This window comes from Pagrus major, chromosome 12, assembly GCF_040436345.1.
Source record: "Pagrus major chromosome 12, Pma_NU_1.0".
In the NCBI taxonomy this organism is placed as follows: domain Eukaryota; kingdom Metazoa; phylum Chordata; class Actinopteri; order Spariformes; family Sparidae; genus Pagrus; species Pagrus major.
In genome coordinates this window covers 27,140,667-27,210,264 of record NC_133226.1, presented here as the reverse complement: position 1 = coordinate 27,210,264, position 69,598 = coordinate 27,140,667, and the positions used below count along the sequence as shown (strand labels likewise).

The 69,598-nt window shown below is 41.4% G+C and overlaps 9 protein-coding genes across 10 annotated transcripts in view; 3 read left to right on the top strand and 6 right to left on the bottom strand.

Annotated features, from left to right (window-relative positions):
- Positions 1 to 1,176, top strand: part of crhbp (corticotropin releasing hormone binding protein) — a 5,361-nt gene extending 4,185 nt beyond the window's left edge. The window contains exons 6-7 of the mRNA XM_073478397.1: positions 814 to 931; positions 1,022 to 1,176. Coding sequence (XP_073334498.1) covers positions 814 to 931; positions 1,022 to 1,176 — 273 coding nt within the window. The remainder of the gene's footprint in view (positions 1 to 813; positions 932 to 1,021) is intronic.
- Positions 1,177 to 9,999: 8,823 nt separating this feature from the next.
- Positions 10,000 to 14,712, bottom strand: s100z (S100 calcium binding protein Z). The gene is made up of 3 exons (XM_073478169.1): positions 14,394 to 14,712; positions 14,119 to 14,292; positions 10,000 to 10,198 (listed from the first exon to the last, which is right to left on the bottom strand). The coding sequence occupies exons 2-3, from the start codon at positions 14,257 to 14,259 to the stop codon at positions 10,043 to 10,045; spliced, it is 297 nt and encodes a 98-aa protein (XP_073334270.1). The 5' UTR covers positions 14,260 to 14,292; positions 14,394 to 14,712; the 3' UTR covers positions 10,000 to 10,042.
- A 7,885-nt stretch (positions 14,713 to 22,597) lies between these two features.
- ch25hl2 (cholesterol 25-hydroxylase like 2) lies at positions 22,598 to 23,497 on the top strand. The gene has a single exon (XM_073477574.1). The coding sequence runs from the start codon at positions 22,598 to 22,600 to the stop codon at positions 23,495 to 23,497; it is 900 nt and encodes a 299-aa protein (XP_073333675.1).
- A 7,995-nt stretch (positions 23,498 to 31,492) lies between these two features.
- On the bottom strand, positions 31,493 to 34,458 carry LOC141006287 (proteinase-activated receptor 2-like). The gene is made up of 2 exons (XM_073478438.1): positions 34,276 to 34,458; positions 31,493 to 33,023 (listed from the first exon to the last, which is right to left on the bottom strand). Exons 1-2 carry the CDS (start codon positions 34,340 to 34,342, stop codon positions 31,930 to 31,932), a joined length of 1,161 nt encoding a protein of 386 aa, XP_073334539.1. The 5' UTR covers positions 34,343 to 34,458; the 3' UTR covers positions 31,493 to 31,929.
- Positions 34,459 to 36,992: 2,534 nt separating this feature from the next.
- Positions 36,993 to 41,205, bottom strand: LOC141006398 (proteinase-activated receptor 2-like). Its single transcript, XM_073478590.1, has 2 exons — positions 41,056 to 41,205; positions 36,993 to 39,018 (listed from the first exon to the last, which is right to left on the bottom strand). The coding sequence occupies exons 1-2, from the start codon at positions 41,120 to 41,122 to the stop codon at positions 37,946 to 37,948; spliced, it is 1,140 nt and encodes a 379-aa protein (XP_073334691.1). The 5' UTR covers positions 41,123 to 41,205; the 3' UTR covers positions 36,993 to 37,945.
- A 2,796-nt stretch (positions 41,206 to 44,001) lies between these two features.
- On the bottom strand, positions 44,002 to 48,282 carry LOC141006295 (proteinase-activated receptor 1-like). Its single transcript, XM_073478449.1, has 2 exons — positions 48,088 to 48,282; positions 44,002 to 46,923 (listed from the first exon to the last, which is right to left on the bottom strand). Exons 1-2 carry the CDS (start codon positions 48,170 to 48,172, stop codon positions 45,662 to 45,664), a joined length of 1,347 nt encoding a protein of 448 aa, XP_073334550.1. The 5' UTR covers positions 48,173 to 48,282; the 3' UTR covers positions 44,002 to 45,661.
- An 8,851-nt stretch (positions 48,283 to 57,133) lies between these two features.
- On the top strand, positions 57,134 to 61,823 carry LOC141005546 (proteinase-activated receptor 3). Of its 2 annotated transcripts, XR_012179879.1 has the most exons (3): positions 57,134 to 57,378; positions 58,652 to 61,341; positions 61,504 to 61,823. XR_012179879.1 is itself a non-coding variant. In XM_073477408.1 (2 exons), exons 1-2 carry the CDS (start codon positions 57,312 to 57,314, stop codon positions 59,722 to 59,724), a joined length of 1,140 nt encoding a protein of 379 aa, XP_073333509.1. In that variant the 5' UTR covers positions 57,134 to 57,311; the 3' UTR covers positions 59,725 to 61,823. The 2 variants fall into 2 exon arrangements, 1 of the variants encoding a protein (XP_073333509.1); XM_073477408.1 differs by having other exon boundaries at positions 58,652 to 61,823.
- Positions 61,824 to 66,310: 4,487 nt separating this feature from the next.
- LOC141005912 (synaptic vesicle glycoprotein 2C-like) overlaps positions 66,311 to 69,598 on the bottom strand; it is a 31,089-nt gene continuing 27,801 nt past the window's right edge. The window contains exons 9-12 of the mRNA XM_073477975.1: positions 68,671 to 68,804; positions 67,455 to 67,658; positions 67,191 to 67,350; positions 66,311 to 66,958 (exon numbers count right to left, since the gene is read on the bottom strand). Of these exons, the coding sequence (XP_073334076.1) occupies positions 66,775 to 66,958; positions 67,191 to 67,350; positions 67,455 to 67,658; positions 68,671 to 68,804 (682 nt within the window). The 3' untranslated portion in view covers positions 66,311 to 66,774. The remainder of the gene's footprint in view (positions 66,959 to 67,190; positions 67,351 to 67,454; positions 67,659 to 68,670; positions 68,805 to 69,598) is intronic.
- Positions 69,111 to 69,598, bottom strand: part of LOC141005913 (tripartite motif-containing protein 16-like) — a 2,100-nt gene continuing 1,612 nt past the window's right edge. The window contains exon 1 of the mRNA XM_073477976.1: positions 69,111 to 69,598. This exon is cut by the window's right edge and continues 1,612 nt beyond it. Coding sequence (XP_073334077.1) covers positions 69,513 to 69,598 — 86 coding nt within the window. The 3' untranslated portion in view covers positions 69,111 to 69,512.

The window sequence follows — 69,598 nt, the reverse complement described above, 5'->3', positions numbered from 1 at the left end:
TGAAACATGTGGCAGGAAAACAGAAATGTTGGCATGTCTGCATTTATATTCACAATCTATAATGTGGCTACATGAAATGTGACAGCAGCGTGTCATAGTCAGGCAACTCAGCTCTGGGAAGCATTTTGGCGTCTTTCAGCTGATTTGGTTCTGCATGTCTTTATGTTCAATATTCAATTTTATGTTGTGACAGCGGTGTGCTTATGCTCTGGTTAGGTTTTGGCACAGACCCCACTCACACAGGCAGGGTTAGAAAAAGAGCATGTTTTGGATCAGAATACCTGGTTCTGTCTCCACAAACACGGCTGGAAAATGACCCGACGTCTCCCTAAAAAATGTCCAGTGGTTTTACAAATGTTTGAAAATGATTCAAAAGGCTAAGATGCCGCCTCCAACAGTGGTCTCATGCTGTCACGTCACCACAGTCTCCTCCACGTCATGACATGGCAGCGAGCTATATGAAGCCATTCTAAGAATCTGTAGCCTCTAGGACCTTTTTTTTGACTGGACTTTCATTGTTTCATTAATATGTTTTATTTCCAGTGTTATTACAGATGATGGCAATTGTCACTCCACTAAATCCTGCTGATTATGTCTTATTTTTACAATTAATCGATTCATTATTAAGTCTATAGTTTCAAGTGATGTCTTCAAATTGTTTCTTTTGTCCAAAACACAAAGAAAAACAGCAAATCCTCACTTTAAAAATGACTGAAACGATGAACCGATTATCAAAATAGTTCGCAACTAATGTTCTTTTGATCAGCTTATCAATTTATTGACTAATCACGAGCCGTGTGTCGACATCCACAGAGGTCCATGCCTGGTTGTGCAGAATCAGGAGATTTCGTGCAGCTGTTGGGAGGAAACGGCATCGACACGTCGAAGCTGCTGCCCATCACGGACCTCTGCATCTCCTTCACTGGACCCAGTGAGTTCACACTGACCTGCTTCTTCCCGCGTCATCAAACCCCGCTGGTCGAACTAAAACCTAACATGTCTTCTCGTTTCCCTCCTGCAGCCCACATGAAGATCGGCTGTGACAACACGGTGGTGAGGATGGTGTCCAGCGGGAAGTTCGTCAGCCGAGTGTCGTTCAGCTACAGGCTACTGGACAGCCAGGAGCTGCAGAGCATCAAACTCAACAACGTGGAGGATTTCTGTTTCAGTAACTGAACCGACAGGATCCTCAAGTGACAAATGTATCATTTGACTGCAAACATTTTTTAAATTATCTTCTGAAGAACAACAGATCCACCTGGTCGGTCCCTCTGAATAGATCAAATGTCTTAAATCCGACGACAGAAAAAAAAGAAAAATGAGATGGAATATGATCACACGCTTTTTGTTTTTGTTCTTTTGTTCCATCTTTTTTCACTCGTTCTGGTTGTCGCTGAATAAAACTCAATGAAGTTTTGTGTTTGGTGGATCTGCTATTGTTTTTATTTTTGTGTATTTATTAAGACGAGACTTATTGACGATATTGTTATTCTGTTACGCTGTATGAGTTCGTGGTCAACATTCTTGCAAAGGGACGGTGCTAAAATGAATGTTACCTTCTGTTTATGTTGCTGAACGAGTTCATTTCCTGCACCAGGTGAAGCAGGTGAGGGCGATAGGTGAAGTGTTCGATATAATAAATACAAGTGTTCATTGCCATTATGCAGTTAAATTTGTATAAAACCTTTTTGTAATAAAACTACATCGCATGACAAAGCAGCCGACGGTGGTTTCGCTTTTTATTTCAGTTGTGACAAAATGTGTTATTCATGTTTTAATAAACTGCAACACTTAACGATGACGAACACATTCAAGACCTTCTACATGAAACAATGTGTTGCACGAACAAACACAATCCATGTTAAAGCAACATCAGACCCGAGGGAGTGATGTATCGAGTATCAGCACGGTTGAGATTCAGTCGTAGGCACGAGGTCGCGGGGGATTTCCTCGTCTCGTCACGTTTTCTGGACGAATTAATAATGGTTTGAAAACCGATTCCTCTCTCTGCCTCTGCGTCCAAAGCGGAGTGTATCGTGAAACGTTCCAGACTTTGTTCAGTAAACATTTCGGATTGTCTGGATTCAGCGTCGCAGAAGGTTTTATTTAGTTTTGTTCTGATTCCTGCATTTAATTCCACAAACAGTTAAATGGAGGTTGGTTGATTTAACGGTTTAAACCAAGCCTGACGTAGCTGCTGATGTTGTTCAGCCATAAAACTTCCTCAAGATCATCTTCAGTTCAGACTCCTCAACGGACTAAAGGTTTTTTTTGTTTGCCTCATTGTTGCTCTTCTTTCATTTGTCGAGGTTGGCTGACGTCAAATGAGCGCAACTGGAGGTTTGTGCTGAAGTATCCAGTAGCAGTGTTGAGCGAGTTACTTTCAAAATGCAATACATTACATATTACTAGTTACCTTCATTTTAAAGTAATGTATTACGTTACAATCCAAATCCAAATAACCTCTACAGAACAATGAAACAGCAGAGATGTTTTTAAATAAATAAATGGTCTTGGACTCAGGGATGAGCAGGCAGAGGATCACAGTCTGATATATTATGAGACAGGAAGAAAAGGAGGATCATGTTATATATATATGTGGATAAATATACATTAATGTTGGGCAAAGTTTGTTAAGATAAATAATTTAAGTGGAGATAGAAAGGCTAATGCCTGTTGATTATTAAACAACCTGTAAAGCAGAGGTGTCGCTCTTCCATCGAAAGCTTGATGTTTATTTAATAAAGACTTAAAGATCAAGTGTTATTATTCCAAAAGACGGAAGACGTTTTATATTGAAAAAGAAAATATTCACCACTCTTCTTACGTCTGTTCTGTGCACTGCTCCATTAAATTACTTTCAATTCATTAGTTTCAGTGGAGGGACACATATGGGAGGTGTTTGCTGCTCCACCTCTCCAGACAGCACTGGGTCTGTTTGTGCAGCATTCACACAGACTTTAAAGGCACATTCTGTCTATCTTTATAACAGTCACTGTCTTTGGTTTATTACCTTGTCTGAGGTTATTGAGGAAAACTGATGCTTTAAGTTACTTAAGTAAGTTAAGTTACTTTGTAGGCTGGGTTTGTAGAATAATTGTTCTAACAGGTGGATATTCTTTGTCTGATGTGTATATATTTATATATATTTTGTTTGAGTTTTTATTATTTACGTGTCCTCATCGTTCTTGGTGTTCACTGAGTCTGTGTTTGGTTTTCCTTTTTTGTTGTGGTCTAACTTTATCTTTATCTTTGACTGTTCGACTGGGTTTATAATCTCAATTGTGACAAATTATTTTAGCTGTATGTTTATTTACTGTCGTCACAAACTTGTCCACTGAAAAGCCCAATAAAAAAAAATTATTACAATTTATTAATTATTACAATGGGGCGGCTGTAGCTCAGTGGGTAGAGCAGGTAACTAGCGTTCAGAAGGTTGCTGGTTCGAATCCAGGCTCCCCTGGGCGGAACTGAGCTACATGTCGAAGTATCCTTGAGCAAGATACTGAACCCCAAGATTGCTCCTGATGTGCAGATGGCACCTTAAGTGGCAGCCTCTGCCATCAGAAAGGGCCCTGCGATGAGCTGGCGACTCATCCAGGGGTGTACCCTGGCCTTCGCCCATAGAGTAACTGGGATTGGCTCCAGTAACCCCCGCAACCCCCTGAAAGGGGGATAAGAGGAGGGTAACATCCCCGCAACCCTCACGGAAAAAGCGGCAGATAATGAGATGAGATGAGAGATATTTTTTACAATTTTACAATTTTCAGTGGATTAGATTCCTGTTCACCAGGTCAAATGCTAACCTTGTTTTCAGGATGGAAATGTTGTCCACACCGAAATATCTCATCAACTTTTGGATGAACACCATAACATTGTCACTGACCTCTATGTTTCTTCACTGTCTTTACTGCCTATTTTCTCGTGTGTTTGTGACGTAAAAACGTGACACACTAGAAAAAGAACAGGAGGCATTATGGTCTCCTGGCAATGTGGAAGGACTGATACCAGATTTACCCGCATTTAAACAAACCTGCACATACACGCTTATTTTACTGTACAAAGGTATTATTGTAACCATGATGACAAAGTTCCTCTCGTCATTTTAGGACTAACACATTATTGGTTTTGGTCCTTTCATGAGACTTAATTCAAAACATATAGGAAACCACCAGCCTCATGCTGCAACACGACATGCGGGACACTGCTGCACAGCTGCTTCACTCCCACCCCTTCTTCTCTCTGATATTCAAATTCAAATTAGTGAAAGACCACTAGAGGTGCTTATTACTACAATATGTACACACACACAAACTCACACACTGATTTCTGACGTGGATTGCGACCACACACTCGTTCATCACCAGCTGTGGCTGCAGGTGTCTGTCATTGATAAAAACACCTGCAGGCCTTTAATCAGCGGTCGCCCCATTGGTTCCTACCAGTCGAGCCATTATTCTCAGAGATATGGCCTGCTGCCCTCTCTGTAGTGACAGCGAGGGGCCGTTATATTGCCAAGACAGCGATCAAAGACACTGATGTCATCCCACATCTGGAGAGATAATGAAGTGGCAAATGCTCCGGTGGGAACCTGAAAGGCCTCACGCTTATTAACCTGGATAGAGGTGAAGGAAGTTCTCAATTATATCTTATGAACAACACGAAACAGCTGAGATTTACTAATAACATTTAATAGTATATGAATGTTTATTCGTCTATTATTCCAGTTTACTGATGGGTTCACCTGCTGTGTAACAGACAGGGACAATGTCAACTAGAGTCTAAAAATGCCTGAGAAGCCCATAAAAACATAACTCTGGTATTGTGGTGCTTTGAGCTAAATGACAACATGTGTCTGTATAGCAGGTATAATGTTGTCCATGTTTACCATCAGTGTGTTAGTGTGTCACATTTGTTTTGCAGGTATTTGATGGTAAACAAAAGTACCGGTACAAATTAAAGCTGCCGTTGGAACGAGAGGTAAAGTCAGACAGATTCATCCTCTAAAGACCTTTTTATATATTTTAGTTCAGTCTCTCTTTAAACCAGAAATTCAATGCATTAATTTTCAATGCAATGCGTTAGCATCGCAAACACGAAAATTAGCATGTCCACCAGTGTCATCCTGTCACTTTTACCACACAACAGTTGAAATGTTGCATAAATAAAGAGAGTTTTGGACCGACAGTGTGACTGAACTCCTCAGTTACTCTACAGACTGAGAAAATCAAGCGTGACATTTGAACGTGGCCTTTCTGAGGCAGAATTATCAATACTTTGTCAATCGCTCAGCGGGAGCTTAAAGTGGATTCAGACACTCAATACTCAAAACATCACAGCCTCATATTCCTGTTTTAATAATAGACAATTGTTATTTCAATGTCTTTTTTTTACAGAAGATTTTTTATGAAAATTATTTAAATTTTACTCAAACTGAAGATAAAATGTTGGATAAAACATTTTACTGAATTACTTACTTTCAGTTCAGCCTTTTTTATTACACATTTTTTTTACTTTCATCCATTCCTGATATTTATTTTATATGCTGTGTGTGATTAACTCGTCTGTCTTCATTATTGTTATATTGTTTGTGTGTCGCCTCCCAAAGATGTCTGCAGTATGTCGACACACACACACAGTGCAGACGGATGCACACACAAACACACACACACTATAAATACTGAGCCTCGTTAACACTTGCAGCTGTGTAACTATTCACTGTAAGATGTTTTAGTCCACATGGTCCATTTGCTTGATTCACAAATTTTCGCTTTCCTCTTCATCAGCTGAGGCTAAGATAATTAAACTGTTACACACACACACACACACACACACACACACACACACACACACACACACACAGGCAGGTCACTCCTAACGAGGAGTTATGACACAAACTGTGACGCACAAAGTGACGAAACAGGAGGACGGACAGCATGTGGGAGATAAGAGCTGGAGGCGTATTTTAAAGACATTCGTCGCAGGTAGCAGCTACGTTTGAACGAGTGACACTGAGGAGAAACTGTCCTACACATGACAAAAACCAGCAGACAGGAATAATAATATACGTCCACAACGTGTATGTTTGTTAATTACATGAGGAAATCTCCAGAAGCTGGTTTCTTCACCTTTCTTCCATCACTCTTTTCTGTCCTTCCTGATATTGGACATTTCTTTCTATCATCGACAACTGCATGTGTTCATTTAGGCAATGTGTTTTGTCTCTGTGGCTTCAGACACACATTTATAATACTTTCTCTGACCTCCATCAGTCCTGTCCCCTGCTTTCTGCTCTCCAGACCTCCATCATCCCTCTCAGTATCCTGTCCTCGTTCTCTCTGCAGGGTTAAAAACACCAGAACCTCATTTTTCTTTTTCGTCACGTGTTTCTTTTTCAGTTTCTGGTCTCCTTGTGATTCCAGAGTCATAAAGGAGGCTCGTGACAATAAAATAACAAACCAATTATTGTATTTACCTTCAAATTGTTCTCAATCTGGACTAAAACGTTATTACAACACTGTTGCACATGCACCTCAGCTGCAAGCGTTTCTTTCTTAAACATTTTGGAACAGTTCACTCAAAAATGAAAATCCAATCATTCAGTCTTCCCACCCCCATGATGATATAAAGTCAGGTGAAGTCTCATAGTCCTCAAAATATTTCTGGAGCTTCACAGTAAAACAGAGTTGCAGCATTCTGCTAAACAATTGAAGCAGCTGGAGACTTGATTTAAAACGGAAAAACAGCCAAAAACCAAAAAAGCATGAAATGGCTCCGTACAGCTCATCCAAGTCTCCAGAAGCCACAAAAATAACGTCTTTTCAAATCATTCGAGGCTTCTGGAGACTACGCCGGATGAGCTGTATGGAGAAATTTCATGTTTTTTTCAGTTGTTTTTTTTTTGGTTTACAATTTAAAACAAACCCCAGCAGCTTCGGTGGTTTAGGAGAAGGCACCACTTTAGACGAGGGGAGTGCTAACGCTGTTAACTTAGGAGCTGCAGTTTTTGTATTTAAAAAGGTGTAAATAACAGAGTTATAAACAAACACATAAGTAAGCTAATGTCTTACTTACGCACTTAGTTACCAGACTGATCGTAGTTATTCTAACCCAAAATATAACCTTACCTAAACCTACCCAAATAATAAGTCCTGAACTTTTATTTTTGGGCAAACTGTTTGTTTAATTGCCAGTAATTTTCCTCCACACTAACAGGACATCACGCTCGTTCTGATACAGGAAACTATCAGAGATGACTCAAACGTTACGCTCATAGTCTGCTGCTGGAAGCCCCGTCATTTCATCAGAGGAACTTAAGAGACGATTATTTGAACATTTTGAAGAGTGTGTGTTGAAGTGGAGGGTATTTATAACAGTGAGAATATAAATATCCACATTTAAAGATTGTCTAATGACACTTACGATTGATTGCAACCTTTGAAAAATTGAACAAAGAACATAATTACTGCATGGCATCTTCCCAGGGGAGAGAGGCTGATTATCCTGCTCGATTACAGCCAATCATACACAAATTGCATTGTAACGCTGAGGGTTTGTGCGAGCACCATCTGCGCGCATAAAAGCATTGCACTTGTATTTTGTTTCAGTAATTTTCCTCCTCGTCACAGCTCAGAATGTCATCGCAAATTAACTGTCTGGTTTTGGTATTCTGGGAAAAGGCACGTACAGAGGAAAACCCTGAGAAAGGACAAAATGCAGCTCGAGTTGACACTTTTGTCCTCCCCAAGGTGAGAGTATCAGCAATTCTGCTGGAGGGGAAGACGTGTCCGTGCGATTGGCTGATGCTGCTGGACCCAGGTGGTCTGTGCGTATTGGGATCGCCATGCGTCATCGAGACATGGTACGCAGTCACTTCCCAAAAGCCCAGCCTCTCTCGCCTCGTTGGATGTCCAGTAAGTGAAGGCTGAGTGACAGCTCTCACACACACTCACACATGCACCGTGCCGGAAGGTAATTAAGTACATGTGAGCAGAATTGAAAGATATAGTATGTAACTGTTCTGCATTACAATGTGTAGAAACGACTAAACCTTTGTTATAGGTTTTGTTGAGTTGTGCACATTATCCCAAATATTTCCAGCAATGTTCAAACATTTACTCACGGAAATGGGACGTTTAATTTTGGTTGCCTGTTGAAATGTGCATATAACTTTAAAACATTACCTCGTAGATTTTCATCAGCAATGTTGGTTCTTTAACAACAAATGCTCCCATGACCCTACGCTGCTTATATCTTTTAATTTGTTTTGATTAAGAGACCACTGGCTAGTCAGTCCGCCACTGTCAAAGGAAGCTCATCTATCACTGTGCAACGAAAAGAGCAATTGTTTTCCCCGGTCACATTACCCAGGTAACAGTGGAACAACTGGAATAACTGTGAAACTCTACACTGCAAAAGAACAAGAAGCCCGTTGATGGAGGAGGTGAAGAAGGTGAAGAGGGAGAGTGATAGAAACCGAGATAAAACAAGAGTGAACGGACAGACATTCACTGGATGGAGAGCACTCCAGTGTTGTGTCAAAGTCTGTTCCCCCATTGATAGGTGTTTCCTCTCACCACCGGTGACGCTTTTTAAGTAGCGCATAGATCAGGGTTTCTAGATCAAACTGAGATTCTTACTGTTGTTTTTTGCTTTGGACAGTAGCCAGGCTGCTAACGCTGTCCTTGTGACAGTTGCACCAACAGTAATACCACAGGGAAACACTAGGAGGGGCTAACGTTGTCAATTTCCATTTAAAGTAAATGTTTGAGTCCCAAATTGCATTGTAACACTTGGTTAGGGTTTTGAAAACATCATGATTTGGCTTAAAATACCTGGTTTTGTTACCCCAAACACAGCTTAAAAATATCCAGTGGTTTCACAGTTAGAAATGTTGAAACATAGTCTAGAACTGTGGTCAGTGGCTTGCCGTGATTGTCAACATGGTGCATATGACACTTATGTGACTTCAGCTGATTGAGTACTTTTACTTGTGATATTTACAAATATAGTATGCTGATAATGCTTTTTTTCAGAACCGTTTTATTAGTACACAAGTAAAGGATCTACTCCCACCACTGCACATGCACACATGCCCAAACAAACACATCAATAAAAATTTTGTGCTCAAACATCAGTACGTGCACACAATAAATAATCCGAGACAAAAAAGTCACGTGCTCCAGTTTCCACATGATACAGAGCTGTTTATTCACTGCAGGTTCATTTAGTTTGTACATGAGGTCACACTTTATTTTGAGATTTTCAGATTGATGGTCAGAATTTTAAAATGTTTTCTCGTACAACTCACAATAGATTTAAACAGATTAAATGTGACAGACAGGACAGATCATAACTGTGATCCTGTGCATGTTTCCATGACTCCAGCTTTGTGCCAACACGAGGGAAAAAGTCGTCCTCCTCGGGGAACACGGACTGACAGCAGGACTGACGAGGGACCAACATGTTTCCTACTAAATGGACCATCAGGATGTGACAACGCCTCGAAAGACAATTAGGAGATATTTAACTTTTGACATTTAAAATGCAGCAGGGGCGGCCTCAGCTGGGACTGTCACTGGGACAACAAAGAAATGACAACAAAGGACACAAAGACAAACTCTTAAATGACAAAGGTGCAATTTTAAAGGTTAATGCTACTGAATTAATTTTTCAGTATCAGAGTTGTTTCTCTAATGCTAACAAGTTTGGAATAAAAAACAACTTCAAACACAATAAAAAGGACAATTAGGACAATTCAGACAATCCAGGAAAAGGGCACTTTGTATTTTCTAGTTACAAACATCACTCTAATATAAAAAAGACTGTAATTTGGATCAAACAAGTTATTGTTTAACAGCTCCAGGCTGAAAATTTGAAAGACAACTTAGATTTTTTTGATGTGCAACAACAGAACAGAGCGTCTAATCCTATTTAGCAGGAAATGCTAATACAATAATTCAACTGAAGGGACATTTACTGTGTTGTTTTTAACATTTTCAAACTGTCGTTAAAGATTTACAGTTGGCTCACATTTGGATTCCTACATGTTTTTCTTCTTCTGCTCTTGGAAGAAGTCATTACAGGCGACAGTGAGCGCGGCCACCAACACAACAAACTCGTTGAAATCCACCTCGTTGTCTTTGTTAGAGTCCAGGTCGTTCATGATTTTCTCCACCAGCATCGGATCCTTCTGAGACTGAAAACAAAACACAGAGGAAGAGAACGTTTAGTCTTTTCGCCTCTTAATGAGCTCCTGTGTTACTTGGACTTACAGTATCGACGCTTCAGATCCCTGTTTGAGCAATTAAAAAGTAGCTTCAACACACGCTGGGTTAATGTCGTGATATCAGTCCGTGCATGCAGGATGAGTAACATGCGGTTGTTTGATTGATATTGGAGCTTAATATCGACTTGAGGTAAAAGCAGCCATCCGTGTCGGCTGGAGAGCAGAGTGATGCTGCTGCTAAATGACCCGTGAGCTGCAGCTGATCACACTCACGGCATTTATTGCTTTACTCATTTGAGAAACAAGACATGGTTTTCCTTTTCCACCCTCTGACCTCCGAGGCAACGTTGATCTTTACGTTGCTGCATTCGTTAAAGACAATATTTTATAAGGTTGAAATTAAAATCCATTAACCTCATTACTTATTACCACCATACTGCGTGTTGTTTTATTTGATTTTCTGTTTTTAATGGTCAAAGAGACTCAAAGCTGGGTTTTTAACCAGTAGACAAATCGCATCAGGAATTCCTAACAAAAGCTACACACGTTTTTAATTTACTTGACTGCTATGTATGGAGCCGCCCTCAGGGTCATGGTGAGTTGTTTTTTTTAGGACTACTTTCATGTTCCCTCGCAATACTTTTCTCCCTCCGGCCTCTCCCCTGACGAGGTGTGTCTCTGGGCTTGTTAGGTAAAGCTGACAGGCTAATAATAATAATAATAACGCATCAGATAAGCTGACAGAGATTTTCGTGGTCCTGGTCGTCCACAGGACAAGAGGGGGGTCGATCGGTCTGATCTAGGCTGTCCTCCCTTCTCCCAGAGAGAGGGAGGGTGTCGTGGGCCACAATGAATTTACTGTTTAATCAAACCACAAAAGAGACGAGAATAAGAGTGATATTTCCTAAATGTATGTTCCATGGTTGCCTGGTGTTAATGGGTTGTGCTTGAGGTTGAGCCGGCGGCAGATTGTGGACCGTTGCCCCACCAGTAAACACACATATATATATACATATTTTAAATCTAGCTTATTTAATTTTAACAGTCGGAGAATTTTGCCTTTTCTCAAACCATAAAGGAACCTTAAATTTGAAGACACGTGGTTTTCAGAGACAGTAAAACTTCACAATTCCATTAAAAATAAAGCAATTTAATTTCCTTTTTTTAGACTTAAATACAGTTAAATCAATAAAATAAACAAGTAGTTCTAAAATAAACTAAAAGGCGATCTAAAGCAAACCTACAGATCCTGAACCAAGAGTCAATTAAAAGCTAAACTGAAAGACTAAACAGCATCGTGCTCCAGACGTGACTGTCCTCTACATCTTCCTTCTCCTTCTCAGTCCTGAAAGCATCTTTTTATTATTCCCCACCATAACTCAACAATATATATATACAGTAATCTATCAAGCCTCTGTGTTCGAGCGTCAAAGTTTCCTGTCAGAGGAAACTGAGGGTGAATGTTATGCTGCGGCTGCATCTATTCTCAGAGGTGACTACAGCCCGGGGGGATGTGATGACATCATGGGAGAGTCTATATTTGGAGGCGATATGGGCCACTGATGATGATGCGTGAGCACCTGAGGCTTCCCGTCCGCATGAGGGAGGACAAGAAGTGAAGATAAAAAAATATATCTGAAGGCATCAGAGGTTTTACTCCGAGTCTTCGGCCGTTTTGTGGACGGTCTCAATCATTTGTACAAACTGCTATCACACAGACCCAGGCTTATCTGAAATGACCTTATCCATCTCCTCCACAGCCTTTATTTCCCACAGTAGAGCCACCAGCGGTTACACTCTGACAGCAGGGAAGCAATCAATGAGAAAACAATTCCCTCAAACAAGGTCAGGAAGCTCTTTCTTAAATCATCTGAAAAACTGGTTATCGAATTGAACTTTTAGGCGAGTCAGGCAACAGCAAAGCATCGTCCACAGGGTTAAAATCCTTAATGAGCGTGTTTCCCTGATTGCTATTGGTCATTATAGATCCATTGAGGAAACACAGATGTAAAGGTCACACGTTGGTGCACGAACATATTCAGACGCTCTGAGTCCCGTCAGCACTTTGCTTCATTCTGTTAAAAACAAATGTGTCTGTGATCTCATCAACTAAAATGGTTGTTCATATGCAGGACGGTCGTATGTTTCCTCTTGGTAACACTTTATATAAACATCCTTGTAATAGGTGTTAGTTAATAGGTAATAAAGCCCTAAATAAGTACTTATAAGATACTTATTAACATTAATAAGTCTACACAAATGTTTTTACGTTCTGTTTAAAGACTGCTTAATAACATTATTAAAAGTTTGTAGTAATTATTTATAATAACATAACAGGTAAGCTCACTTCACTGAGCTTTTTTGGTGCTTTATTGAGATTAATACATATTTTATTGTGCATTTATAGGCAGATAACCATGTACTTACTAGCTACTGGATGCTAAGTGAGAACAACGCCCTATTAAGGTTAGTAAATTCTTTGTTATGCTCTTAAAAACCTTTTTTTTTTCTTATTAACATTTTAAAATTAACTTGTTATAGCTTCGAAAAACCTTAATTACCTGTTAAGACATTTTTTTAGTACTTACATGAAACTTGTTAACCGTTTATAGACTGCTAAATAACATTAATAAAAGCCTTGTGAGTTTCTAATAATTATTTATAATAACATAATAGGTAGGTTGCTTTATCCAAATGAAAAAATCATTAATTATGTATTTAATAACTATTTTTTTTATAGCTACTGGATCTAAAGTAAGAACATGACTTATATAGGTTAATAAATCCTTTATTATGCAGTTGACGTTAAAATGTTAAAAAAGAAGAAAAAGAAAACGATTATAAAACATTTATAAGCACTTGTTTACAGTTAATAGACGTTTAGAACGTTAATTAATGTCTTTTTAGTGTATTTATAATGTATACAAACCTTTGTTAAACCTCTATAAAGCTATTTTTGTTTATTTATTATTATTAAAAAAAAATATTATGCATCTAAAGCAAGAATGATGCCTTATTCAGGTTCATACATTTTTAATTATGCACTTATAAACAATTTTTTTTAAGATTTTTTTATAGCTGCAAAAGCACAGTTAACTGTTAAGAAGTGCATCGTTATAGATGATAAATGCACAATAAAATATGAATTAATCTTAATAGAGCAAAAGAACCCTTAGTAAAGGTTTAAGAAAAGTGTGAATCATAGTGTAACAAACATGTTTAGTGTTGGATTATAATACATTTATACTTCTTAGAAACCTGCAGTTTATAGATGCTTAAAGGGTAACTCCACCAATTTTCCACATGAAAGTCTTGGGGAGTACTGCTGCAATATGTAAAAAAAATAAGTAGCATAAAGCCTTTTGTGGCTCCAGAGGAAGCTGCATGTAATCTGGGAAAATGCCTCCAGTGATGTCCCTTGGTGACTGTTGCATTGTGGGTAATGTAGGCAGCAGGGTTTGAAAAGCAGTCCACTGGTCTACCAATTTTCCTTTAACACTGTTGGACTCTTTATGGACAGTTTAAAAACAAATTATCAAAATCAACCCAGCAGAACCAGACACATCACTTTTTTTATTCCAAACATTCTTCTTCCTTTTTAAAATGAGGAGCCTACATTACCCACGATGCAACTTAGTCACTGAGTGACATCACTGGAGGTTGTTTATCTGATTACGTGCAGCTTCCTAAAAACTTTGAATTTCTTTTAATGTTTGTAATATCATATAATAATATAATGCGTTACCGTTTACTTTTGGGAAGACTGTTCTCTATTCAGTGTAACAAAACTCTTAGCAAACAGTTCATCTGAATGTTTGACAATTTAAATTAAAATAAACGATAAACTAGAAGAACAACAACATAATCGTAATGCTAAATGTCGTCTTTACCGTGAGGAAGTCGGTGAGCTCGCTGTTCAGCAGCTGCTTTAACTCGCCCTTGTTGAGTTTGAATTTGTCTCCATCGTTTCCAGAGTAGTTGTAGAAAACTGTTATCAGTGCATCCATAGCACCCTCTAACTGGCTCGGCATTCTGCTGGGAGGATGAGGACGTCTTGCAGCTTCCTGAAAATGAAAGTGTTTAAAGATTTAACACATTTTAAAACAATAAAACTAAATGTATTGACATGAGAGTGAGAAACAGGCGTCGTGAGAGGTGTTGTTACCTGGTTAGAGTCCGGTACTGATGTGAGAAGAGACGCTGCGGCTCAGCTTGTTTATTAGGAAATGAGGACGAGCCAAGTGGGCGATCCGCTATCTTTGTGACGATAATTAGTTCCACAGGTGAGACTCCCATGGTAACTGTATTTCTTTCCAGGTTTTAATCAAGGCAGTTAAGTGAAAAACAAAACAAGTGCCAGTGTAACCCTGGAGCCCCCCTGGGTATTCATCAAAGCCTGAGCCATGCTCTGGCCTCCACATGTGTCTGCATCACTTACAGGTGATCCAGCAGTCTGAAACGCTTCATCAGAGGAGGATGAGTTCAGACCTGTCAGAGAAATCTGCTCTTACCTCATAACAGAAGATCAATGTGGATAATCTGATTGTTTAGTCTGTTGTTAAAGGCATATTTTATTTAATTATCAGTTTTTTTAATGATTCAATGATTCAAAAACATTTCTAAATGCATTTATTTATGTAAGACCCATTAAAACATTGGAGTATTGTTATTAATATGTAATATATGCAATGTGATGGCGTCCTTGCCTTTATGACTTTTGATTTACAGTAGGGGTTTCTGGCACAACTTCATCTTCTTCCACGGTGTATGGAGAAAAAAGCTCAAAAAGCTCCAGCAACACTTGTAGTACGAAGAACAAGGCTGCATCCAAATGTCCGGATGTCTTTTGATTTTGTGGGCGCGTTCTGCAGACTTCCAGAGAGTCCGCTTGGGCTTCAGACTTCACTGGACTTCACTGATTCAGTTACCCACAATTCATTGCAATACGGACATGACATCGTAGAATTTATTATGAATGTGTAAAACAATTACTTTATTATAACGTTAATTGAAATGTGTAGGCCAGAAATAATATTCGACCACAGCACGATACAGAAATATGTAGAAGTATAGACTGTAGAGGTTATTACTGTAGTCTTCAGGCCTGTCAGTGGCTTATATTTGCCACGCACTCTCACACACCCATAGACTTGACGTGATGACAGTGAACGCGTCACTGAACATACGACTGAAGCCCGTGAGGGCTCAGTCCACAAGTCCAGAGGGTGGAAATTTGGATTCCACCAACACAGACATGTTTCGGCTTGTGGCCTTCATCAGAGCCATCAGGACGATTGTGATTCACACATTTACAGCAGCCACATCCTGCTGGTTAATGAGAACCACCGCAATGTCAAGATTAACTGAAACATATGTCATGTATTTTGCTCAGGGGACACTACAGCTTTTTTATTTTTGTGTAGTTGGTGGACTGAAAATATTAACTGATGTTTTCCTAATCCGCTGTATGGTGCTAAATATTGTACTTAGGAACAATTTTAAGGTACTTATGAGTATGAGTGCACTGACGGTTGTAACATTGAGAGATCTTTGTTTCGTTACTGTGATGTTTTTTGTTTTAGATCTTGTGGACATGTTTTTCTGGATGAGACCAAAGACAATTTTCCTGCTCCAGCTGTACAATAAAGTTATTTCATTTCTATTCTATTACTTTCTTATTTATATTTGTAATATCAAGTGACATTGTATTTCTGAACATGTCTTCCTGCCTCACGACTTCTTATCAGTGAAACACGTCACACTTGCAGAGACGTGCCTCTTTGCCAGCAGCTCACCGTTCTCTCACTTTCACCTTGTGATTTCAAATCGTCATTTTTTCATTGCGGGGTTTATTTTTAGCGACGGCAGCTTTCACCTTTTGTCTTTCTGTGTCCGGACATGATCGTCCCTCCTCTGTCACTGTGTCATAACTGACAGCGGAGAATAACAGTCCATTCAGCCCTCAGCTCCCAAAGACACCTGAGGGGTGTCAGTTGTCAGGTGCGCCTGCAACTTTTCTTCCACTCGCAGCCTCGGCCACGGAGAAGATAAGAGAAGTTTCCATTTGTTAAGGTGATGAAACAGTTTCCCCTCACGGCTGCTTGTAGTAAATGATGTGCAGGACGGTGACCCGTGAAAGCCTTAACACAAAGTGACATCATGTCACTGAAATGATTTCAAGTCATTACAATACGGCTGCAACCACAACATGCTGAGTGATTTTAGATATCAGTGAGATGAACGTTACCCTCATATCGTATGAAGTTGCGGGACATGCATCAATAAGAACGATAGGAAATGATTGTGATATTAAAAACAGATTTTACTTTGTTTCTTTTATCAAAGAAATATGATCATAGGTCAGTTTGAGTCCAGATGTTCACAGAAACACTGAACAGATATCAAGCAGTACTTAAATGAGCCAAATACTAAAAACTACTTAATAAACTTCCATCCTCACATTCATGTTTGAGAGATAAATTCAAATATTCTGAGACAAAACAAAAAAATCACAACACCTGTTTTACACGAGGCTGCAGGTGTAAATGTGTCACTCTTGTATTCGTTTGTTTCACTGTACGTTAAACTTCATTTTATTCATTTATTACATTTGTTATCATACATTGTTGTTTTGATCCTTGGCTGTTCTGTTTGCCATCATTCATATCCATCTCGACATCACTGTAAAGGAGGAAACTTCCTCAACGGTCTTTGTAAGATAAAGATAGTTTATTTTAAAGCCCTGCTCACGCTCTTTAAGGGAATGAAAAGCTCTCTTCCTACCTTTACGACGGGTGATGTATGGTTTTATGTCTCCTCGTGTACCCTCAGGTCCTCTGCCGCCTCTTGAAGGTCACTACAAAGACAAGAGGAGATGAGGCTTCAATCTAAGCTTTGAAACGTCTCTCTGCAATAACATATAAAGACAGTTATAATATGAAAGTATGAATCAACTACTGGACTATGAGTTGATCATGAGGGGAAACGTACTTAATGAACTTTACATACAGAGGAAGGAAACCTTTTATTTCATTGCATTTTATTTTATTTCTATAAGCCATGCTGGTGGTCAGTTGGGTCGTCCCACCATCTTGTTTCAGACTGAAACATCTAAACATTATTGAGTGATTCTTTGACTTCTCATACCCCTCTGACTGCAGTCTCCTTTAAGAGAGGTAAGTCTCTGCAGGCACAAAGTGAGGGGTCATAACGAGCCTCACAGAGCTGCTATCACTGTTGTAGTCTTGTTTCCTTTTGTCTCACTGAGGTGTGAAATCAAACCTGCTGATGTTTCACTCTGACTCTGTATTCTCAGGTTTGTCCTCTTCTCTGTTCTGCACCAGGCTGACTTGAGGCTTTGTTTGGGTGGATGTAGTCTTGCACCTGTTGATGAGCCCTGACATGAATCTCTTCCTATTTTTTTCATGCCTTCAGCTGTGACGTAATGCAGCCTGAAGGAGCTTTTACAAAAAGGAGGAAATGAAACCATGATGAGTCTATTTTCACGACTCTGCATCTCTGCTCACATCTCAAAGTTTGTCGATGAAATGCCCATTATCACACTCAGTTAACAAACCACAGATATGTTGAAGTTTTACATTTCTTCAGGTTAAATGTTGTATTTTATGTTGTCACAACGTTGTGCTTGTGATCTGGTTAGGTGGTTTTGAGGCACAAAAAACGCTTCATAACTGTCTGGAAAAGATCATGTTTTGGCTTGAAATACTCGATTCTGTCATCACAAACAGCTGGAAATGTCCTGATGTCTCACTAAAAATATCCAGTGATTTCATGCTTACAAATGTTGAAAAAGCGTATCAATACCAACTGTTTATTCTGGTGACTAGGCTGTAATAAATGGATGCATTTAAAAAGTGCTTTTATCCGAACTTACACAGCAACAACAGCGAGCCATCATGCAAAGTACTGTCTTCACCTGCATTACAGTAAAGTCATGTTATTTTCTGAACATAGCAGTCTGTCCTTCTTGTTCTAATCACAGTAACATATTTCAATATCAAGGTATTTGGCCAAAAATAGTGTAATATTGGATTTTGCCGCCCAGTCGTCGCATTTATGAAATGTTTTGGAGGAGATTTAAAAATATCTAGATATTTACTGTGTATCGCAATAGAGCCTAAAAATATCAAATATTATTTTAAGACCATGTCTGAAGAATAAACCTTCAACCTCAACATGTTTGTGAGTTTAAACAGCTAAAATGTGTTGATGTTTCATCATATATCCTTTGATTGATCATATTCAGCTTTCGGTCATTCATAAACTGTTTACTCACTTTTTATACACATAAAATGAAACGTTCTTTAAATATCTCCTTACAGTGACATCATAGTGTTAAGTAAACCGTTTATCAGGTGGTTTTAGTGGTTATGAATGTAAAGAGAAGCGTTTGCTCGGGGACGAGCCTGATCCAACGTGTTAGCATAGCTTTGGATGTCACCCTGTCAGGATCAGTGTAAACAGCTGCTGGAGGATTTCTCATCATCTGACTGGCCGCTTGTAAAAGTAAGACCATAAAAGTATTTATTTGTTATCATATTACATCATTAATAAGCTCCCTGACTTTGTGAGTGTTAAAAACTTGATATTTGACCCAGGTGGGTGTGGTTTTGCAGGACACAGAAGTGCATGCTGCGTTAAGCTCTGACTGCATGTTATTTTTCAATAGTTTGTGTGTTTGTTCTCACATCTCTGTGCATGGAAAGTGATACTCTGCATTGTAAGACAGTTTGGATGGTTATAGAAGAAGATTTCTGCCGGAAAACCTTTTGGAAAAGTCGGCCTGTATGTGATAAAGATGCTCAAATACAGCCCCCCTGACAAATTCTGCTGGATGAATGGATCACTCATGTGACTTTTTACGTGGGCGTGAGTAATCAACAAATTACTTTGTTTTCAATGTTTTAGGCAATTAAACTACCTGGTTAGGTTTTGGCAAAGATCATGGTTTGGATTAAAATGATAAGTCAACGTGGGGCAGGAACAGCGATGATGTTAAATTACAAGTGAGCAGTGTACAATGTTTATTCAAAATGTATTTATATTGAACACGTCACGTTTTCAAAATTGCACCAAATTCAATACTTCCTCAGGTCCTCAGCAACAAACCTGCCAAGTGTGAAGTAGATCGGATGAAAAGTTCAGATGGACAGATGGACAGTTCCTCGCTTCATAGTCAGGTGTTCGATGTGCACATGTTTTAATGTGTGGAAGATTAGCAGCTACACAAAAACAAAGCATTGTACTGTATGTGTCGACAGGAGTTCATTGCTGGGTCATATACAGCAGATCTGTTCTGCAGTACAAATCCACCCGTATTGTGTTGAGTAACAAAAACCACATTAAACCTCATCAATGAAGTACAGAGAGCATTAAAAAGAGCTCTCTGGAGCTGGACTGTGTTTCTCAGACCTGCAGCGGCTGCAGAGCTCAGTGGACGTGTCCTCTCCCTCGGGAGTGAGGAGAGTAGTCTCACACCTTGTCATCGTCTCCTCAGACACCTACATGTAGTGCTGCATGTTAGTGATGTGGTGAACAGTGAGTGAGATTGTCATTATTTTTACCAACACTTGTCTGGCAAGTGGTGGCACAGAAGCCAAAATGGTTTGTGATGGTCCGTGTCCACTGCAGCAGTTGATCATTGTGGCACTGAAGCAACTCGTCCTTATCGTATCTGACAATGTGCCGACAGCCACCCTCTATTTCTTGGAGGGGGTCGATACTTTTGGATGTGACGAGTCAGTCGGAGGCCAGGTCTTCTACCTCGAGCTGACAGTTATTTTTGACTTCACAGTTTTTCCTCTGGGTTTGACTTGAAATGAAAACCCCACAGGAAACATCCAGCCTCAGGCCGATGCAATAAGAGTCTGCAGAGAGCGTGCAGCGCTCCGTCTCACTGAATGTCGTCATGAATCACTGACGTCTGGAATTTCACAGGCCTTTTGCATTTTGATTCAATGTCTCCTCACATATTTTAATGAATGGGCTACACTCATAACACAGTGGCTGTGAATTAATCAGAGAAATATCATTACTATGGAAATAGAAGTAAAGCTAAAAACAAGGATAACAAAGCTGAACAAAGATCAAAAGATAAAATATACACTGCACTTTATCTAAGGGGTCAGTGTTAATAAAAAGCAGCAATGATTATCCTAAGTTGTCTTCATTCATTGTTTTGTTGTCCTCTGTGTCCACAGTGTTTTCTTGATTGTTACTGCCCTCTGTTGGCTGTTCAGTGGTATCAACCTGTTGCTCATCAGATGTTGATATCTAACCTGTTCTGTCCTGTGTTCAGTGAGTATCATGTGCACTGCAGACAGGATGTAAGTGTTTGTTTATACTTTATACATGCATTTTGTGTTGCCCACAGTGGGTCCACACTGTTTACACTGCACACAATAGTCTCATATCCTGTTTCTATAATACAGTTTACTGATGAACATTTCCTACTTAACCCCAAGAGCAAAAACACATTTTTTTCTCTCACTTGTTGGACTATTTAGGACTGGACCTGAATATTCGACTATTCAGATATGCGTGTATTTGATAGGTATTCAGTTTTTAATTTTGGGATTTGGATATTCGTTTTTTTTGTGTTTTGTTGTTTTGCTGAATGTTCTGCAAAATTAACTGTTCTTATGTCACAAAAGGTGCATACCAACAGCAGCAGGGTTTCCAATACATTTATTTATTTTAGGTAACGGAGACCACGGACATGTGAAGTCATTTTGGGGACACTTCCATCTGTTGCACTAACCCTAACCTGAGCAGATGAAAGTAGATTGTGAACACGAAAATAAGGTAGCGAACTAAGCACATCTGAAATGCTGAATCAAGCAATTACCATAACTAGAGATAAGGTAATGTAGCCTATTCTTTCAAACAGTTTAAAAACTCGAACCTTAAAAGGACCTATTTGTAATAAATATCAATATTTGAGTCTCACTACCAACTCGTCAAAAACTGACTCTTTGGGATGGCGGCCGACCCGTCTGACAATCCCAAAGTGTCATTATTTGATGAACTGAGACTCAAAAATCAACTTTTCTCACAAATAGGACAGAGCTGACATATGCACAGAGCTGTGACAAAAGAAAAAATGAAAGTTACAACATCATAAAAGTGTTTTTAAACTGTAGTACATTGGCAATATTTATTCAGGTGATTTAGATGATATTGATAGATGGCAGAGAGGAAAAATATGTGTTTTTGATTTTGGAGTGAACTGAACCTTTAAGTTTTAGTTCGATTTTTTGGTCATTTATAAGAATCCAGGAACTCTTGGATATGTTTCGTGGAGTGAGGATTGGACAGCTTAACTGGCACAAATTCACTAGTTTAAGAAAATTATATTAGCCAGATGTTCCCCATATCACTATATCCTTAATGAGTATGAATATTTGCAGCTGAGTCATGTCTGTATTGACAAACTAAAACCTGAAAAAGAATCTGTTTAATGTTTCTGTTGATCTACTGTTATGAAGTGTTGACAGCCTGCACACTGCTGCTGATTCTGATGGAAGCTTATGAAACATAACTGATAATAGTATGAAAATATCAGTTTATATTATTGAATGTCTGACTGTAACGTGCACAGAATCACATGATGTTTATTAAATCAAAATGACTGAGTCACACCATAGAGACGAGAGCGGAGGTCGCTGCTGCAGCTCAGCTTCCAACAATGAAATCTTTTTTTCTGAGAACAAACTCAAACTGAGCAAAAAGCCAACGACAGTCTGACATCTGAGAGGAAGTGCTTTTGAGTTCACGTCCCATTTGACAGCTTTTTCGATGATTAATTACTCTTCAGTGGGCTCATGTTGCGTGTGTATGTGTGTGTGTTTCATAATCTGGGAGTGAGGGAAACAGAAGCATTAATAGGCTGATTATTAGCATGCAGCGTGAATATGACTCGCTGTGTTTAACTTTTCATTTTCATTAGATTCATTTGAAGTTACAGGTTTAAAGACACGTCCCCTGGTTTTGGAAGATAAAGTCAAATTCAGCAGTAGGCGGAAGCTCTCTCTCCAGGATTTGGTTCAAAGATTGGAGCTGTTGTGGCCCGGCTCCTGAGTCCTGGCTGCCGTCCTTGTGCCCATGAAAAAGAGCCTTTACAGAGTGGCTTCTTTTAAAAACACAGGGGGTGGGGGGGTGGAGGTGGGGCTTGAACATACATAAGAGGCTAAGACGGCCCGCCAGTCCAATTTGCTGTTGCTTAACCTATACGAGGAAGCTGATTGGACCTTTCCATTCATTTAGAGCCTCTTTATTCTCTCCTGGGGCTTGTTAGAAAGTAATCCTCTTGGATCGGCCTTCAATTGGAAGAGAAACACTGCGTTAGTGATGGGCACAGGCTGGTTACTCAGTACTGAGGCTTTATCCTGGATGTCGAGTGAGGACAACGTGACTGGGGGCCAGCCCCAGGGCTCGGTCCTGCAGCCCTTCTGGGACTACCTCCACCAGAACCACCATGACCTCCTAAGGAGCCCTCCCTTCCCCGTGGTCCTCTCCGTGACCACCTACTTCCTCCTGGTTGGCATCTACACTGTGCTGGACCTGCTGGCACCCACCTGGCCCTGCATTAACCGCTACAGGCTCCATCCGGACAGACCCGTCACCTGGCAGAACATCTGGACCACCCTGGGTGTCACCATCTACAACCACCTGCTCTACATCTTTCCTTCTACGGTCGCCCAGTGGCTGTGGAGGCCGCCCACCCCGCTGCCCCGTGAGGCGCCCACTTTCTGGAGCTTCATCCTGGGCATCCTGGGCTGCATGGTGGTCTTTGACTTCCAGTACTATGTGTGGCACCTGCTGCACCACCAGGTGCCCTGGCTGTACCGCACCTTCCACGCTGTGCACCACCAGTACAACCAGACTTTCAGCCTCGTCACCCAGTACCTGTCCGGCTGGGAGTTATTCAACTTGGGACTCTGGGCTACGATAGACCCGATACTGCTGCAGTGCCACTGCCTCACAGCGTGGGGCTTCATGGTCTTCAACATCTACGTCTCCATCGAGCAGCACTGCGGGTACGACTTCCCGTGGGCACTCCATAACCTGGTGCCCTTTGGCCTCTGGTGTGGGGCGCCCAAGCACGACACTCACCACCAGCGACCCAGCACTAACTTTGCCCCATTCTTCTCTCACTGGGACTGGCTGGGGGGCACACACACTGTGCCAACTCCCTCCAGCCACGCCGCAGCCGGAGAGCCAGACAAGACGAAATGTAGAAAAGACTGAAGAGCTTGAGTTAATCTCTCACTGACTCCGTCTCTCTTTTACTCAAACTGCCTCTTTTGTACTCGCTCTCATTCCAGCACACTTGTTTTTTGTCTCCTCTCTGCAGTTTCTCTCCTTCCCGTCTGTTTGGTATTATTATATTGATCACCTTCCACTGCTCGCTAACAGTCTAGGAGTTTTGATTATCACTCTAACATTTCTTAAACTGTTGTCTATGTCTTTTTAATGTGAGTGTACTGTCATGTTGTCTCAGCGGCATTCTCAGGTCAGTTTCCTTACATGTGCGACATGTTTGAGCTACCTTGACAAATAAAAGCAAAGTATAAAACCACTCACTTGCCAATTGTTTCTTTGTGTGTCACTGATTAGGTCCTATTGAGTATTATTTTGTGATTGTAGGTGGTGTGATCTGTCAGACTGATCACACACGTTAGCACGTACATTCACTCTCTCTCCCTCCTCAGCTCTGACCCTCGCTCTCCAGCATGAATAGTGGCCTTTTAGCTGCATCCCAGTATGATGCGTGGCCGCAATACTAATCTATCATCCTCTCTGAGAGACAAAACGCTCCTACTGTTTACTGTTATTGATTAAAACACAATTATAAAAGAAAGACAATATTATTGTTATGAAATTTTTTTAATGTAACAATAATAAAATTAATATTTTGTGGAGGTCTTTGGGTTATAGCAGCAGGGTTATTGTTTTAAATATCTCACTGTGTTAGGACCAACAGAGGTTACTGTGAGAGTCAGCTAAATTAATTCTTCATTAGTTTTAATTGTAGTTTAATTTATTTACACTTTTAAAAAATATTTAAATTGAATTAAAGGACGTACAGGTAAGAAAACTTATAAGTTGGATATATTACACTACACTTATATATACATACATACATACATAAATAAATACATATATACAGACATGTACTCAAATACTTGAATCCACTTAAGTAGAGTAACGTAAAGTGTGTATATATATATATATATACATATATATATATATACACACACACACACTCAAGCAGTCACAAAGAATATTTTAAGTATGCAAAGTAATATGTACATATATATACACACATGTTAGATATACACACGCTTTGTGACTGTGCTTAAGTAGATATTACTAGTACTTTGTTAGTATACTTAAGTATAGTTTATCATGTTAGTGTACTTAAGTATACTTTAGTATAGTTAACTTGAGGTTAACTTTTTGCATTTACTCCCTACATCTTCGCACAAACATCTGCACATTCTACTCCTTACATTTTCAAACCAGGCATATTTTGAGGTGAATAATCTGATTTATTATGGATTTTCTTACGTTGTTGCTGCTCAGGACGCTTTAACCAAAATGTGACTATTTGACGTCGTGGGAATGAGACTCATGGTGCGTTCCAGTGGTGTCGGAATAATCCAAACAACATTTTTGCGATTGGGAAAATTCACATGAACCCTTAAATTGGAGCAACAACTCGGAAAGATGGAAAACATTTTTGTACACCAGTTGCCGAGCTGACGTCGTATGACAGTGAAACATGGCAGAAAAAAGTTAACATTGACTTAACGGTAACACGCATATTTGTGAAATATATTTCACGGCTTCCATGATCAGTTTTCTTTGCTCTTCCTTGTCACTCAAAAAACGGAATCAGTTGTCAACGTGTTGTTTAAACGCTCTGAGGGAGAAAATGCTAAACATCCTCCATGTTGCTCCCACATAAAGACTTGACGCACATGAACATCGGAAAAACGACTTCTGAAATCGGGAAGTAGAACCATATCCGAGGGGCACGTGAATGCAGCATCAACTGTCATTGTGGTGCGTTTAGGAACAGCTGGGACAAATCCCACTGATTCTACCGTTAACTTTAATAGTCTTATATTAATATGACGTGAGCTTCAGTTAGCTTTGACCACAAATGTCCTTCAGAGGAGACTTTTTACTCTGATACTCTGAGTACATTTCAGAGCCTGTACTTTATTGCTTTTACTGGTGTAAAGAAGTTGAATCAGTACTTCTACTTTTACCAGTCTTTTTTTTTTAGACGTTACACAAGTTCAAGTATCTGAACCTCCACCTGAGGAAAAGATGTGTGGACTTTGACACCTCTGCTGCTGTTTAAACTGTCATTTAATGTCACTCACCGTCAATGTCACAGGTGCAGCTTCTGTCCAGTGTGGCTGTCTGTTCGCTCCCCGCCGCATCCTTCCGCACCTTGAAGGCATCAGTCACCCAGTCTTTCAAATCAACGTCAAAGTCCAGGAAATTGGATAAAAAAATAATAATTCAGCCTCTTCACTAAGGCTTGAAAACAAGTCTGCTAGTAGTAGTCTGCGTCCTGTCTGTATCACGAGCCACTGCTAACGTTAGCTAAAAAACAGTTAGGGCTAATTAAAACCCGGGAAAGTGTCAAAATCATCACAGCTAATAAATGATGTTCCGAAAAGGTGACGGCTTCCTCCAGGGTTGCTTTTAAATGTCCACCGCATACAGTTTACATCCTCCAGCACTTGCAGCTCCTGTAGCTCATATCGGGATCCAGTCGCGGGTGAACTAGCCGCTGTACACCTCCGTGATCCCGCCGGGCCGAGCGCCCAGGGCCCGGCTCTCCGCCCGCTGCCCGGCGGCGTCCTGCCGCTGCGCCGTTAGCTTAGCGGGGCTGCTAACTGAGCTAACTGTCTGCTGGCTAGCTGGTAGCTTCCACCTGCTCGGTGAAAAAGGGAAACCTGAGTCTGAAACAAGTTAACCTGAACTATTAAGATATTAAAATATAAGTTTTTATAGAAGTATCTCCTAATTTAGGCTCCATTTTATAATTGATCTTGTAACATTCTACGTCACCACCGAGGATGACATTCGGAAAGTTTCATTGGATGAAGGCGATGTCAGTTTTGTGTTCTGGTTGCTGATTGGAGCATCACTTCACGTGTTTTGGCCCTCGGAGGTACCCGTCCTCCTCTGCCCTCCTGCCTGCGCCGCCTGATCTGGCCTGCAGGTGTCGCTGTTGAAGCATTTTTATTTTAATCAGATTTTTAAATAATTAATTTTTTTAAAGAAGACAGATGAGTCTTTTTTGCAAATGATTCAGAGATTTAGTAATGTTTAATTGTTAGCATTTACTCTTTTTTTTTTAGATGTTGGTCTCCTCTTGTCTCTCAAGAATGGTGGGCAACATCTGCTGCTTTGATGAAGATATATATCCAGTATGCACAGTATATATTGTTGTATTTTATTTATTTATGTATTTTTTATACCAGCCAAAGACATTTAAGAATGGACTAGTTTGTTCATAATGTATCTTTATATGAATTTACATTTTTCTGATTTTAGGTTTAACTGGCTGTATATATTTTTTTTTATATAAAATGTCTATTTATACAGTAATGCTGTTGTCTTTTGAATGCTTTTTTAAAACTATTTTTTAAATCAAATATTGTTATATTCTTATTCCATGTTATACCTGCACCAAGGATATTTTAAAATGCATTGTTGTCTGTTTGATTGTAAATTTAAATGACATAATGACATCAATATATGATTGGCTGCCATGTTGAAAATGTGTTTCTAGTTTCTAGATTCTGGATATACCATGGCTATGGACATGTACACCGGTCAGCCACAACATTAAAACCACTGACAGGTGACGTGAATAACATTGATCATCTCATCACAATGTGATGTTCTGCTGGGAAACCTTGAGTGCTGGCATTCATGTGAATGCCACTTGACACGCACCACCCATCCAAACACTGTTGTGGACCGAGTACACCCCCTCATCACAACAACACTACCCGATGGCAGTGGCCCCCCAGCAGGACAATGTGCCCTGACACACACACACACACACTGCTCAGGAACAGCTCGAGGAACACAATAAAGGGCCCGAGGTGTTGACCGGGCCTCCAAATTCCTCAGATCCCAATCTGATCGAGCATCTGTAAGACGTGCTGGAGCAGGTCTGATCTGTGGAGGCCCCACCCCCCAACATACAGGACCCAGAGGATCCACTATAAAACGCCCTGGTGCCAGACACCACAGGACCCCCTCAGAGGTCTGAAGTCCATGTCTTTACAGGTCAGAGCTGTTTTGGCTGCACAAGAGGAACCTTCACAACATTAGGCAGGTGGTCACAATGTTATGCCTGATCGGTGTATAATCACATGTACTTAATATATTTGTACTAGTCACAAAATCAAATATTGTTCAATACAAAATCTTCTCACATCAAAGCTTATCGAGTCTCATTTTACATGTAGACAAAGACAAAGAATCAGTCAAGTTCATGTCCTGTAACTGGACTCCACTATAAATGGAGTATTGTAATGAGTGCTGTCCTGAAGATTAAGGTACGTTGGTACGTGAAGGTTATTTATTTGTCTAGTTTAATGAAAATGAACTTGAGAATTACAAACAAAGAACTTCTTAAAAACATCTGTCTGTGCTCACATGCCTCACTTTATAAATAAAGGTAGATATCTGAAGAATGTTTAAGTAAAAAACAGCCAGTTTATTACATTTCAGGAAAAGTGGAGAGGTCGACAAAACCTGGAGAAAGTTAATCTGAGAAAATGTTTAAGAAGATAAGCAGGAAACAAGCTTTCCCAAACGATGATACAGTAAGTGAGGTATTAGAATATTATGTTTTAACATTATATTAAAGCCTATAATAAGTATAAAAGTAAAAAAGTACTAGAATTTCTCATCATTTCTGCATATAATGTGTAGATAAAATCCAATTCTGATGAGGTACTGCTGAGGTTTTAGTTACATTTCATGCCAGCAGAGGTCACTTTTCTACGGAAGCTTATTGCTGCCACAACAGAAAAAATAAAAACTGATCAGTATCACGTTATAACGTGATGCTGATCATGAAATAACGTGATGCTGATCATGAAATAACGTGAAACTCATCTATGAAACAGAGCGCAGAGAACGGCTTGAGGAACATGGCTCATGTACACAACCGGAGTAGATCATGTGGGGACTATACCTCCGTCCGAGACCATTATTTATTGTGTTATGAGATGATAAGTTTCACGTTATTTCATGATCAGTTTTTATTTTTTCTGGTGTGGCAGCAATCGCTTCCGTACTTTTCCTCCCAACACAAATCACAGTAAGAAAGCTACAAACACCACAGATCAAACAAAGGCGGCAGCTTCTACCATACTGATGTTAACATTAATATCCAGCAGAACAAAACATACACACTTTTCACTTTGTGCAGCAGCAGGTCTCAAGATACGACACAGGAAGTGCAGTGTTGTGGTGCTGTGGCTGTGACCCGACCACACTTCAGACTCTCCTCTCTTTGTTGTCATTCAACTGGCAGTCAGAACCGGTTTGACGTGTTTCTGGTTTACATGGGAACTGACTGTTGAAACAGGTCATGTGTATTTTAGAAACACTGCATGTTTTCGCCTCGAGCGTGTCTGACTGTGTGTGCTTATTATACTAATTATTCCAGAGCTGGGATCTGAAGTGTGAAGTAAACAAACAGACTTTATCACCTCTGGTGGTTAAAACATTGATCTCAGACTATTTCTTGTTAAAAGACTCATTTTATAAAGATTGATTCTGTTGAAGTTTGATCTCCTGTGATTTGGTAAACAAGCTTTACTCTTTAAACTCAATGTCATATCAGTGCAAAGCCTCATTAGGTTAGGATCTGTTATACCTCCAGAAGCTTATGTTTGCACACCTGTCAGTTTGTTGGCTGGTTTGTCAGCAGGATTACACAAAAAGTACTGAACAGAATCCCACGAAACGTGGATAAAAGATGGATCTCAGTCCAGAGTAGTCCACTTTAACTTTTGGGACGGATGCAGGAATTTTTTTCTTACTTTCTGACAAACAAATATGTGATTCACGACACACGTATTTGTCTCTCTTCGTTCACTAACATACAGAGTTTTTCTGAAATGTGGTCCCACGAGTTTCACCTGAAGTCCTGTGACCTCAGCTCTCTCGTGGTTACAGGACTGTTGCAACTTACGAGAAGCTCGAAGCATAGCATACATGTTGCAATGTGGAAATATGTGGAAACAAAACCCACCTTGCATACGTGTGTATTTGTAACAGTGTGTAGCACTGACTCTGACGAAAAGTATTTGAAGGGTCTTACACAGCTCATAAAGTATTGATCAATGAATCTCCTCACTGTCTGTTAATTCAATTTAACAACAGTGATCCTGTTTTAAATCTGCTCATGAACGATCACACAGGTGATTTATTGTCGCCGCGGTCACACAGTGTAACTGACTCATGTTTGAAAGCAGCTGTGTGAATGTAACAGGGAGTGGCTCTGTCCTCTACATGTGAAAAGGAGGTATTTTACTCAAGAGTGCTGACAAAAGGTAAGACGACACTCTGCGACAATCATTGACCCAGACAGCCTGCAGCTCTGCCTCCACTGGCCTTTAAAACAGGAAGTTATCAGCACTCACAGGCCGTGTTTACCTGGGGGAGGGGGATGACTCTCTGGGTGGGGTTATCACTTCACTACATCTTATCTAGATGAACAGAGCATTCAGTTTGGTTCACAGGAACCCTTTGTCGAGTGTCTTTTCGAGGACAATCTGTTGTTTGAAGCAGATTTTAATGCCAAAAATGCCAAAAAAGTAGAGCAAAATGAGCTTTCATGATGGAAAACCACAACAAAGATGGAGCCGTGGCTTCAGGCTGAGTGTTTGGTAAACAGGCGAAACTCGTGGGCGGACGACCCGCTCGGGTCATCCGGTCTACGTGTCTCTTCATGCTCTGAAACCTTCCTTGCACTCTGACCCACTTTCTCTCTGCCTCAACGACTTAGTGAACACTGAAGGACTTTATCTAAAACAAAAAAAACTCGTCTGAATACTTTATACAAACAAACAGCTCATCACATTCCATGAATTCCTCACGAGAGAACGATCCGTGACGATGAGTCGCGTCCAGCCCGGTGACTCAGTCCACGCAGGAATCCAACGGGTTACACAATACGACAGGAGTTTCACAGATACTGCATCCTGTTTATCATTTATAAGAGAGACGACGTGACGACATCACCTTTGTACTCATAAACTTTAGCACAGATGGTTAATAACAGATAAAGCGTGTTGCAGGCTGCAGGAGCCAGGACTGAATATTAAACACACCTCTGCTGTCGGTGATTTGACTAAAGCTACATACAGGTCATAACTTTATTAATACTCTCTTGTTCCATCCATGAACACATCAGGCTGATTTACTTCTTTTACGACTGATCTCATTCGCTTTAAATGGTCGTCAGTGCAGCGAGCCAGAGCTGCGACAATCGATCGAACAAAGTCTAAATTATCTTTGGGTTGTGGACAAAAACAAGACATTAGAGGACGAAACACCGATCGACAGTTTATAGACCGAACAACTCATCGATTAGCAGAGAAAATAATCACCAGATTAAATGACAATAACAATAATCTTTTCTCACATCCTTAATATTTATAATATTTGCAAAAGTACTATGTGCTTCACCCTTCATTTACAGTCCCCAGTTAGTTACAGTGTAGGCCCTAACTGAAGCCCTGTGTCTTTAGCCTATATTTCTTTACATTTTGGGGGATTAGCTCCATTAAAAGTATGCAGAATTAGCCATTAGCACTTCCTGTTTGCGGTGTACTGATGGATGTACAGACAACTATCACGAAATCACTTTGATACTGAAGAAAACCAAAAAACATGAAGTTTCTCAAGCAAGTTCTGCAGTAATAAGGAGCGTCTGTTTCCTATGGTTTCCAGTACTCCTGCGAGGACTGTGTGATTCCAGCTTGTTAAATGTGAATGTTTTCTGGTTCCTCTCCTCCTCTGAGACAGTAAACTGAATATCTTTGGGTTGTGGACAAAACAACGAACAACACAAACATCTTTAACCATTTTCTGACCGTACTGGATGTCCTGACTTTGATGCTATACCTTGAACAATATGGATATTTCATACCATGTTCGATACCACAGGGAAACATCGACACAACATTGAGATTATAAAATTTAGATTTTTAATAAAAGATAAATACAACAAGGCTCGTGTGATGATGAAAATAACCGTTAGCTGCAGCCTGAGTAGAAATGTTGGGGTAAAAAAGACATTTTGTGCAGCCGACAGGACTAAAGCTCAGTCTTTAAAGGACTTTATACAAAACAAATAAAACACGTATTCACATTTTAACAGTAAAAAGCAGTTCATAATAACAGCGTCTTAAAATGTACTCAGCGCAGTCATCTTCACATTTACAGTTCATCTTTGGTTATCTGATGCGTTGAGGTCACCTGGTCGTCCGTCATCACAGGCGTGTTTGTTCAGTCCAGTGCCAGCAGGTCTGCACGCTGCCGTGTTTTCACTTCACCGGAGGAAAAGGCACCGACAGGCACGATGCGGGATATCCCATCAGTCTTTGCTCTCCTATATCCGACTAACAGCTGCTGCTCTGCGTGTTCCCGCTTTCCGACACGAATGACTTGCTCTTCTTGGAGTATTTCATGGAACTGAAGGAGACCCTCATCCTCTCCACAGTCCGGCTGCTCCGGCACAGCAGAGTGTTCTTCACGTGGTTCCTGAAGTCCTCCGACACAAAGTAGTAGATGAACGGGTCGAGGCAGCTGTTGAGGCTGGCCAGGCACAGCGTGGAGATGTAGAAGCTGTAACCGTTGTTGACCACTCCGTCCTTCAGGAGAGAGTAATGCACCACCAGCATGATGTTACTGGGGATGAAGCACACGAGGAACGTCACCAGGACCGTCACGATCAGCACCACGGCTCTCTGGCGGTTCTTTGAGGCCGTGCTGTTGTCCTCCATGCTGTTCCCCAGCGCTCTGAGCAACAGGATGTAGGCCACGACGATCACCACGCAGGGGACGAGGAACACCACCATCCCCATGAAGATGAAGTAGTAGTACGGCAGCTGGACTGAAGGGAACGGGTTGAGCGCGTCTTTGATGACGATGACGTCGTGGCAGGTGGTGACGTTGGGGTCCTTGACCTTGACGGTGTGGTCGTAGAGGTACAGCGGCGTGGTGGTGAGCCAGATGAACGCCCAGATGGCCACGCAGACGGCAATGGCCACTTTGTTGTTCTTCCTCTGCTGGGACAGAGGGTGAGCCACCACCCAGTACCTCTGCACGCTGAGGCAGGCGATGAAGAGGATGGAGCAGTACATGTTCCCGTAGAAGAAGCCCATCAGCACTTTGCACAGCCCCTCGCCGTAGATCCAGTCATTGCCGTTGAAGTGGTAGGAAATCTTTAGGGGCGTCCAGATGACGAAGAGCAGGTCGGCCAGCGCCAGGTTGGCCATGTAGATGGAGGATGGGCTCTTCTTCTTGGTCCTGAACAGGAACACCCAGATGGCCATGCCGTTGGCAGGAAGTCCCACCAGGAACACGATGATGTAGACGATCGGGATGAAGACGGTGGTGAGACGACTCTTCAGCGTGTCTGCGGTGGACGGGTCCACGACCGCTTGAGCCGAGTTTTCAGGATCCACCCAGCCGATAAACGTTCGTCCTTTACCTGAAGAACATCACAAAATGTATCACAAATCCAGCTGAAAGTTACTCCACTACATTTATTTAATTACTTTAGTTACTAGTTACTTTACAGATTACATGCTGCATCAGAGCAGAGGGGCACATTTTCAAATTAATGTATTTAAATTAATTTATCTTAAAACACTGATTCTGATAATCAGTTGACCGACCGTACACAGAATATAATATACTTTTACTTGTACTTTTGATACTCAAGTACATTAAATATCAGATACTTTAACACTTTGATCCAAGTAATATTTTAACACGATATCTTTACATTTTACTCAAGTAAACTTTTGGTTATTAAGATTGAATCATGTGTTTGGTGTTGAGGTAATCCAAAAGTAATGGAAAGTAATTAAGTTACTTTTAACATTATGATACTTGGGTTACGTTGCTGACTACATTTTTTAACAGGTATTTGTAACTGTATCAGAATACATTTTTAAAGTAACTCCTCCCAACCCCGGAGATGCCTGTGGACTGCTCGGGACGCTTTACCAACCCAAAATGTGGCTGTTTGACGTCCTGGGAATGAGACTCAACAATCAACTATCTCTGCTGCGTTCAGGAACAGCTGGGACAAATCCTACTGACTCTACCTTTAACTTTAATAGTCTTTGGATTATATTAATATGACGTGAGCTTCAGTTAGCTTTGACCACAAATGTCCTTCAGAGGGAGACTTTTTACTCTGATACTCTGAGTACATGTCAGAGCCTGTACTCGATTACTGTTACTGGAGTAAAGAAGTTGAATCAGTACTTCTACTTTTACCAGTAGAAGTATCAGAACTTCTACACCTACATTTCAAAAATACATGATATATATTTCTGTATTTTAGAGCACTGGGTGACAAAATCAAAAACTGACCAAAAATACCTCGATATCGATATTTAGTCGATACTGTCAGGATGACTAATGGCACAGAATATGAACACAATGATATTTTTTAAATCAATAATCATCATGAATGTGATATAATGAGTAACTGTGTAAAAACAAGAACCAGATCAAGTAGACCAGCCATAAAATGACATCACTTTACTGTAACGAGCCTTTAAAAACCAGGAGAAGACAACACGCACGTCCTGTCACCACACGAGCACATTAAAAAGCTGATTTATCGTCCTGCCCTGTGTGTGTCTGCGGTGAAACTGGCCACAGCCCAAGATTAAAGATTAGCCCCATGTCTACCCCGACACCATTAACGCATTCACTTCCGGTCTTACCTGCAGCGGCTGAGGCAGGAGGGCAGCACAAAAGCACCAGGACCGACACCAGCCGACACCAGCCCATCTCTGTGTATCCGTCTGTACTTTGACCTTCTCTGCTTCACTTCTCTTGTAAACTCTCCTTGAGTCGCTTCTTCACCGTCCGAGGGAGCAGAGCGACAGTCAGAGGACACACCCCGACCATACCTTTTGTTGTGCGCTCCTGACGTCATCTCGGACCCGCCCACCTGGTGGGTGGAAGTTTCCCCACCAGAGGTTTCCACAGGTGGGAGGAAAAATACACTGCACACGTAAATAAACACAACATGAGCTGTTCTTCAGGTTTTTGGATTTTTTTAGTGTTTGGATGTATAAATACCTCACAGGCGGGATTTCATGTGGGTTTCTGCTTATTCTAAAGGAGCATTATGTAGTTTTGGAGAAGAAATTCAAAATCAGAATCTTAATATTTAGAATATTCACAAGGTAATAATCCGAGATCCACGATATATATCAGCCAGATAATGGAAGATTTACATCACCAGTTATCGGCAGATAAAACAAATCCAAACTGCTTTTGTTGACTTGACGGGTGCAGCGTCTCCACACAGCAGGTGGTGGTTTGCACCTTTACAGTTGTTTTGTAAGCAGTCAATAAAAACAGAGAAGAAGAACAACGAACACGCTGATGTGGCGCTCATGACGTCGAAATGCTGCAGCTGTGTAGAGACCAGAGCCGCACGTGTCGTCACCGGTGTGGAGGTTTTTTTTACAGGAAGGACGCAACACGAGGGGAAATATCTAATAATCCATATTGTCTCTACGTCTGAGCCTTTCTCACACTCAAAAAGCACGAAAATGTCAGTTTCTATTATTGGTTATTTATCGTATCGGCCACGAGAGTCAGGTGATTATCGGCTATCGTGTCGGCTGATAAAAATCCATATTGTGTCGCCCTAAGTACAACACAGACTCAGAAATGTTCCATAAGTGAATAAACAAACTGCTCTCAGAGGAAAATAAGTTCCCAGAACACTGTTTGAAGCTAGAAAGGTGGCAGGGTCCGCCACATATAAACAAAGTAAAACAGTATAAACTGTGTTGTCCTTCAAGGTCAGTTTGTGTATTCAGTGTATTGAAGTCAGTGATCTTTCTCTGCTCATTAACATTTCTTCACCAAAACTACAGAATGCTCCTTTAAAGTTTGTCACTCGCTTCTTTTATACGCTGCCGTCTGTTTGTGACAGAGATTTTCATCTTCATTCTTATGTGTATAAATAGACCCGCAGACGTCCGACAGCTGCCTTGAAAACACAACAGAGCCACAATATAAAGCCTGACATGGTCCAGTTTGAAAGTTCATAACAACATCAGAAAATCAATATTTTACACTTTCTGAGGCAAAAAAGGCAATTTTGAGCTTCCAACAGAAACATCAATACAGATCTTTACTCCTTTATTAACACAATCGTTGTGTTTATAAAGTAGTAGTTTTTTTTTTCTCATATGAAAGTAAATTATGTTACGGACAAAAAAAGACATTTAAAGATGAGGAACTGGACATTTTCACTTTTTTACTTGAGAGAATAATCTTTAGATTTACTGATATTTAAAAGAAATCATTATTTGCAGTGTGTCGGTGAAATTTACACAAAATAACTGACTGAATTATAGAAGAGATCTTCAGTTCGAGCCCGTAACCAGGAGGCTAAAAGTGCATCTTCATTCAACGTGACTGTTCGTATGTTTCCTCCTCCAAACCACAGAAATCTGCTGCTTAACTGGAACCATTCGACACCTGCAGCAGGATTTATATCACACACAGCAAGTGGTTTTTAAAAACTGCATACCACCCCCTGCAGAGGAGCAGAGTTTGGCAGCAGGACATTATGAAACAGATTTCTGTCTGTTGCTGCAAAATTTACTGAGAAGTCAAATTTCAACAGAGGTGGGAAGTAACGAAGTACAAATACTTCAGTACATGTTTCAGGTATCTGTACTGTACTTGAGTATCTCTTTGAACTTTCTCCTCCTCACATTTTCAAAACAGCCTCGTTACTTTAGTTTGATGCATTTGAGGTGAATTATGGATTATTGTTATTTGGCGTCATCGCACGTCGCCTTCCCAACATCACAAGACTGATGTCGACCTATCAGAGCACATCACGCCCGGCAGACGCAGCGAGACGAAACAAAGACGTAAACAGACAGAGAGGGAGGCTGGAATGGGGAGAAAAGGTGAATCCTACTGATTCTATCTTTAACTTTAATAGTCTTTGAATTATATTAATATGACGTGAGCTTCAGTTAGCTTTGACCACAAATGTCCTTCAGAGGTAAAAAACAAAAACAATTTGAAAATGAGGAACTCCCAGCTCGACCTTTCCAGCTACCTGCTTGACCATAAAGTCAGAGAAAATGTCAGTGAACAAATAAAAAGGTTTCTGCACGGCTCACCAGGTTAAATTTAAACTACATAGAGCAAATTTCACAATCATAAAGGCCAGAGTACAAAAGTAACTCTGAAAAGAAAGGAATGAAAATGGCCCTGAGGCTCCACTGTCACACATGCATTTATAGATCTATAAAGTCTGCTGACAGGCTGCAGTGGTTACAGAAACATTTTATAACTGAGATCACTGCCGAGGAGAGAAGAGGAAAATATTTCTGACTCCTGAAAATAGAATTAAAGACTTTTTAATACTTTCTAAGAGAAGGAGAAAGATACAGTCAGCTGGACTTTTGCTTTTATTGACTGACTTTAAAATGTAGTTATACAGATAAAAATCATGACTGTAAAAACACAAACAAGATATTTACATACGTGGAGCGCATCATGGATCGTACAACACGCTACATTTCACACATTTTTTGGTCTCAAAGCTTTTTGGCACATGACGAAGAATTCATCTCGATAAAAATCACAGCGTAGACTAAAAGATCAGACACATTAAAAGAAAAAAGTTCATCCGGAAATGATAATTCACTCAACCTAATGCCGACTGAAAGTCAGGCGAAGTCTCGTAGTCCACAAAACATTTCTGGAGCTTCAGAGTAAAACACAGTTGCAGCATTCTGCTAAACACCTGAAGCAGCTGGAGACTTGATTTAAAATGGAAAAATAACCAAAAAAACATGAAATATCTTCTCGTCTGCTGTAAGCCACGTCTCCAGAAGCCCAGAGATCACAAACTGATTCGAAGAGACGTTATTTACACCCTCAACAGTCGAGCTCGTGCACGCTAACGCTATTAGCTCAGCAGCTACAAGAAGATAAGGTTGTAAATGACGTCATTTCAAGTGGGAGTTTAAGAGCCTTGTTTTACACCTGACGAGCTGTATGGAGCCGTTTAGGAGAATCCTGCAACTCTGTTTTACTGTGAAGCTTCAGAAATGTTGTTTTGTGGACGACGACACTTCACCTGACATTATATCATCAGGAGGGAGGAGGTGATGACTGGATTTTCACGTTTGGGTGAACTGTTCCTTTAAATATTCATATCCGGGTGAAGTCAAACAAAGTGCTTTATATAAAAGTTGTTTTATCATATAAAAAATAATAATTCTTGTACAAAAATAAAAAAACGCAGTAACTTAGACAACTCAGACTCTCCCACATTTCCACACACTAGAATTAAAAAAGAAATCAATCTGTGATTCAGGTATTAGCTTAAAACCCGGCGGTGCTCTAGCACTCGGTGCTGCCGGTGTTCCCGGACTCGGACGTGTACGTGTTGCTCTTCTTGGAGAACTTGAGCGCGCTGAAGGAGACCCTCATCCTCTCCACCGTCCTCTCGCTCCTGCAGAGGAACGTGTTCTTCACGTGCTGCCTGAAGTCCTCGGAGATGAAGTAGTAAATAAAGGGGTCGAAGCAGCTGTTGAGGCTGGCCAGGCACAGGGTGGTGATGTAGAATCCATACAGGCTGTTTTCAGCCCCGCACAGCAGGTGGATGTAGTGCACCAGCAGCATGATGTTACTGGGAGTGAAGCACACTATGAACATAACCAGCACGGTGATGATCAGCACCACGGCCTTCCGACGCTTCTTGGCGATGTCTGGGTCGGCCATGCTGTTCCTGAGAGCCTTGAGCATGAGGACGTAGGATATGACGCACACGACGGCGGGAACAACAAATCCCAGAATTCCCATCGTGAGGAAGTAACCCGCTGCGATCTTCTTCTGACTGGGCCGGGTGACGTCATGGCAGGTGTTGATGTCGAGGTTACTCGCGTAGACCTCCTGATCGTACAGGTAGAGAGGGATCGTGATGAGCCAGACCACCACCCAGACCGCCACGGAGACGCCGACTGCCGTACAGCTGTTTCTCTGCCGATGGCCCAGCGGGTTCACCACGGCCCAGTAACGCTGAACACTGATGCAGGCGATGAAGGCGATGGAGCAGTACATGTTCCCGTAGAAGAACGCCACCAGCACCTTGCACAGCCCCTCGCCGTAGATCCAGTTGTTGCCGTTGATGTGGTACGCTATTTTTAAGGGCACCCAGATGACGAAGAGCAGGTCGGCCAGCGCCAGGTTGGCCATGTAGATGGACGACGGGTGCTTCTTCTTGGTCCTGAAGAGGAACACCCAGATGGCCATGCCGTTGGTGGGGAGCCCCACGACAAACACGATGATGTAGATGATCGGGAGGAAGACGGTTGTAAGACGACTTTTCAGGACTCTGCTGCCCTCGGAGCTGACCCACACCCCATCATTGGTCTCTGTACCAGAGAAGCCTCTCGTGTCTATGTCAGGTGAATCTGAAACGATTAATCGATTAATCAATTAGTCGATCAACAGACAATTAACTGCCAGCTAATTAGTTTTCATTTTTCAAGCAAAAACGTCAAACATCAAGTGATTCCAGCTTCTTGAATGTGAAGATTTGCTGCTCTTTTGTCATTTCTGACAGTAAATTAAGAGTTTCTGTCTTTTGGACTCTTTGTTGGACAAAAGAAGACATTTGAAGACGTCCCTTTGGAAGAATCTGAGTCTGTTGGATCGAACAGACTTTAAACTGCCATGTTTAAATATTTGTTGATAGCAGTAACACAGTATTTGTTGATATCAATGTTTGGTCTGCAAATCGATGCGTTCATGTATAAAATGTCAAAAAATGGTCAAAGACGCTCCTCACAGTTTCCCAGAGCTCAAAGTGACGTCTTCAAACTGCGTTTTTTTGTCCAACCAACAGTCCAGAACACAAAGACTCTTAATTTACTGTCATACATGATGAAGACAAGCAGCAAATCCTCACATTTAAAGGAGCAGTTTACTAAAAAAACATATAAACTCAGTCATCGTCTCCTCCCTCCTGATGATATAAAGTCAGGTGAAGTCTCGTAGTCCACAAAACATTTCTGGAGCTTCGCAGTGAAACAGAGTTGCAGCGTTCTGCTGAACACCTGAAGCAGCTGGAGACTTGATTTAAAACATCAGATGTCTCCATACAGCTCGTCTGCTGTGATCTGAGTCTCCAGAAGCCCCAAAGTGATTTGGAAAACACATCTGTTACAAGCACTATACTAACGAACATTTTTGGCGCTTCACATTGCCGTTTCCTTTTACGACTACACTCCCCCAACAGCACAAAGTCCATATTCCTGCACACAAGCGTAACTTTACGGCGCACTGTATTAAACCACATTACATCAGCTTGTTGGGTTGGAAACATTTGAATATAGCGTACACTTGAACAGGTATATATATGTTTGAAGGTGGCTAAAATATGTCTTGCTGTAAAAAAAGAAAAACAACCAAAAGAATATAAAATGGCTCCACACAGCTCGTCTGCTGGAATCTGAGTCTCCAGAAGCCTCGAGAGCAAAGTTTGAAAAAACTTTATTTACAACCTCAACACGCTGTCGACCTCGTGCACCCACTTCAGACGTTAACACTTTTAGTTTAGCAGCTGCAGTGATTTATAAAGATTTCATCTTTAGAAAATGGTGGAAATAATGTATGTTTGTATCAGTTTGGGACCTCCGGGCCTCCGTAGCTGCTCGTAAGGTCGTGAGTAAAGGACTGTACGGACGCGGGTCGGAGCCACTGAGCCTCGTTTGGCCCTAAGCCTCTCCTGTAGGACTAAACATCAGCCAGCTGGACAGCTTTTACAAGTTATTCCTGATTATTTGATCCAACCTCCATGTGCAACACTGATTCCTCACTTATTATACTTAGGTTTTATATTTATATTTTCACGTAATTTATTGTTTTAAATCTTTATTCTGTGATTTTGTTGTCGCACCAAACAGAGCTGCTTCTTAATGTCTTTGAATGCCGAGCTTACAAAGACATTAAAGCCGGTCTGATCATGATTTTGAAAACAGTGACTGTTTTTTTAAATCAGGATCAGAGATAAAATCTTTGACTGTCCCGTCCCTGATGGATACTGAAGACAACCTCAGCTCTGCCGTCAGCTCGTGATATTTATGGAAAGCAGAAGTGCAACAGATTTACATGCAGGAACACAGGTGCCCTTCACCTGAAACTCCAACATCAGACTGACTTCCTGACAGCTGTGACCTGTTCCTACATGTAACCAGGCCCGTCAGCGTGACTCACCTGCACCAACACGGACTCACTTCACACACTAACTTCAGTATCAAAGCACCTCTGACAACCAGCACAGCAAACACACAGACAGCGTTCATATACGATCTTTGTAGTCCAGTAAAAAAAAGCACTGTGTGGATCCTGGTTCCGTCTGAACGTTTCGTCCGTTGAGACAAAACAAACAACACAGATAAATAAATAAATAAATAAATAAATAAATAAACAGGGAGGAGGGGTCTTACCGTCCTGCGCCCTGCAGCTGAGCGCGCAGCACAGCAGGAGGAACACACGGGTCCAGCTCGGAGTCATGACTGGACTCGCTCGGCACCGACAGGCTGCAGTAATGTCCGCGGGTGTGGCTGCTGCTCCTCCTCTTCTTCTCTCGGTCTAACAGCCATCTGCTCTTTGCACGCGACTGCTTTCACACCTGCGTGATGTCACCCGGTCAGGTGACCGCGTGGAGCCTCCGGAGAGACACACCGCAGGTGGCTCCTGACGTCACGGACAACCCGGAACAGACGAGTCAATCAGTGATCAGTGCACCTGCGGGATCAATAATGTCTGCTCATGTCCGGTAACGTCCAGGAGTGGGATGTAACTAAGTACATTTACTCTGGTACTAAACTTGAGTATTTCCATTTGATGCAAGATGATAATATCTGCAAAGTAACGAGTTTAAATATTGTACTTTTTACTCAACGTTACTGCAGAGAAGAATATTACTTTTTATTAGTACTTCACCTGATTACAATTTTGAGGTACTTGTACTTAACTTGAGTATTTTCTGCTACTTCAAACTTCCACTCTGCTCCATGTTGGAGGTAAATATTGCACTTCATATTCCTCTTCATTTATTTCATAACTTTAGTTACTAGTTACTTTGCAGATTAGATTACTGCTGCATCAGAGAGGAAGTAGTGGATTTTAAAATACATTCATTTTATCAGCATTCTGATTAAAAAAAATCTGAAACATGCTGAATATTGGATCTAATAATGTTCAGCATGTTTTTGTTCGGATACTCGAGTACATTTAACATCAGGTACTTTAATCTGTATTATTTTTACGCACACAGCTGTCGGGTCTGTGGGCTGAAACAACGAGGAAGCAGCTTCTTATAGATCCAGTGGGTTTAAAGCAGCACCAGCACGACAGCGCAGTGAAATGATCTCTTGGACTGTTTGGACCTGAGATAAACAGGAGCAGTGGTGGAGGTCCGGGTCTGTTAGTGGAACCACAGCAGCAAAGTAAACCTCTGTGATCTGACATGAAGCAGAGCACACCACATATTTCCACATGTGCAGGAGAGACATAGTTTCTCTTCTGCATTCTCCATAAAGCCATAAGTTGATGTGAGGGGAAATACAAGTGTAGTCAAACTATAATCCTCATTTTATCATCTGCTTTATTGTTCTGCCAGTAAACAACCTGCCGGCTGTCTGGACACGTGTGGCTTGTTTCTATGGTGGATGATGGTTCTGCTCTCGTGAGGATTGTGATCGACTCTTCATGGCTGAGTGTTTTCATGGAGGAGGCAGAAACACACAGCAGTGGAGCTCAGCTGATTACTTAAAGAGGCTCTGAGGAGCTTCTGTGTTGACGTTAGCGTCTCCTGTGTGTTCTTCATGCTTAGGAAGCATAAACACAGATATCTGTGTGTTTGTGCAGAGAGAGGGACAACATGGCCGACAAGAAGCTCGCTCAGTGAGTTGCAGCCATGGATATTACACTCATTTACTATGAAATACGAGCTGAGGAAAAACACAGTTTGGGAATATTAATATTTGAAGGCGTTTCTGGCTGACGAATGAATAATATAATTGTAATAATAATAAATCATCCTCAGTGACAGAAGAAGTTACTGAACACGTTGATGTAGTTTGGGAATGATGAGGCTGCGGCCAGCACAACATTTCCTACTGATCTGATCTGATCTGATCTGATCTGATACATTATGAGTGAGGAGGGAAAATTGTGGGATCTTAATCAACATGTAGAGAAAAGTTCTGTAGCTTCTGCAATACACACTCATTATAAAATCTGAAACGTTCCCGAAACATAAACAGCATAAATTGTTCAAGTTATCCAAATGTGCATTGAAGCCAGTAAAGTCCAAATGCTGATGTCTCATTTAAACTTTGAATCACTTTTCCATGTTCAGGTATGGAGCAGCAACAAGGCCCAAAGAGGGGAAGGGTTCGAGCTCATTCCACGATGACGTCTCATTATTTCTTATGGGAAATTATTTTTCCCTTTTTTGCAATTTTTTGCAAAAACAGCTTCCAAAAGTCGCTCCACACTCGTCCTGATGATTCTGCTTTGATATTTTTAGTGTATGGGTCGGACAAGCTGGGGGAAAAGTTATGCGCCGAAATATCATACGGTAGAATCTGTAATAATAAGTATATAAATATAATATAACATGTATTTTGAATGAAATATCGTGTGCCAAAAAAAAAACCAAGCACACAAATACAATAAAACGAGGTTCAACCAGCACAGGACGACATTTTAGCACTGATTTTGAGTCAGTGGGTCACATGACCCGGAAGATACTGAAAGAAATGACAGATTGTACTGAAATTATTAATAGAAAAATGACAATTTTTCATTCAAAATATAATTTTCTAATGTAACACATTTGTATTAAAATAAAATTAAAAACATGTAAATTTCTTAAATTCAAAATATTTTTTAATATGAAACATTCTTATTAAAAACATTAATAAGAAATATGTCACATTTGTATTGCAATATTCTTAAAATATGACATTTTTATTAAAATATTCATAAGTGTCTTTTAATTAAAATGTGTTTTTAAATATGATGCTTTTTTTTAATTAAAATATGAATGTTTTTTCTAAATACATTTGAAAATAATAAAAAAGATATTTTAATGACAAAAATCCTTAAAAAATGATGAATTTTAATGAAAAATGTTTTTTAATATAAGGAGTAGAAAGTTCAGATATTTGTGTTGAAATGTAGGGAGGAAAAGTCAAAAGCTTATAATCTGAGAAGTAGTCGAGTAGATTAGTGTAAAGATGCATAAAAAGGAAATACTCAAGTAGAAGAACATGTTCCCAAATAAAGTACAGGTCAGTCAGTTATCTTAGTTTGGATTAAAACATTTTAAAAAGTATTTATTGAGTCAATAGTTCCTTTATACACAACTCCACACACATTGGTAGTTTATCCTTCAGGTCATCTTTTATTAACGGTACAGTAGCGCCACCTGCTGGAGGACAAAACAACTTGGACAGTGGAGTAAAAATGACATGATGCAGATAAAGTACTTCACATTTCCCACCAGCAGAGAGCAGCAAGAAACCAGCAGCTGTGAGCAGGTGGGACTCTTTATTTCTAACACTCATAATATATTTATTCACAGAGCAACGGTGCCAGAAAGTGTTGAATGTTTTCATATAAAGTACAAAGTGAGACTTCACTGACAGCTTTATAAAAGTGAAACATAAGTGCTTTAAAAGACTTTCAGCAAATTTATACACAAAGACAAAGGAGCTGGTTTCCTTCCATTAACTGTAAGAAATGCAGCTTATAAACGTATAAACTTATACAACACAGTGCAAAAACAAAAGCTCTTCATAGTATCGAATGTTCAGCTGAGTTTCTCTCGAGGTCCTCGTCTAATCTCCACTTCCTTCCGTTCATTGTTTCTGACTTCATTCATCGCCCAGAGAGACGTCACTCCCTTTACTCTCATCGTGCCACAGTGAGCTGAACCCTTCACGCTGTGCTCTTTAGTTACTGTTACATGGACTTCATAAGTTTGTACATTAAAGGATGGTGAAGTTTTCTAGTCCACTAAACATTTCTGGAGCTCCTGAACGACTGAAGTAGCTGGAGACGTGTTTCAAAACGTGAAACATCAACATTAAAAACACAACATGGCTTCACACAGCTTGTGCAGCAGAATCTAAGACCCCAAACATCAGGGACATAAAGCTGTGACGGTTGAGGGGATGGCTGCGGCCCTCCAGGAAAAATAAAAGCTCCACACTAGGGTTGGGCGATGTCTGCCGAACTGGCAGATGAGAACGTCTACAGTGAATCATCGCGATGGACGATGACATCGTTGTTTATGAGTTTGAGGCAGTGTGTCCCTCAGTGTTGTCGTAAGGCAGTTGTCTCACCCTGCAGACGAAAATATATCCTGTTACCACCGACGTACGTCCCTGTGCCAGGTTTAAAAGCGTCCTCGTCTCTGCACCACATGTCCGTCACTGAGCTTTGTTCACATGTATAAAACAATGTTGATTGACTTGTTGAGGAAGCTAAGCTAAGAAAACTGCGTAAAAATGTCACAACCGAGAGTGTCTCGGGTTCTCCTCACTGAGCTGGTTTAATAAGAATATAATAAACGGGACATGGAGACGTGATGTCAGTGGGCTTTGGAGGCCGTTTTAGACAAAGCTCGTGTTTCCACCAGCTGCATAAAAACATAATGAAGCGAGTTAACTACGTATCCTCCTCAGCGAGTAGAAGCACAAATATCAACGATAGAAATGAAGAAATATCCCCGGTGGGATATGAAGTTGCGTGGAGGACGGAACAAACTGGTTCTGGAGCCATTTCTGTTTCACTGTGAAGCTCCAGAAATGTTTTGTGGACTTCGAAACTTCACCTGACTTTCCATCAGCGTGGAGGGAGGAGATGATGACTGAATTATCATTTTTGGGTGAGCTGCTCCTTTGAGTATATTTAATAACATACTTTAAGACTTTAACTTGTGAATACTTGTGACTTGAGTACATAGTGACTGATGTTTTTCCTTTAAAATCTCAGCTGTGAGAGTCAGTTCAGTCCCTCTGACCACCGGCTGATTCATCAGACCAGCAGTTTCTTGTACTGGCTGTTGAGGCTCTTTTCAAAAGAGTCTGACGTGCTCATTTTGGAGCTCTCTGTGCGGCTGGACTTCAGGATCGCTCTGCTGCTGGACCTGCATGAATCAGTGGCTGAATGACTGATGGTCCTGCTCTTCCTGATCTTCTCACACCTCAGCACACTGGACAGTTGTCTCTGACACTGGGACGATCCAAAGTAGTAGACCAGAGGATCCAGGAGGCAGTTCAGACTTCCCAGGCACATGAACAGCAGGTAGGCTGTGTAGGAGCCGTTGGGATCCTGCTTCTGGTCGTCCTTCATTCCCTCATTGAACTGCAGGTAGTGGGCGAGCAGCAGACAGTTTGTGGGCGCGAAACACAGCACAAATATCACCAGAACCGTTGCAGCCATCACCACCGCCCTTGTTCTCCTGCGGGAGCGTCCTGGGAGCCCCATGGGGACCCTGCTCAGGGACCAGATCACCCAAGCGTAGGACACCAGCGTGACGAGCAGAGGCAGGAAGAAGAGGGCACAGCAGAGGGTGACGAAGTAGATCCTGTACTTCCAGATCAGCTCGTCTGTGAGCTGGACATCGTGGCAGGTGGTGATGTTCAGTGCAGTGATGTGGTGAGTCTGTTCGGAGAGGACCAGGGGCACCGAACCAGCGAAGGACAGAATCCACATGGTCACACAGGCGATGACGGAGTTGCGCGGCCTCCTCCAGGCCAGGGAGTCGATGGGGTAGACCACAGCGAGGAGCCGGTCCACGCTGATGCAAGCTATGAGGAGGACGGAGCAATACATGTTCCAGTAAAAGGCTGCGGTGACCACGCGGCACATGAGCGGGCCAAATACCCAGTCGCTGCCTCTGAAGTGGTAGGAGATCTTGAAGGGGAGCAGGATGCCAAAGATCAGGTCAGCACAGGCCAGGTTCAACATGTAGATCGCCGCCGGCTTCTTGGGCCGGATCCTCCGGGCGAAGGCCAGCAAGGCGCAGATGTTGATCGGCACGCTGATGAGGCAGACCAGCGTGTAGAAGGACGGGATGAGGACGGTGGACAAGGGGCCCGTCAGTAACAGCAGCACATCGTCTGAGATGATCTGCGTTTTGTTAGGTGGCCTGGTTGTGTTACGCTGCCGACCAGCTGCAGAACGATTCGGTTTGAAGAGATCCTCCTCTCCATAAATATCTTCCAGGCTGAAGGGTTCATCTGTGACGGTATCGTAACGAAGTACATAGGTCCTCCCATATGCACTTGCACTGCCTGAAGGAGAAAAGACACGTGTTAGAGCAAAGACACATTTAATCAAGGCATTAACAGGCGTTAGTGATTTATATTAAAGGAACAGTCCACCCAAAAATCAAAGTTCAGTCATCATCTCCTCCCTCCACGCTGATGAAAGTCAGGTGAAGTCTCGTAGTCCACAAAACATTTCTGGAGCTTCACAGTAAAACAACTGAAGCAGCTGGAGACTTGAGTTAAAACGGATTAAAACAAGAAAACATAAAATGGCTCCGTACAGCTCGTCAGGTGAAATATGAACATTCATAATTGATTAATGGTTTCAATCATTTCTCGGGCAAAAAATATTCTCTGGTTCCAGCTTCTCAAACAAGACGACTTGTAGACTTTCTCTGGTTGATCGCGTACAGATTCAAGTTCAGTTCAGTTCAGTTCATTTTCTACCGCTTTTCCGTGAGGGTCGCGGAGATGTTGCCGCTTTATCGCCCCTTTCAGGGGATTGCGGGTTGCGGGTTACTGGGGCCAAATCCAGTTCACATAGGGCGGAGGCCAGGGTATATCCCTGGATGAGTCGCCAGCTCATCGCAGGGCCAGATTCAAGTCAATCAAGTGAAACAATAAAATATCCCAGTATCTCTGACTAGTTTTGAGTCGTGTACATTGAATACTTTCAGGTTTTTTGACTTCTGGTTGAACAAAAACAAACTGAAAACATTTGAAGGCGTCACTCTGAGAGGTTGTGATGGAAGTTTTTCACATTTTCTCGACTATACAGTTAAACAAAATCGAGATCCACAACAGAGTCGATTGTGACAGTAACTATTATTTGGAGCCTTATGTTACATACATATTATACTGTATTATTATTAAAATCATTGATTAATCTGACTTAGTCTGAGAAAAACTCAAACCAAAGACGATGAATGAAAAGCAACAAATCCTCACATTTAAGACTCTGGAGCAACAAAATGTTTGACAATGTTTCACTATAGTTGAAAAATGTCTGAAACTATTTATTCACTGAAACATAAAATACTTAAAACAGCTGCTGAAGTGAATTACATCATATCAAACATCTTCTGACATCATTTAATAATAATTACGATGCATCGTGTGTGTGTGTGTGTGTGTGTGTGTGTGGTGCATCCACACTGTGAAGTAGGAAGTAATTTGAAGTCTTCTTACCGTTTCTGGCAGCAGAGGCAGCAGAGGCAGCACACACACACACCAGGACCAACAGCAGAGTTTTAGGACAAACTGAAGAAAACATTCTGCTGACTGAAAATAATAAGTTTTAATATCCGTTAATATCTTTTCCTGTTAGTCTCCACTCTGCTCTGTCCTCTCTGCTGCTCTTCTGCACTCACTCACAGTTTAACTGAGCTGTGGTTCCTCCCACAGTCCAGAGGGTCCCAAACGACCCCGTCCACCAATCAGCTGCAGCCTGCAGACACATTCCTCAGCCGTGATGTCATCTTCCCGTCACACAGCAGCGGCCTCATCCAATCAGACGCGGCGCCTAATGAGCCACAACCAAAACAGGCCAGTTCCTGACAACCATGAGCTCATTTGTTTATTTTGATGCCTTTTGAAGAATGTTTACAGTTTACGAATAAAAGTAAACTAAACACATATTTACATGTATATACAGTATATACTGTATATACTGTATATACTGTGTACGATGTGTTGACCCGTTATCACATCTGATATTCAACATTTTTCTGATAATCTCAGTCAGTGTTTTGTGTTTTTTAATTTGATTTCTGGAAATAAAGTGATTCAAAAACACTCCACTCTCTCTGGTGCTGCAGTAATCTGCAAAGTGACGAGTAACTAGAGTCATCAAACAAATGTAGTGGAGTAAAAAGTACAATATTTGCCTCCAGAATATAGTGGAGCGGAAGTATCAAGTAAATATGTTCAAGTTAAGTACCTCAAAATTGTACTCAGTAGAGTACTTGAGTAAATGTACTTTACAGTTACAATTCATCCCTGGTAAACTTTTTTTTTTTTTTTTTTAAAGTGCAAAAAACAAAGCAGTATTCCTCTCTGAAAAAAGATGGAGTAACAATGCAAAGAAGCATAAAATGAAAGTATAAGTACTTTAAAATGTAATTACATACAGTGTTTGAGTAAATAATGTCCTACATTGGCTCAGATGCAAAGTAACTAGTTACTAAAGTCATTAAATAAATGTAGTGGAGTAAAATGTCCAATATTTAGTTGAGTGGAAGTATGAATTGGCAGAAAATGGAAATATTTAAGTAAAAAAGTTGTAATAAGTAGAGCACTTGTAAAGTAAATGTACTTAGTTACTTTCCACCCCTGTAATCCACTCAGTGCTTCAGCTCTGTAGTCTGAATACAGCCGCGCTGGTCTTCACGTCCTAAGTGCAGCTGTTGGCGACGAGCACACGGCCGATGATCTGATGTCATCTTATCTCCTGGACTTTGAGATAAAACCATCCTCAGTGCAGCTTCGGGGCCGCAGCCTGTAAACAAACACGACGATTATTTGTTTTACGTGAAGTAGCAGTTTCCCGGAGGAGCTGAGGAGCTTTCTGTGTTTACAGCAGCCACATACAGATAGACAGTAAATTACAGAAAGGCCGTCAGATTATTAGATATTCTCGTCAACATGATTTTTTAAAAGGAATTGTGATGTCCTCAGCACTCGACATCATCCAGCTGTCCTGCCCTTTTCCTTTTTTAGCCTCTGTGCTTAACGCTGTATTTACGTTCTCATGTAAACGAGCTGTACGGACCGTAATCGGGCCACAGCTCCCAGGAGAGCGCGCCAGATTTATTTACGTCTTTGCACATGATCAAAAAATTCCCACTGATTCTGGAAGTTACGAAGAAAACACACTGAAGTCTGTACAAACAAACACTTCTGGCTAATAAGAGCAGTGAATTTACATCAGTGTACTGGAAATTTGTACAGTGTTAAAGATGAAAAACAGTAAAATGTTGTGTTCCTACAAATCTACAGTGAAAAAACATCATTTTGATGTAAATGTCATTATGGTGCTGTAATAAGCACCTGTAGTTACTGTACATCTATGTTAGTATTACAGAAATGTTCTGTGTTTTTATGTTAACCCAACCATGCTGCCTGTAGGTCTGTTAATGTGTTGTTAGTATGTTAGCATGTTAGCCTTTTAACCTTTTAGCATGTTAGCCCCTTTAACCTGTTGTTAGTATGTTAGCATGTTAGCCTTTTAACCTTTTAGCATGTTAGCCCCTTTAACCTGTTGTTAGTATGTTAGCATGTTAGCCTTTTAACCTTTTAGCATGTTAGCCCCTTTAACCTGTTGTTAGTATGTTAGCATGTTAGCCTTTTAACCTTTTAGCATGTTAGCCCCTTTAACCTGTTGTTAGCATGTTAGCATGTGCGCCTTGTTGTCAAACTACAACATTTCATCGCTCAACTCTGTATGATGCTGAACCCTAATTACAGTATTTCCTTGTAATGTAACATTTTCACTGTTGTTTTTATGGTCGCTTAAATTAAAAATTCACAGCAGCTGACTGTAATAATCCAGATAATTACCCATCATGCATTGCAAAAGCCTAATTACAGTAGTTTGGTGTCAGAATTCACAGTGAAAACCTGGAGGTTTGTTAACAGAGCGGCACCGAAACAAGGAGAGAGGGAAATACTTGAAAACAAAAACATGGGGAAGTGCTCGAAGAAGGAGAGTGTGACGCTGGTCACTTCCTCTGTGAGATGAAGAGAGAGAGTCGGGCGGAGAGAAAGGACGAGGGCAGAAGAGAGAGGACGAGGGCAGGATGGGGGCAGGATGGAGAGGACGAGGGCAGGATGGGGGCAGGATGGAGAGGACGAGGGCAGGATGGGGGCAGGATGGAGAGGACGAGGGCAGGATGGGGTTGAAGCCGTCTGACTCATTCATCCTGAGCTCTCTATCCACTGGGACTCAGCTCACAGACAGACAGTCTGAACTCATTTCCTCACAAAAATATCTGTCACAATCATCTGTTTCTTATTTTTAAGGCAGTAACGTGGCCAACTGAACTTCATCTGAGATGTAAGGTCCTCTCATGTTTATAAAGACCCTCCCACATGTGTAAATTCTCTAAATTCTCAGACAGAAAAAGTTGAATTACCACAATAAAATTCTTCAATTCTACATTTTCTGCTGTTTCTGCGAGGTATAGTTTGACATTTTGGTGAATACACTTACTTGCAAAGACAGAGAAGACTGATACCACTCTCATGTTTGTTTAATATGAACCTAGAGTGGGTTTATTATGGATATTAAGCTCAGAATTTTAAGTTTAAAGTCAGAATTATGAGAAAAAAGAAGAAGTCAGAGCTCAGATCTTCTGTTACGACGGCCCTCGTCCTGCTCCGTACAATAGGGCCTCATGGGATGTTAATGATTGTTCCAGTTCATTGTCAAACTCTCAGGGAAACTGAGTTATGTCTTGTTATGTCTTTTTCTTGGAAAAACATCAGACTTTGATTGTAAAACACATGAAAATTCAGATTCATTGTCTTGATGTTTTTCTCTGGAAAGTGACTAAGACGATCCCGGACATCAGGACGGCAGCATCCATCAATCAGCAGCAGCAGCTGTTGTGTGAGCTTTAGAAAACCTGGTATTCGTAGTTTGTTACCTTCCTTGTTTTCATGCTAAGCTAACCAGCTACTCACTGCAACAACACATTCAGTGTCCAGAAATGAGAGTGGCATCAATCTTTGTTATTTCAGTCTTCACTGTTTCTGCTGTTTTGGGATCCACCGACTCCTCGGGGGGGAAACTTCTGGCTCTTCAGCTGCTAAACGCTCATCAGCTATTTGTAAACTCTTCCTGTCTGGTGTTTTGGTGCTGTGGGTTTATCAGACATTCTTTGCTGCCTGACATGATTAAAAACATGAAGACTGAACTGAAACACTCATAATAGTACGTATAAATATTTATGGAAGCTGCAGCTGAACATGGTGTCCACCTCAGAGGTCATGTTGCTCTTTAGCCCGCTGGACCGGGCGTAACTTAAACTAATAGGAGCTCATTCCTTCGTGTGGGAGGAGGCAGGATACAGACTGTGGGAGATTAGGGTCCAGAGCGAAGGCAGTGGCACTGATCCAGGCCAGTGTTTCACAAGTTTCATTCCTGTTGTTTTCTCAGGGCCACTTTTTACACATTTTATCGCTCTCTGGGCATCGTCCAGGCAGGACGGGCCGAGAAGTCAACAACAGGGTGTCAAACTGTGGACGGGAACAAGAGACGGGCGCAGGGGAGACCGTTTAAAAAGGCAAAACACAAAATGTCTTCTTTCTTTTAATTCAATTAGTGTTTGAAAATAAACAGAGAGAACGAGACGTCGTCTGACTTTCCTCCCACACAGTGTCTCAGATTTTACAATCTGGTGAATGTTTCAGATCTACAGCTGTGAAAACGAGAAGCAGCAGTCAGATATATATTTATACGTGTGTGTGCATCAGTGTGTCATTATGTGCGTCTGAAAGAGGAACTTTGTGTATGGTGGTGCAGCAGACAGATGAGGGTGTTAGATAGTTTCCAAAAATTAATTGCAACTTCTTCAGTAAACATAAAGAAGCGTCTGTCACCTCAACACAAACTGTGCAGCTCAGCGAGAAGACAACCTCTTCTTTAACAGCATGCATGGACCAAAACTTCACCACTGAACCTAATGTTTGCATCGGGCAGGGCGTGAGTTTTCTCGAGTCATTGTAAAGTCATGACATCTGTTCTGCTTTAACATCGTGCTGAAGATGATTAATATCCCTGGTGAGTGTGGAGCTGCGTCAGGACGGTCTGAATTCTGAGTGAAAGCAAAAGCTTCCTGACTTCAGTGTAAACTTCCCTTCATTATTTTGAATTTTGGGACGTGACCCTCTTCTTTCCTTTCACTCTCGAGCTCAAACTCCCGGGTCACTTCTCACTCTTAAGACAACGAGTCACAGAAGCACGGTGACACAACACGGTGACGAGCGACCAAACAATTACACAATCAATTCAGCTTCCACGGCAGCAATAAAGCACGAGGGGTTGGTACATTTACACGGCACCTGTTTGCCACTATTCCTTGAGTTATTAAAGATTTTGTGCTGTGAAAAGAGCAGAAAGCAAGTGAGGAAACACAACCAAAGTTGGTGAGTGAGGAGACAGTCAAACACTGACCTATTACAGAGAAATATGATCATTCATGTGCAGTCGTGTTTGTCCCGTCCAGTTTACTCTCCTTTTTTGGTCTTCACCGACTCCTGAGGAGAAACATCTCTCTCTTTAGCTGCTAAATGCTCCATTATGTTCACCACAGTATCTGAAAACAAAGCTATAACTGCAGTCTGAGTAATAATTTCACCCTGTCACATCGTTTTCACATCGTCATTTAATATACTGCTGTAAAAATATGTAAAAATAGACATTACAGCTGCTTCAAATCTACTTTCTAGCTTATTTTATGTGGGATTGTAGAAAGGTTTTATTTTATCCCTCTACAGAAGAGTTTAAAAACATGATGAAGAGTCTTTATCGAATGATTGTGATGTCAGAAAAGAAGAAATATATTTTTAGGTTCACAGCAGGTTTAATGGTCTTCATGTAACAGTGGCAGAAAGCACTTAGGACGCACAGGAAACATCCAAATTGTCCAATTATCTGAGCCTTCGTTAACTACCAGCAATGAGCCTGAGCTCCGTGTTTGAGGGCGTGGGGAGATAGTTTGCTTCTCATGGCAATCTAACAATCTCACCGTGACAAATGGGGAATTCTTGGAAGCTTTGGTCGACAGAAGAAGAAGAGGAAACATGATAAAGACATGAAATGGCTTCTGAAGTCCTGAAGTGGAGGGAAGTGTCGCCCTCGTGTGGGAGAAACTGACAGTTCACTGTAACATAAAAAAAAATCATGTACTAAGCTGACAGAGTTCATCCTCAGGCCTCATAACGAGTGTTGTAGTCAAGACCACCTGAACCGAGCCCAGAGCTCAGAGGCCCACGGTGCAGGACACACAACAAAATGTGGAACCTGCAAACCAAAGGCTCCGAACATCGACCGGAAACATCCATCTCTTTTATTCCCATATACACCAGAGCCTTTACTTAGTTTTCTATGAGCAACAAACACAAACAAACCCAGAGGAGCTAAAATAAACTTCCCGCTCCTTCTCCATGTTTTACCATCAGCCAGACACATCATCAGGTTTTTCTTGGTGACTCTTGTCTTGTCTCATAGAAACCGTCATTCAGTACAGAAGGTATCAAACATTATTATATAACACAGTAATATCCCTGCAGTCATGGTCTTAAAATACATTTCAGAGTCTGAGACTGACACAGTGGATTGTTATTCTGTTTCATACCTTTGCCAGCAACATTTTTAATGCATTTATTTATCTACACTGTTGTCTATATATTGGAGAGATGTTTTTTCTACATATTTACACACATTTTTACAGAATATCTTGTATTTCCATGAAAACAGAAGAAGAAGTGCATCACTACACCCTGAAGGAGGCTCACGTCGACACACGTTGGTGTAGTTTTAAAGGCCTTATACATTTTTCTGACATTTATGCCTTTTAACCTTTTGGTCAGAAGTTAGTTTGCTCCTGATCTCTCTCTCTCTCTCTCTCTCTCTCTCTCTCTCTCTCTCTCTCTCTGTCTCTCTCATGCTTATTCCTACAACAATAACATTTCAGAAGTCATTTTTATCATACTGTTATCTACATGACTGTATACTTAAATAGTTTCCTATCATATATTAACACATTTCAATGTCAATATTCACTTTCAGTGTGACCTCCTGATGTTTGATGATCTGATGTGTCACAGCTTCACAGTCAGAGTGTGAATCAGGCGGTCGGACATCTTTTAAACGTCTCAGTGTTTGTAAAAACTGCTTGTAAATAATCCTCCTTACATTACAGATTACAAGTTTTTATCCCATGTTTGGAAACAAATCAACTTGATTTATTGCTTCCTTGAAAAACAAGAGACAGAACGCAGTACTGTGGCTGTAACGGGACCGCAGGCCTGTTTTATTCATGTACAACGCTGACGGAAACAGATGTGCTGAGGTCCTTTGAAGAACGGAGAGGAAGGAGAAGCATCACACTTCCTCTCTCTGGAAGGCCTGAAATAAACGTGCGATCTGTATTTCACAGTTAATGAAAACTGCTTTCGTCTGTGTTTTTGTTCCTGAACTTAAAAAATGTATCTTTTTATTGGCAAAATCACAGTTTTTAATTGGTAACTCATTGTCAAACACGTGACCGAGACTGACTTCTGTCTTTCAGTAATCACAACCTCCCTGACACACCGCTGCTTCTCATCACATGGAAACCAAACGTTCATGTTCGGTTGGAGATGAGTGTGAACTCGACTGCGGCGCGGCGCCGATGCTTTCATCTGTTTCTCGGTCTGAGTCACGCGTGACGTCACAGGAGGGAAGTGGGCATCACATCCCTGCAAGGGGTCCGTCTCTGGGCCAACGGATGCTCGCACTGAAAACAGCTCTTCTGATAAACAGACGAAAGCAGGACAAAGGTCACAGCTGTGATCAGCTGGATGTTGCTGCTCAGAGGAGGCTCTGAGAATAAGACGCTCGCTCGAATGTGAAACTAAAAACACTTTAAAGTGTTTGTGTCCTGAAGGTTTTATTCAGGCTGATACAGTGAGATGGAAAAGAAGCAGAAAACCTGAGTTGAACTACAAAATGTCTGCTGCACGTTTCAGCCTGAAGACACAACAGATGATAACGAACGTAAACAAGTAGATTTACTCAAGTACTTAAGTACAAATTTGAAGTACTTCACTTTCAACTGTATACTGTATAAAAATGGAAATACTGATGCCACTTGTAAAACCTTCATTTGTAAAGTAACTAGTAACTGTAGCTGTGAAAAGTACAATATTTCCCTCTGAGTTGCTGAAGCAGCAGCGATGGAATGTAACTATTTATTCAAGTACTGTACTTAAATACAAATTGGATACAATACTCGTACTTCACTTGGGTATTTCTATTTTTTGTGACTTTATACTTCCACTCCACTACATCCCAGAAGCAAGTATTGTACTCCATTACATTTGTCTGACATCTTGAGTTACTAGTTACTTCAACACTTCCTGCCCCTGGATCTGATGATGAACTCATCATGTTTACAAGTATTTGAACTTCTGATCCTCGAGTACATTTAATATCAGATACTTTCAGACTTTTGGCCACTTTCTACGACACTGGTGAAAACCCTGTATCCAGATGTGTTGCTGTTGAATGTTGAATGAACGTTTGTGACCTCACCTGCCCGAGAGCAACGGGGGAACTTTGTGCATATTCAACAGTCAGAAACAAGTGCTGAGGCGGAAAACAGCCAATTCAAAGAGCAAAACGCATAAAACTAAACAAACGTGCATCATTTTCAAGTTTAGGGCCTTTAAAAACTGATATAAACTATATATTACTGGATTTGAAATCTCAATGGGGACGTGATGCATCAATAGTCTGCTGTGAAATGGGACGAGTATTTATACAGATAAAATTAGCTTTTTGCTTTGTTGTGTTTGAATCGTCAGAATTAAGTACATTTTTGCGGATAACGTTTTGAATGCAGGACTTTCACAGTATGATATTAGTCGTCTTACTCGAGTCGAGGATCTCAATACTTCTTCCACTGGTTCCTAACATGACTTTGTCTCCGTTAGTGTTTATAAATGTGATGTTTTGAATAACTGGAGCCTTGTTACGCAGCTTTCTAAACTGTTTATGAACCAAAATATGGCATCTTAAATCAAACATCTGTTCAACATGTTAAAAAAAGAGGGGAAGTGAAGACAAAACAAAACCGCTCATGTTGGGACAGGCTTATCATCCTCAGACAGACATTTCCTTGCGTACCCAGTGGCCCCTTTCCGACTATTACCTCACTCCACATCCCTGCTGGCGTCGAACCTCTGGGACAAACAGATCCCACAGTTTCCACATGTGTTCAACATCTGTCAGACAGACTTTTAGTGAAGTGAAAAACATGTAGATTCATATGTTTCTTTTAGAGAAAATGAAAAAGACGACACCCAACAGGCTCTGGCAGAGACACATAAACATAAATAAAATGTCACCTTTGGATCTGATAAAAAACATCACAGGAAGGTGCAACACGGTGACAAAGATCATGTGTGAAGGTGTTACCACACACTGTTCTCACGGTGCATGTTAAAACAAAAACAGAAGGCCGCCTGCATTCCTGCTGAACCAGAGAAGATGTCAGGGGGTTTTTTTTTGGGTGGGAGGTTTTCTGTGACTGGAGTTACACCCACAGAGGAGCAGCAGCACTCAGAGGCGACGCTGAGATGTGAAGCCGAACACAGAAACAGACAGAAGTGAGAGCTGAGTGCTGTTCAACCACAAGAAAAACAAAATGGGGAAACTTTTCCTCTTTTTCCTCATTTTTGTTCTCAGTCTGAGTGGAACGCTTCAGAAGAAAGGTAAGAGAAGCCTTTAATATTTACTTATATTTATTAACTATTTTTCTTTTTTACAATTAACTTAAAACATCCATCTGTCTCATCACTACACTTTGAGAGCGTTATCTGTATTATTAACTTCTTATTATCACCTTCATGTGTGGGAAAGCTCTCAGTGAACATGTGATCTGTGGCTGAGTTGATTCTGTTAATGTGAAATCAGATTGATCAGAAAAAACAAGCAGCAACCTGCACGGAGACGACGTCACTGATTCACTGTGACACATTTATTGCGACACGAGACTTTCGACGCTCGTTATCAGGACTGAAACATTCATCTATTAATGAATCAGCAGGAAAATTACTGGCAGCTCCTTCATCTCATGTGACTGAACATCTTTGAGTTGTGGTGACACTTTACAATACGCTGAATGGATTATTTAAGCAAGTTTGTTGTAAAGTTGCAACTAATGTTTATAATACGTTTTAAAGGGTTAAAAAATACTGTGTTGTTCATCTATAAACATTAACTTGACGACCATTATATCTTTGTCACTGATTATAAACCTTTATGTTGCTTAATAACTGACTTTAAAAGGGAGCCACTGTTTCTGAGTTAACAATTGACTTAAGTTTAATTCACCATTTTTTAAAGGATGGTGATTGTAAAGCGTTGCCAAAACAAGTGATCTGAAGGTGTCAGCTTGAAATTAAGGAGGTTGTTTTGCTGTTTACTGATATTTTATACACAAATTGATAACTTGAGCCAGCTTCATTAGCAGCATTTTGGTTTTAAGTTCCTCTACATGTTGTGCAGTTAAACAAAGAGAAAGAAACAGAGACAGAAATAAACCTGCAGCTGACAAAGGGGAACACATAGAAAAAGCCACAATGTCCAACAACGTACAACTCAAAAAGTGCAGTTATAATATTATATTAAATGTTTATAGTTTTACCTGGTATGTTTGTCGTTATGCACCAAACACTTCCTCGTATGTGAAGATGCACTTGGCAATTAATCTGTTTCTTATTCTAATAATCAACAGAATTATAGTATTTGCATACTAATGGTCTCATTAGTATGCTAATTCTGAAATAGCTGTGTTGGTGTTGTTGTTCCCAGAAGAACATAATTAAACCTAACAAAGTGTTTTTGTTGACTAAACCCAGGAACGACACCAACGAAATCAGTTCTGCGAGCTGTTGACAACTATAAAGATAATGATATTGAGTACAATGAATCTCATAAATAAAATGATCATTAACTTTGACATTTTCCTTGTTTTCGCTGCAGGAAAAAAGAAAATAAAACCTCACAGGAACCACTCAGAGATCTACGTTCCTGTGCCCAGAACATTTAATGGGGAGCCAGTCGTTGAGACCAATTTATCTCCTGTTGTTAATGGGACACAAGCTCCCGTTTCATCTCAGTCCCCTCCAGCACTGAAGTTACTAGGTAACAGCACAGTGGGGTTCCTCCGCGGCCCCCTGAGCACTCGGGTCATCCCCATCATTTACATGTTGGCCGCGGTTGTTGGGATTCCCGCCAACGTCGCCATCTTGTGCCTGCTGGCCACTAAAATCAGGAAGGTGTCCTCTGCCATCCTCTACTGCAGCCTGGCCGTCTCCGACCTCGTCCTCCTCCTCTCCCTCCTGTTCAAGGCTCACTACCATCTCCATGGAAACCACTGGGTGCTCGGGGAGACTGCCTGTCGAGTGGTCACGGCCTGTTTCTATGGCAACCTGTACTGCTCGGCCCAGACGCTGGCCTGCATCAGCATCAAGCGCTACCTGGCTGTGGTGCACCCGTTCATGTACAAAACTCTCCCCAAGAGGACGTGCACGGCGTGGGTCAGCGTGGCCGTGTGGGGGGTGTTTGGCGCCGCCGTCGTCCCCGAACTCCTCGTGCAGCAGAGCTATCGGCTCCATCAGATGGACCTCATCACCTGCCATGACGTGCTGCCTCTGAGCAGCGACTCCCACATCTACCTGCTCTACTACAACCTGCTCCTAACCGTCCTGGGCCTGGTGGTGCCGCTGGTGCTCACGGTCGTGTGCTACGCCCGAATCATCTGCGAGCTCAACCGATCGCACCTGGACTGGGCGATGTACATCAAGGCCAGCTCCCTGGTGTTTGTCATCTTCCTGGTGTGTTTTACTCCGGCCGGAGTCCTGCACTTCCTCCATCAGTTGCAGCTGTCCGTGGACGGGACGGACACTTTGTACGTGCACTTTAAAGTGGCGGTGTGTCTGTGCTGCGTCCATGCCTGTCTGGACCCCTTCCTCTTCCTCCTCATGTCCAAGTCTGCAGGCTCCAGGATTTACTTCAGGCCCTTTAAAGGCAAAACCCTCAGCATATCGTTTTAAAAGACACCTACATGTTTTGCAGCTGAGGAAGAGGGACATTTTCTCTGTGGCTGGAATCCAAAGAGAAAGGACCTCGAATGTATTTATGATGAAGAAGCAATGGACGGACTTTTTGTTGCATTAAAGGTCCAGTGTGTAGGATGTAGCAGCATGTAGTGACGGCCCTGTTCAGAGCCACACTGATCCTGAGCAGCAGGTACACAGATATGAATTATACCAATTTACTGTGTCTTTTCTCAGACTACTGACTCTCATCTGTCTGCGTATCTGATTCAAATCACGATGTGGATTCGATTGGCTACGGAGCGTCATGTTAGTGATTCACAAAGCAGCTGGTCTACGAGTGAGTTCACATAGAAACCCTCGGATAGTGGTCCGCCTACTACTGGGCTGGAGGAGCGGCAGCGTAACAGAGGGGGGTGTATTTTGGTCATTTTTCTCTGCCTTAAAACGTAATATGAGTTTTATATTTCGGCCAACAGATCCCTTCAACCCTCCACACTGCACCTTTAAGTTTTCTCTGCAAGTAGAGTAAATATTTGTACATAGTGATACAGTTTCTTCGTGTGTGAGTGTGTGACAGATGTGGTCAATAAGTCAATGTATATATTTTTGTGTGTGGAGCAAATTAAATATTGATATGAATATTTTCACGTTAGAGTTTGGAGGCGACCTTGTCGATTATAGCCGACAAATATTAATGTAAATCAAACAGAAAAGTCGTAACTCCTTTGTTTTCTGTGATGTTTTGTGTCGTGTCAGATCGGTGGTTCTCTCAGATTTCCGTCTTCCTACAGCCGAGCTAAATGTTCACTGTCTGAGTCTGAATCTTTAGGTCTTCATTTAGCTGTGACATCTCGAGCTGTGCAGATCTTATCGCTGGAGCTTAACCATCAACCTCCCCGCAGTAACTCCTCCTCAGTGTTTTGGCATTTCCTGCCTGGCCTGTGACACATCGTAGGATGACACATCGTCACACCACCACACTTATATATACAACAGGAAAATAAGATGTAATAGCTTCCAGAAATGATCTGTATGTGATTTTATCTGTCTGGAAACGAATAACGGTCTGTGACTCAAAATCTAAATGTGCCGGTTGTTGACACTGAATCCTCTTCAGGCTAATATTCTGTTAGCATGTTAGCATTGGACTGTTTTCACTTTCTGTAACTTTAACTGTGTCTGGACTTAAAGACAAACTGCGGATCTCCTGGCACGAGTCGGTCAGGACTGTGTCGGGCTGAACCTGAGAGCGAGCAGCAGGTCAGAGCAGCTCAGAGCGGTGACATCATTTTATGTTTTATTGGTTTAATCTGATGCAACGTCTGCAGGACTTCTACCTGCAGCTAGTTAGCCGTTCTCGTCGTTGCTGCTCAAATACGAAATAATATTAATAATATATAAAACAACAGAACCACTGAGTATCTCATCGACCCTCTTTGTGTTGATTTTACATTTACGTTTCAGTTTCTACACATTTTTGCACATCACACTGTGGCTTATAAGCGGATGTGGAAGCGCATCATTCTGTTTTTATGTGATTTATTTTCTTGGAGTGATTTTATTGATGATGATGACGTATTAAATGTGTTGGTCCGTCACTGGACTGTAGTCGTATATGAACATGTCTTCTGTCTTGTTTTGACCCTGCTGTACCCTGAAGTCATGTGGTCAACACATTTCAACACATTTATGTTGCAACTTTACGTTTGATTCAGTTGAATTCTTGTATTCTGTCTGGTCACAGCTCTGTGTTTATGCTCTGGTTAGGTTCAGGCACAAAAACCACTTGTGAGGGTCAGAAAAACATTATTGTTTGGGCTTAAAATACCTGTATCGGTCGCTGTTCTTGGGCCGAGTTGGTCCGACTCCCTGTGAAAATAGTCACTTTCGGTCGCCACAGAAACAGTTTGAAACATCCGCAGGTGTGAAAAAATATCCAGTGTGGTGCCTTCAAGATGAACTGCTCACATTATCTCCTGCAGACTGGGCTGTACATTTACATGTTCTGTGTGTTGTGTCAGAGAACAAGCGCTCAGTGTACTGAATTTATATTTTGTATGATAAGAAAATATAAAGATTAAAATAAAATGAAAGGTGTGTGAGTCTTGTATCTACACAATGCTTTTGTCTATTTTGTTTGGAAAATGACTTTTTGTTATTTTGATACTTTATTCTTTAGATGATGTGTCTGACTTTACTTCTCTGCTAAAATGAGCCCTTGTTTCACACTTGAAGTGAGATTATATGAAATAAAACAATCTTTCTTACCAATTAAAATTTTGTTCATAAGCAATAAAAAGCTCAGTTCTCTCCCACAGAGATTCTGCTAAATCTCTTCGAAATATGAGTTAGTGTTTGTCCTATAAACAATAAAAATCATCCTCTGAAACCTTCGGCAGTCTTCTCTAACGTGCATATTGCCAGAAAGTGAATTTACTTTGTAGAGTTGCATAAAAAAAACAACATGCACATTTCAGTCTGCAAAAACTTCCAAACTTACATGTTAAAACTTCCAGTTTGACTCCAAAACAAGATGGACGGTGACAGCAGGGGCAGTTTTTACAGCTGTGATCACATCTGCAAGTCACTGACTTTGAAACAAATACTGTGACACTCTTTTAATCAAGCCTCATGAAATGTTCTCCATGATTTAAACTCTGAGCGCCTCAGAAAATAGGTTTTCTTACAGTGTATGTTTATAGTTTATTTAAATAAAAATACATTGATGATATTATTTCTGGTCTGAGGTTATTGGTGTTAAACTGAGTGTATTAGAGATAAAAAGAAAGAAAGACGTGTAACAAAGGCAGGATGTTCTACAGACTAACAATAAACTCTGTCTGAAATAACTTCAGTGAAGTGAAACAGAAATCTTTACTGGAAATGTAAGAATTATAAATATAGGCCAATATCAGCTGATCATACTGACCGACCGATGCGTCAGTCGGGCAGTAAAAGAGGTGAGTGATTCTTCATTTGTCTTCTGGTGGTGATTTCATGTGAGTGTGGATCCTTCAGATGGTCTTGACTACAACACTGGCTGAGTTTGTACTGAATATAAACACATTTAACACTTTGGGATCATCTTGGTTAATTTTGTCTGAATGCTGCCATCTGCTGGTGAAGGTGGACGCTGACATGTTTGGACACAATCATAATAAAAACAAAGCTGTTCAAATGAAACTCTTTATTCCACGTCGACACCTTTACACTGCATCCACTTGAGCCTTTTCTTATCAAAATAAATCATATCAAGGACAGGTAACTGTTTTTTTACACACACCTCCAGGTATTGTTTGACAGCAGAGGATTTCAAATCTGACATCACGACACCAACGACTCTACTCCTGCTTCAGCGTCTCCACCGTGATGATTAATCCGGCTGGAAAACCTTCCCATAGATCAGATTTGACGCCCCCTGCTGGTACATCCTGTAGTATACAGTCATCTCACCACTGGCATGCCCTTTCACAATGAAATCAACTCATTATAACGAACACCTGTCCACAACGAATCCGACGACACACGAGAATGATACATTCACCTTTGACCCCGGGGAATCACGTGACTGGTTCCCCCCCCGCAGGAGGAACAGCGAAGACACCAAGATGGAGAGAGCACACACAACAGAAGGACTTCAGTAACAAACATGCAGGACTTTCTTCTTGGAAACAGTGATGGAGAGAGAGAGAGAGAGAGCTTGTTCAGCACAGGTGGAGGACGAGCAGGTGGACGGACAGAAAAGCATCAAACACTCATCAGGAGACCGGATTCAGATCCTCAAACAGAAGGATGAGATCTTTAGAGGAAACGGCTGCATGTTGGAGGTCGTGAACGGCACAAAATTTGATTTCCAGAGTAAGAAATACGTATTTTTGACACTAAATATCATCGAAAAACTGATAACAGAATGAAACAGTGCTGGATATGGAAGAGTATCAGGTCCCAGGGGTGAGACGGACGGTTTCTTTCTTTTCATCATGCACTTCAAGGAAAAAGTCCAAACGTGGAGAATAAAGTCGGCTCTTCTGGTCCATCGAATCCTTTAACAGGAGCGACTGACGGCTCTGTGAGCTGCCCGAGCCGCCGGTCTCTGCCAGTACTACGTCCTTGGAGTGTAACAATCTCTTCAGAGTCCTCATACTGACAACTACACTGTGTTTAGAGCTAAAAGAGGAATAATGTCTTTGTTACTAAAGACGATTCTGAAGTAGTTTCACCAGTTCATCCACATTTCGACTTTTTTCTTGAAGCGCATCATGTTTTTTTCCGTTACTCTTCTTTAATGTACTTCTCTGTTAGTTGACTTTTTTTATTGAGTATGACTGAACAAACATGTCGGTGCTTTTTTATCGGACTAATTATCGGACGCATTTGGACCTCAGAGCAATGACGTTGTAGCAGCAAGAGTTTCGTTCGTTAGAGGTTTTAAAGGGTCTGTTCACCCAAATGACAGAAAACACACTCTTCTTATTTAGCTCAGGTGGTGTCCATGCAGATAGTTTTAGTTTTATTTGCCCCGTCTAAAGATCTCCGCTGTTGACGTCACGTCCCGTGGATTAACAATGTCTCTAAAAAGAGATGTCGTCATAAAACTCACAGCTGATTCCTCATCGGAAAAACGACCACACAGGTTCGACCGTGCTGCAGCTTACAACGAAGATATTTATGTTTTTTGTTTGGCAGCGACTTGTGATAATTTAGTGCTAAATAGCAAATGTTAGCACGCTAAAACAGAAGAAGTAAGATGGTGAACTTGGTACATATTATAGCTGCGAAACATCAGCATGTTAGCATACCTTTCATTAGCATTTAGCTCTCTGCTGTGCCTTAGTCGTCTCTAAATCGATCTGCATGGCTCGTTAATATGTTTGTTTTTTTAAATTTGGGTGAACTGATCCTTTAAGCATGGCTTTTAATTTCACTTGTGGTTCAAATTTCCTTGGTAGAGGCAAAAAAACCCAAAACCTAACTTTCTACACATGTTTGTCTGGACACACACACACTCACACACACATACACACACATGCACGCTGCAGTATCAAGAGATGAGAGACCCCCAAAAAAAAAGCAGGACGGAGCAGCAAAGCTTCCAGCGAGGTTTGGAAGGAGAGACGGGCTCGACGGAGAGAGAGGCACGACATTTGAGAAAGGCCTTTGAGTTTTGGAGGGAGCAGCAGCAGCGAGGCAGGAGGAAGATAAACAGAGCGAGAGGACGAGACACCATGAGGGAACCAAGACGGTGAGTCAGATAGAGAGGGGAAGGAAAAAACCAAGGAGGAGAGCAGACCATGAGAGCGGAGTATAAATTCTTCTTGACGGATCAGATTGCAACAGAGAGCAAAAGCCCTTCATGGTGAGCTCGGCGCCACGAGATGAACACGACACGGACACAAGAGAGGGAGAGAGGAAGCGTTCAGACAAAAGGTTTCCGATCTCAAAAGTCTCTGACTGTAAAAAGCAGAAAATGTAAACTTCTTTTCACTTTAGAAATGTAGCTGCTGAAGTTGCCGGTTTTTGACTAAACTACTACATCGTTATTGATTTTTTATTTTTTTCTATGGCCTTGTCATTCTTGCAAGTTTGCGGCAAAAGGCTTGAACGTCACCAACCAGTCGAGGAAAACTGATCATGTGAAAAGAAACGAACTTCAGTTTCGGTCCGACAAACATTAAAAGCACACAGGTGAATTATAAATAACATAAACAGATACATCTACAGAAAACAAGCACAGTCACACACACAACTGTTAAATATTTCTACTTAAAGGAACAGTTCGACTGTCGTTCCTTCTCTTCTAGCAGCTGGTTAGCTTAGCTTAGCATAAAGACTGGAGGCAGAGGGAAACAACTAGCCTGGCTCAGTCCAGAGGGAACCAGATCCACCTACAAGCACCTCTAAAGTTCACTAATTAACAGATTTTATGTTGTTTTTGTTTCATTCATACATATTTTTTTTATTTAGGATTAGACAAATAACATGTAACGTGTTAATTAGTGAGCTTCAGAGCGGACGCAAGAATAAGATGTTGGCATTTTACATTTCTTCAAACGACGGACACGTTCATATTCGTACATTTCATACGTATCATATCAACATTTTTACATCACGTGTCATATTACAGTCTAATAACATGAGCTGACTTTCATGTCAGGAGGCAGAGGGGATGACAGGGGCGTGACTGCTGAGCGATGCAGCTGGCAAGCGAGAGACCACTGCTGTTTCTTAAAGATAAGAGATAGATATTAGATATTTTTGACGAGACGTTGGGACACTTTTGAAACGGCTATTTGGGACTAGACGGGACAACCTCCAGCTGTTTGTGGCGATAAAACTGTAGATTTCTGACGAGACACTTGGACGTTTTTGAGACGACTGCCGAACGTGAAACCACTGGATATTTTTATTGAGACATCGATCAACCTGCAGCTGTTAACCTGGTATTTTTAATGAGATGTTGGAACAATTTCCAGTTGTTCAAGCTGCTGTTTCCTTCTCCTTCCAGTCTTTTAGCTAACCGGCTGCTGCTGATAGCTTTATCTCCCAGGATGTCAAAGTGTTCCTTTAAACTGAGCAGGACTGAGCAGGATTGGGACGATTTGGGGGGAAGGTTGTCAGAAGTCCAAGCCTTTTGCAGCGTTGACACATGTTGGTTGCATGTGTGATAATGTGCCGCTGATATACAGAGTTTTTATCACCACTGATGATTCTCACTTGTTTCTTTTGTTTTTATTATCTTGAATTCCTGCAGGAATTAAATTCTGACATTTGATTGTAGTTTTCAAACTCTTTATATCCACAGCTCAGCGCTAAGTTAAACTGCATTTCACTATCCGTCATTATCGACCAGGTATTTAACTCAGAAACAACACGAATAACAATCACTGGTCCTGTGAATATAGTCGACACCATCCATCAAATAAAACAAGAAGAAGGATGACGGCAAACAACTTGTTCCAGCGGTGTTAAACAAATCAATAAATGATGGTTATTCAGTGAGCTGAGTAAATACCTGGTAAACAACATACTGCTCTGTGTCGAGGTTTACATGAGGACATTGGCGCGTGTGTCTGGCAGTCGGAGCCCGACCAGGCCGCCGCCAACCAACACAGACGACGCCAGCAGGATGGGGATGGCCTTGGTGATGCCAACCAGAGAGCCAAAGATCAGGTTGCCCAGCACCGCTGCCAGCTTACACATGGCGTTACAGAAGCCGAAGCCTGTGCCCCTGAAAAACAAGAGGACGAGGAAGACACAGAGGACACAGTCACATGTGTTTGTAGTGTATGTGTCATTTCTGGATAACGTCTTACTGAGATATTAAGTGTTTCTGAAGAAATGTGGTGAACTGCTCCTGTTTTGATGATTGATTAACGTCTATAAACATTTTCTTCTTCTGCAACTTGACTTGACAGAAAATAAAGATTCATGACTTGCAGGCGTGAAGAGGTAAAGCTCACCTCCTGTCTGTCGGGTACAGCTCGGTGGTGACCACATCCAGGGAGTTCCAGGCAGAGATACTGAGGCCGTTGTAGAGACAGAGCATGAAGATCATCATGGACTCACTGGTGCCGAACCAAAGGAAGAAGCAGCTGATGCCTGACAGCACCATGGAGCCTCCTGCAGGACACAACATCAGACGCCTTTCACATCTCAGACACAACACAGCCTCTGCAGAGACACACAGGCCAACACCAGGAGACAGTCAGATCGTCACGTCGTACCCAACATGCTCAGGCGTCCTATTTTGTCCATGAGGAGCGCAGAGACGATGTTTCCGGGCAGCACGGCCAGCGTTCCCAGGAAGTTGACAAAGTAGACCCAGTAGGCGCTGTAGTCATCGTCAAACGTCATCTGACAGCCCGTCTTGTTGTGGTGGAAGGAGCTGTTGATCACCCTCGAATTCGTCAGCTTGGCGTCGTCAATATCTGGAAATGTTTGACACAAGAGTTCAGTTTATTAACGGTTCATTAAAGGTTATTAAACATTTGCATTTTTTTATTTGATTCACACAAATAGCCCTTCTCAGATACGTGCAGCTGATACTAAGTGTACACTAGTGTGCAGTTTAAACGTCTGTCGGCTCGCTCTCTAAATATAAACGGTGTATTAATAAACTCCAGCAGCTGCAGCAGAGAGAAAACCTCCCTCTCTCACCTCTGCTCTCCTCCCTCCCTCCCTCCCTCCCTCCTTCTGTCTCTCCTCGTTCATCTTTATCCTCCGCTCCCTGGAGACGCGTTGCCGGCGGCAAAGAGACCGCATTTCCCATGGGGCATTACCAGCAACCTGACGTGCCCTTACCGTTTCCATGTTCAGCGCTTTCCTGAGCGCTGGAGGGAACTAGTTTTCCGCCCTGCGCTCCCACAAGGTCTGATTCAGCTCCACTTCCTCTCAGAGCATTTTAAAATGCCTGTCCTTCCTCTCCTTTTCTTCCTGCTTGTGTTTTTGTCGGCCACAAGATGATTGGACTGCATTTTTTAGAATACAGCCTGCAATTACGGAAAGGTAGGAGTGGATGTTGACGCCTCGGCTCCAGAGAAACAGAGAAAACTCACTTTTAAAAGTTAAAAATTCAGCAGCTCAGATATTTCATGTTTGTGTTCCTCACTCGTGCCTCCAGGAGTGTTTCTGAGGTGAGAAATCATCATTTTCAGTCCACTGCAGCTCAGCCGGGCTCAGTTTCTTTGTTAACTAAAGTCGTCTGAGTTCAGAAAGGCAATCTGTGCCGGGGCACAGAGGTTAAGCAGTAATTTAGTGGCATAAAGCAAAAGCCATAAATGCTTAAACAGATTCTTTCTTCCCCAGGAGCTTGGACGTTAGACCCAAAATGATCTGTCAGAAGGAGACTGAGTGAGACTTATGTGTAAGGCAGCGACAGTATAATGGGATTTTCTTGGTGTGGAAGGAAATACCTCAGTGCCGGGAACAGCGTCAACTCACCGGTGTTGTAAAAGAAAGAGTCGACAAAGGTGCAGTTTTTGAAGAAGGAGCCGACGGAGGAGACGTCTTCAAAATAGCAGTTGACGAAAGACGAGTCGATGAACGTGACGGCCTTGAACTTCATGCTGATGAACCTGAGAAGAGAAACGGTGGAGGAAATGAATGTACATGAGAAGGAACGAAACGAACAGGGATTAACATTTTTCTGACAACAAAGGTGATGAGAATGTGTCTCTTTGTTAACACATCTGAATAAAGCAAGAAGCATCAAAATCAATACAGCAGAAACAATAAATTCTTGTTTTTGTGTCATTCTTCCTCCTTGTCAAAAATTGGTGCCTACATTACCCACAAAGCAGTTCAACCCTGAATGAAGACAAGAAGAAAAGACTTTGTTCATGTTTGTTTATTGATGATTTAAAGCTCCAGTTTATTCACACGTCCATCAGTAAAGTCTGTTAAACCACTCTTGTTCAATGATTTCATGAACAGATTCACTTCATCCACACAATCAGTTTGTTGGAGCAGAATCTCAGCTGTGTACAAGCAAATAATGAAGCATCTCCTTATTGATTATGATCATGTAAACTGAAGTCATCATGAGCAGCGAGAGCCTCCGTGGCTGAACAGACACAGGAAGGAGCGCCGCCTGAACAAAGTCCAACATTTACAGAACAACAAGAAGACGTCAAAGTACCGCCCATCATGTTTGATTGACAGGTGATCTGTGTGCAGGGAAGAAACGCCACAACAATCAGCTCTCAGCAACAATGATGGAAACACAACAAGTGTGAAGAAATGAAACACAGAATTTAACCCACTGACCCTGAAATGACTTCTGTCTATTTGACTTTACAAAACTCAGCAGAGTCTCCAGAAGACCAGCCAAACCGAAGTCCAGCATAGAGAGGCTGAGTGAATGTGGTCT

Coding starts and splice junctions, on each gene's coding strand:
- s100z (XM_073478169.1), bottom strand. CDS start 14,259: ATGCCGAGCCAGTTAGAGGGTGCTATGGATGCACTGATAACAGTTTTC. Junction 10,199..14,118: donor AGCTCACCGACTTCCTCACG/GTAAAGACGACA, acceptor TTTTGTTTTCAG/TCTCAGAAGGATCCGATGCT.
- ch25hl2 (XM_073477574.1), top strand. CDS start 22,598: ATGGGCACAGGCTGGTTACTCAGTACTGAGGCTTTATCCTGGATGTCG.
- LOC141006287 (XM_073478438.1), bottom strand. CDS start 34,342: ATGGGCTGGTGTCGGCTGGTGTCGGTCCTGGTGCTTTTGTGCTGCCCT. Junction 33,024..34,275: donor TCCTGCCTCAGCCGCTGCAG/GTAAGACCGGAA, acceptor GATGTTCTTCAG/GTAAAGGACGAACGTTTATC.
- LOC141006398 (XM_073478590.1), bottom strand. CDS start 41,122: ATGACTCCGAGCTGGACCCGTGTGTTCCTCCTGCTGTGCTGCGCGCTC. Junction 39,019..41,055: donor CAGCTGCAGGGCGCAGGACG/GTAAGACCCCTC, acceptor TAATCGTTTCAG/ATTCACCTGACATAGACACG.
- LOC141006295 (XM_073478449.1), bottom strand. CDS start 48,172: ATGTTTTCTTCAGTTTGTCCTAAAACTCTGCTGTTGGTCCTGGTGTGT. Junction 46,924..48,087: donor TGCCTCTGCTGCCAGAAACG/GTAAGAAGACTT, acceptor TTTCTCCTTCAG/GCAGTGCAAGTGCATATGGG.
- LOC141005546 (XM_073477408.1), top strand. CDS start 57,312: ATGGGGAAACTTTTCCTCTTTTTCCTCATTTTTGTTCTCAGTCTGAGT. Junction 57,379..58,651: donor TGGAACGCTTCAGAAGAAAG/GTAAGAGAAGCC, acceptor TTTTCGCTGCAG/GAAAAAAGAAAATAAAACCT.